Source organism: Neomonachus schauinslandi, chromosome 4 (genome assembly GCF_002201575.2).
Source record: "Neomonachus schauinslandi chromosome 4, ASM220157v2, whole genome shotgun sequence".
NCBI classification, from domain to species: Eukaryota; Metazoa; Chordata; class Mammalia; order Carnivora; family Phocidae; genus Neomonachus; species Neomonachus schauinslandi.
The window spans coordinates 19,802,182-19,872,823 of NC_058406.1; the positions used below are offsets into that span (position 1 = coordinate 19,802,182).

General features: G+C 52.4%; 1 protein-coding gene across 1 annotated transcript; it reads right to left on the bottom strand.

Moving 5' to 3' along the window:
* Positions 1-4,813: 4,813 nt before the first annotated feature.
* Positions 4,814-53,802, bottom strand: SLC9A1 (solute carrier family 9 member A1). Its single transcript, XM_021684146.1, has 12 exons — positions 52,634-53,802; positions 17,546-18,006; positions 14,043-14,293; positions 12,886-13,103; positions 11,685-11,887; positions 10,079-10,168; positions 9,535-9,605; positions 9,245-9,418; positions 8,927-9,041; positions 8,659-8,760; positions 7,302-7,374; positions 4,814-6,657 (listed from the first exon to the last, which is right to left on the bottom strand). Exons 1-12 carry the CDS (start codon positions 52,986-52,988, stop codon positions 6,320-6,322), a joined length of 2,451 nt encoding a protein of 816 aa, XP_021539821.1. The 5' UTR covers positions 52,989-53,802; the 3' UTR covers positions 4,814-6,319.
* Between the last annotated feature and the right edge of the window lie 16,840 nt (positions 53,803-70,642).

Below are 70,642 nucleotides of genomic sequence, written 5' to 3' on the forward strand. Positions count from 1 at the left end.
TGTAGACAAGCTCCAACAGGAAAGTTGCAGGACAGTTACAGACCCTTAGGGTTTTAGGTTAATTCATACTCTCTTCTGCCAATAACTATTCTCTATTTAAAAACAGCTCCTGGGGGCACCTGGGTGGCTCAGTCGTTAAGCGGCTGCCTTGGGCTCAGGTCATGATCCCAGGGTCCTGGGATCGAGCCCCCCATCGGGCTCCCTGCTCAGAGGGAAGCCTGCTTCTCCCTCTCCCACGCCCACTCCCCCTGCTTGTGTTCCCTCTCTCACTGTGTCTCTCTCTGTCAAATAAATAAAATCTTTAAAAAAAAAAATAAATAAAAACAGCTCCTGGCTCACAACTGGACATGGTGGAGACTGGAGGCCTGACTGTGGACACCAAGTGACCCATGCCACCAGAACTGGATATTATCTGATCCCGCTAATCATAAAATTGGACATGCATGGTAGCATTCTATCGTTAAATGGCATATATGAAATCAGGTCTGAGCAAGTCCAGAAGGCACAGGGAAATTGCATGAGCAGGTGGTTCAAATTCCCATGGTACCTCCTCTTATTGCTTCACTGCTTCTCCCTCAAGTTGGGGGAGAAAACACAGACACGATTTCCAAGTGAGTCTGCGTGGTATGTAAGCACCAGCCACAAGTGGACAGCTGCTGCATTAAAGCCACACTCAGGGTGTCTCTACGAGACATCGATGAAGGGATAAAGCTCTTAGAGCATCAGGGTAGAACTTCGAGTTATATCGGCTGTCCATTCTGCGTGGAAGGAGGGATGGCGATCAGTGGCGAACAAGTTTGCTGGCTGGTCAGAAACCCGAAAATGACAAGACTGGGAGATTGGCGGTGAGGTCTAAGGGAGAAATATATGGATGGACTTCTTGAAATGGGCACAGGTGGTGAAGCTATTTCTGACCCACACAAATGCCCTGCGAGAGCATCCATTATGAAGAAGGCTGTCAATAATCAGGCGGACGAGACCCATTCTGTAGATGTCAACTTCTTTTCCCAGCTACCTTGGTTCTTGCTCAATAGGCCCACATAGAGTGGCCATGGTGGCAGGGATGGGGGCTATTCATAGTAAGGTAGGCAGAATAATGACATCCCAAAGATGTTCTAATTCTTGGAATCTGTGAATGCATTTTATATGGCAAAGGTGAATTAAGGTAGCAGATAGAATTAAGGTTGCTGAACAGCTGATTGTAAAACTAGGGAGAGTATCCTGCATTATCTGGATGGGCCCAATGTAATCACAAGGGTCTTTAAATGTGGAAGGAGGAGGTAGTCTGTGTCAGGGTGGTATAATGTGGAAAAGGATCGGCCATGACCAATTTTGAAGATGGAAGGAGGGCACCTGCTAAGGAATGCAGGTAGCCTCTAGAAGCAAGAAAAATAGATTCTCCTCTAGAGACATCAGAAAGGAATGCAGCTTTGCTGACACCTTGGTTTCAGCCCAGTAAGGCTAATGTCAAGCTTCTGACTTCCAGAACTGTAAGATAATAAATTTGTGTTGTTTGAAGTTATTAAATGTGTGGTAATTTATTACAGCAGCTATAGAAAACTAATGCACATAGGCTCAACATATTTCCCTCAACTAATCTGATGGGCAATTGGCACTGCTGAGCACCCTGGCTGCCCACAGCAAAGACCAAGCTGAGTTTTCCCTGGGTCAATGGTTCTCAAAGTGTAAACTAGGAACCCCTGGGGGTTCCCCAATAGTCTTTTAGGAGTTCTGTGAGGTCAAATCTACCTTCACATTACTACTAAGGCATTCTTTGTCTATTTCATTGTCATTCTTTCATGAGTGTATATAGGAATTTTCCAGAGGGCTGACATACATACAACAGACTAAATGCTGAAGCAGATTTGAGAATCTAGCTGTCTTGCATTAAGCCAAATATCTTTCGAGATTGGCAAAAATGTTGAGTAAGGCTGCTCTCTTCAGTTGTTTTGAAAGTTATTTTTCATTCAAAACTTTACATTTGTATTAACATGTAATAGATGTATTCATTTTAAATGACTATTTTAAAGCTTAATTTCTCGGGGACACCTGGGTGGCTCAGTCAGTTAAGCATCTGCCTTCGGCTCAGGTCACGATTCCAGGGTCCTGGGACCGAATCCTGCATTGGGCTCCTTGCTCAGCGGGGAGCCTGCTTCTCTCTCTGCCTGCCACTCCCCTTGCTTACACGCTCTCTCTCTGACAAATAAATTTAAAAAAATCTTTAAAGCTTAATTTCTCATCCAGCAAAATAAATATAACCACCACAAAGGCCCTTTATAATTTTTAAGAGTATAATTTTTCAATAATTTTTAAGAATGTGAAGGATTTCTGAGACCAAAACCTTGAGAACCACTGTTCTAGGGGGACCATCTACCTACCCATTGGCGGGTCGATTACACTAACCCCTTCTTTTATGAAGGGAAAAGTTACTTACTAACTCATGGTAATAAACATGTATTTCTGATACGCACTTCCCTTCCCTGCCTGCAAGGCTTCAGCCAGCACCATCGTCTCTGGACTTTCCAGAATGCCTTATTCATCACTATGCTATCCCACACATTGCCTAATTTCATTCTATGGTGAGGGGCATACAGCAATGATCTTAATGCATTGGACTTACGATGTGCCCTGTCGCTCAGAAGCAGTTGAACGGATAGAATAGTGTTACAGCACCAGCTGGGAGATACTACTGTGCAATGTGAGGTGGATGGGCAGGATGCAGTCCATGCTTTTAATCAGTGGTCAATAACTGGTTCCACCTCTCATAGCCAGAACACAGAGGCCCAGGGACCAAGTGGTAGGGATGGGAGTGGCTCCGCTCAATATTATTCCAAATAACTTCCTGGGGGAATTTTTGCTTTCCATCCTCTCAACTTTGTGTTCAGTGGGCCTGGAGGAATACTTCCTCCAGGGAACACATATGTGCTTCCTTTAAATTGGAAGTAGAGTCTTCCCTTGGGTCATTTTGAGCTCTGTATGTTACTTAACCTAAAGTCAGAGAGGGGGTCAACTGTACCAGATAGTGTGATTAATCTAGATTACTAGAAGGAAAATGGGGGATGGGCAGGAAGGCAACATCTGGAATCCAGAAGATTTACTGGGTGCCTCTTGGATCCCCCATGTCCAATAATGACCATCAACGGGAAACTTGGCAACCCAACGAACCTAAGACCAAGAAGAAAACCTGAATTGCACAGGAATAAAGGCTTAGGACAACCCACCAGGTAAAGAGCCCAACCAGCCAGAGAGCTGGCAGCTGGTAAGAGGGGCATAGAAGGGGGTGGAAGGAGGATGCCATCGAGTGCTGAACTAAGCATTGTCACCAGCCGCAGAAGGGGTTCCTTGGTGGGTTTCTGTTGTTTTCTGCACCCCACCCCTCATCTTACTGAAAGAGCCTGGTGATGACATTTTAAGTTAAAGGGTATGACTGAAGCACGACAAGAATATGGTGTCTGACAAGGAGGTGGTGGCTGATGAGACTGGTTTTCCTGTTGGGGATGAGCTTTCCTTCCATTTTTAAAAAAATTGAGCTGAAAGGCACATAACCTAAAATGAGCCATGTTGAAGTGAACCATCCAGAGCACTTCGTACCTTCACAATGTTGTGCACCCATCACCACAAACTATTTTCAAAACTCTTCATCACCCCAAGCAGAAATTCTGGAATCATTAAGCAATAGGGACATGAGTTTTTCATCTGAAGGATGGGTGGGTGGTGTAGGGGCAAAAGGAACAGCCCTGCTCAGATATCCTGTCCCCTAAATCCACTCGCCCCTTGCTCCATTTACTGCAAGGCTGACCTCTGTGGGCCAAACTCAGTGAAGTCATTCGGAGGCCTTCCTTTCTGGCTTTCAGATGGGTTTGGCCAAGGGGAGGCACCAGTAGGGCAGCTCCCTTCCTCTTGCTCTTCAGGTGGAGGGGTTATAACAGCTTCACTGTGGTGTGAGCCCCCTGGGCCCCATGCCTGCTAGGTTCCCTTCACCCTGCCCACACCTCTGTAAAGAATCCTTTAGTTGAAGGCTCTTCCATATTGCTTTGAATGTACCATCTTTTCTTGTTGGGGCACTGGCTGATACAGGAATGGATGCTATGGTCCTTCCTGACAGGCCTTTTGGCACTGACCACTCCAGACTCCCAGTCTGAGCAAAAGAGACGCTTTCCCCGGGCAGCCCAGGTTCCAGGGGTGGCCGGGGTGTGTGCCAAGGCCCCACTGCCCTCTGGTGGTCAGCTTCTGGAAATGCACCTCAGGGATCCAACCTCCACTTAACTGAGCCCACTGGACCCGGCACTGTGCTGACCCTTACACACCTGAGCACTTTCATCCACGCTTTACAGGTGACAGAACCTTCCCGTTGCCCTTCCTATAAACCAAAATCTAACCGAGGACCGCTAGGTCCTATCTTTGCCTCCCTTCCTGTCACCCTCTGACCCAGCCAAACGGGCCTTTTCTCAGATCCTAGGGTCTTTGCCAGGGCAGCTCCTGATTAGAACATTCAGGAACTCCCTGACACTTTCTTCACCTGGTAACCTCAGCTCATTCTCTAGTTCTTTCCTAAGATGACTCAGGACAGTCCTCCTTGTCCCCCCCCCTCCCCCCCCCCATCGCCAGGCTGCCTCCCTGAGAGGCTGAAGGCACCCGAGGGCAGGGAGCGCCCTGCGCTGCTCACTGCTCTATCTGGTGCCTGGCACACAGTAAGGACCACGCCCGCAGCTGACGGGGATTCGGTGTTTCTTGTGCCAGCCACTGAGCTAAGTACCCCCAGGCCACCCTCCTTCCCGAAGTCCTGGTCCCTAGGAAGCAGCCCTCAACTCTATAAAAACTCACACTGATTTATTAGAATATGAAAAAGATCCGGTTTCTTCCGTACGGGCGGCAGAACCACAGCAGCTGTGGCGGCTTTGAACCTGGTTGTCCACGTCACCCTTGCGTGGTGAACTCCTGCCCAAAACAGCACTTGCATGGAGAGGAGAGGGACAGAGGGGCACCCACTGCCCAGTCGGCTGGGAAGAGGGACACTCTGGACTATTGCACAATCCTGGGGAAGGACAGACACCAACGGGCCTGGGCCTGGCCATGGTGGCAGTGGGGGCAGGAGTGTGTGCCTGGGAGCAAAGGCCTCTGGGGGCCCAGGACTCTGCCCACCCACCAGTCCTGGTGGGGTGGGAGATGCTCGGAGAGGCCTTCTCCCCTAAGGACTGGGCTCCACAGCAAGCTGGGTGCGGTGCACGTGAGAGGTCCAGGGACCAAGGGGGTGGAGAGGGATGAGAGAAAGAACAGGCCAGCAGGAACTGGAGGTCAGGCCCAAGAGCATAGAGGTGCTGGGGAGCCCAGCATCAGCGAGTTAGAGAATCATGAATTGGAGTGGAAGAGGTCACTTCTAAAATCATAGCCTTGGGGCCACAGTTAAGAGCCCAGAGGACCAACCTGGGGGAGTGTTGGGCAGACAGGCACAGACGAGGAGGGGTAATTCTCTGGAGTAGGAGGGCTAGAGCTCTGGTAAGCCAGGGGTTTTCAAAATGTTTTAAAAACAGGAATGCCCTCTGTGCAAATTGAATGGAGTGTGAGCAAACAAAACAGATAAAAAGGCAGCACTTTCTGGAGCCCCTGACAGTCCCACCCCTGACAGTCGCCCTGGAGGGTCCAGTGGTCCCCACTGGAGCAGTCTGGAAAGCAAAGTCACATCACTGTCCAAAGCGCCCCAGCTCCAGTCGGAGAAGCTCAGAGACACCCTCAGCCTGCAGCTCTGAGTAACACAGGTCAGGGGGGCTGGCCAGGGTGACAGAGTTGGCAGGAAGAGGGTGGGCCTGCCGGGTGTCACTGATCCCTACCCCAGTCAGATACCTGGTCCCCCAGTCTTTCCACTGTTAATGTAGGGCCCGGCCTAGGCCAAGAAAGGTCTTGGCTCCTTCCCTTTCCAGGTGGGACCAAGGCTGAGCCAGAGGCTTTTTGGTTAGGAACTAAGATTGGTTTGAATGAGGTTGATGGAGTAGGGACCAGGCCTCTGAGGGCTGGGAATCTCGAGGCCCTTGGCCGGGTTTGGGAGAGAGCCTGAATTGGGAAGGGGCAGGATCTGCCTCACAGCCCAACAGTTCTGCCAAATGGATTGGGAAGGCAGTTCTGCTGGGAGGGAGGGTGCTTCCCAGGAGGCAGGGGGAAGCCGTGCTGCGGTGGGGGCTGTGGGCCCAGCTGCCATGCGGTCGGGGGAGGGGCAGGGCCAATCCAGGTCAGGGAGGACAAAGGGAGCCCCCAGCTCCCCCAGCAGCCTCTGCTCTGGTGGGAGAGTCTGTGGTGGGACAGGCACTGCCCACTGACCCCAGCGCTACGGCCCCTTGGGGATGAAAGGCTCTCCCTCCCCAGGCTCGGGGTGGGGACCTGGGTCACTGAGGCAGCGCTGTATCCTCTGGGAGCTGGGGCTGTCACTGGGCACAGGGGTGAAGACATCATCCGTTCCTGGGGAAGAGAGCTCCTTGGTCCGCATCACAATGCCCCCATCGTCATCCTCGTCCTCCTCCGCCACCCTGGCTGGGTCCCGGTTCAGCCCCAAGACCTTGCCCTTCAGCTCCTCATTCACCAGGTCCACAGACTCGGGCGACTGCGGGGAGGCTGGGTCGATGGTGATAACCGGCAAGTCGGCCTTCGGCTCATAGGCCAGCGGGTCTGGGGACCAAGAGCAAAGGCACAAGCTGGCTTCTGCCCCCGAGCCCTGCCCGGCGTGTGCCAGCAACTCCCAGAGAGCCTTCCTGTGAGCGTGGTAGTGCTGCCATGTTTCAGGATTACTCCACGTGGGCTGGATGAGCCCTCATCAGCAGTTTCTCTTCCCCTCACACTGCAGTCCCAAAGGTAGGACTGCATTCCTCTCCTCGGACCAAGGGCTCCCACAGGTGACCTTCCCCAGACCAAGAATTAGAGCCCCCTCCTGAGTCACCATCTGCCCCCAGGGCCCAGGCCTGGGAGAAGGCCTGCTACTGTCTCCCCCACATGCTGGATATCCCAATGGTGCAGACCCTTCTTGCCTCCCCGCCAGGCACCAAAGCCCTTCACAGGCCTCCCCGTAAGCCCCACATGGAGCACCTCTGTCCCTGGGGAGGACAGCAGGGCCATGCTTCTGCCCCCTTGGGGAAGCCCCAACTCCACCTGACGTAGAAGGAGCTCATGGCTTGGGAGGAGGTCAGAGGGAGAAGCCTGTCCTCCCCAGTGGCTCCCTGAGGCCCCTTCCTGTTGGGAGTCTCATCCTCAGGAGACAGTGGTACTGAGTGTTCAGCCTCCAGGCCCCTCTCCGGGCACCCTGTGCCCCGCCTTACCTGAGCCAATGCGGGCCCTCGACATGGTAGGTGAGTCCAGCTTGTGGGCCGGCACCGTCAGGTAGTTGTTGATCTGACAAAGACAGGACAGATGGGGGTGAGCACGGGCAGCCCCTCGGGATGGCGCCCAAGGCTGGTGGCCACCCCCTCCTTCGGCGTGTTCGGGACCGCGCCCCTCTGGCGGTTCCTCATTAGGCTCGTCGTCTGCCTCTGTCAGTGCCAGCACTGAGGCCCCAGCTCAGGAGTTCCTGAAGGCTCAGCCCAGCCTCCGTCAAGCTCCAGACCCATAAAGTCAGCTCAGGAGTAGACACCTGGACCCCAAATGGCCCCCAGGTATCTCGATGCAATAGGCTGAAACTGAACCCAGATTCTTATCTTCCCTCAAGACCTTGTTCCATCCTTGGCATCCCCTACTGAACCACCACTCCCAATAGCCCAGAGCAGAAGGCTAGAGAATGACCTCTTTCCTCTTCCCGCAGCCCCACCTCAAATAGGTGACCAAGTCTTGCTAGTCCCACTTCCTAAATGTCCCTCGAATGTACCCACTCCTTTCCACCCCCACTCTCCGCCACCACACTAATCCAGGCCACCCCCCACCCCCCCTTTCCCATGTCAGCCCCTTTCTCAGACTGCTTCGTGGTTCTCCATGCCCTTAGAATAAAGCCCAAAGCCTGACACCATTAACAAGCTTTCTGGAAAGCTGAGCCCTCTCAGTTTCTACCGAGGGCCGTGTTCTGTGACTGGGAACATAGCCTGGGCCTTCCTCTGCCCACACTCCCTTCATCCTGGCCCTGTTCCTAAGCTTACCCTGACTGCCCCCCCCCCCCCCCCCCCCCCCCCCCCCCCCGTCCCAATTCAGAGTGCTCTGGGCCCCTTGCACTTCCTGTGCTGCCTGGGCCACTGCATGAGCAGCTCTGCAAGGGAGGGACTGGGCCGACTCACTGCTGGATCCACAGAGGCTACTCTGCTGCGCAGCAGTTAGAAACCGCTCACAAAAATGTTCCCGAGCAAACGATCGCATGCACACATGCCTTGCTTTGTGATGTGTGGCAGGTGCCTTTCCCCTGGGCTTTAGTTTTTTCGCTGGGAGACGAGGGGGTTAGAGCACATAGATAGACTCAGATGCCTGAGGATGTGGTGAGCAGGCACTGGCCTCTTTGTTGCCCTGAGCGGGGAGGAGGCGGAGGAGGACGCAGCTTTCTGGAACCTGCCCTGGGGCTCAGTCTTGCAAACAAGCGGAGGCCAAAACAGCCACAGTGGCTCTCTCGCCAAAGGGGCCTGGTGGCGGGGGCACGGGGGGCAGGGAGAACCCAGACTCCCTGGGAAGGGCAGGAGCCGGCTCCAGTCCCAGACCCACCTTCTGCTCCAGTTGCCGGGCCTTCTGTCTGCGGAGCAGCATCTGGTTCCAGGCCTCCTCATAGGGGTCTGCCACCAGCGTGTGCCTGTTGTAGGACCGCAGCTGTCGGGGGAACAGCTGTCAGGCCCCGGAAGCTGGGCCGGGGGCCCACTGGGGTGCCTGGGGCGGGGCAGGGTGGCTCTGCGCACGGGTGGGGCAAGGGTGAGCCAGGGCTGGAGCAGGGGGCCTCCTCTGCTGTAGGGGCACTGGGCACGGAGCAGCCCCTCACCCGCTGCCTGGTCTTTTGCAAGTTGTTCCTCAGGATTTTGCGGATCTCCTCCTCCTTGTCCTTGGACAGTGCTGGCAGAATGCGCTCGGCAGGCAGGGACTTGGGGTGGATGTTCCTGGACAACAGGGCACAGGTTAGGTCCCCAACAAAACTGTGACCCTGGAAAGTGACCCCAGGGATGGCCTGGGGGGGGCAGTCCTCTGTGGCCCTGCAGCTCTCTCACCCACCCTGCTCAGACAACAGATGGGCCTGCCCCCACCCCCTCCCCCTTGGTGCCGATGGCCTGCCAGGCTGGTGGGAGGGGTCGGAAGCACTCACTGCATGGAGACAGTGGAGACAGCAGAAGGGATCTTGCCCATGCCACCGCTCTCCACCAGCTCAATTGCCTGCTTCATCTCCATCTTGTGGTAGAAGGCGATGAGCTGAGGCTCCTTGGAGCGCTCCCCCGCTATCAGACATTTCTTCACGTATTTCTTGTTAAACCGGTTGAGCCTGGCGGGAGGAGGGAGAAGATGCATGGAACCAGCTCCTCAGGGTGGGGAGATGCCCAGGCCCAGGGAGACCCTCACCTCCCCCCCCCCCACCTGCCCACCAGGCCTGCCACCTACTTGTCCTTCCAGTGGTGGTGGCCGTAATGGCCACAGATGTCCTCGATGCCTGTCAGAAGGTGGTCCAGGAACTGAAATGGGCCCAGGGCCAGGTCAAGCCTCACTGCTGGGCGCCTTCCCTACCGAGACTTCTGAATGGGCCCCCCCGCCTTCCCCCCTAGTGCAGCTCTGCTCAGCCCAGACTTGCAGTTCCAGGAGCAGCCAGGAGGTGGCACCAACATCTCACTCATCCTGAACCCGTGGCACCTCAAACCCCCTGCCACGGCCGGGCTGAGCCCCCTTCCCTGAATCCACCTGTGCCCAATGCCTGGGATTGGTTCCTACTAGAGGTAGAGATGGCATGACACCCCCTCCTAGGGCTCCTGGTTGCCCACACCACACCTGCCTACGAGCACCATCTGGTGACCTCAAGGGGCTGAAGGCCCACCCGGCACTGGGATAAGGGAGGAGGGGGCCGAGTGAAGGAACGGATGTGAGGCCTAGCTGCTCCCCAGCTCCCTGAGCCTTCTCCTGCAACCAAGGGCCAAGGCCCAGTTTCCAGTACCTGTGTGTGGATCTCCTCGTTGATAGAGCGCTTGGTTTCTTGCTTTTTCTTCACAGCCAACAGGTCTACCAGGGGCCGAATGGTCATGCCCTGGGGGGCAGGTGGGCATCAGGCACTCTAGGTCTGCTACCCTGGCAGGGAGGCCATGGAGCCTCCCCCCTCCCCCGCACCCCTCAGAGCCCCTGAAGCTGGGATGCCCTCTCCTCTGAGGTCCCCACTCTCCCAACCTCCATGTCAGCCCTTGTACAAAGGCAGGTCCTTAAGGCCTTCTTCTTCCTAAAGATACAGCCCCTCCAGCTGAATGACACACACCAGTCACCTAGCCTGGGCGAGGGGTCAGAGGGCCTGGGTTCTAATGTGGGCTTCACCATAAATGTGCTTTGCAACCCCAGAGAAGTCAGGCCTGGCTGATAGGGAAAACCACTTCACAGGACTGCAACCGCCCAGCCTAGTAACAGCAGTAACAGCTAGTTTCATTGCATGCATGCCCTGTGCCAGAGCCAGGGGTGATGTACTAGGTATTAGCTCTTGAATGCCCACACTGACCCTGAGAGGTAGGTTCTTCCACTGTCTCCATCTCACAGATGAGAGATTAAGTAACTTTCTAAGGTCTTACAGAAGTAGTAGTAAAGCTGGATTCAAACCCAGGCAAGGAGGCCCCTCCCTCAATGCTGACTTCACTGAAAATGGGCTTGGTAAGCCATTCGTGTATACTACTGCCAAGTCAAGGTGATAAAATATTTTTGACGATGGGAACAGGGCAAAAGGGCAAAAGAGGCAGCCCCCCATCCTTAGAAGGGACAGAAGGTCAGTCTGGCCCCAGGAGGATGCCTCCACATGTTTTTCTCCTGAGAAGGCAATGCTGTTTCCCATCTAAAGCTTTGCCAAGATTTGCGCCTAGGAGAGACAGAAGGAATAGAGAAATGGAGGCCTGGACAGATTGTTTCTCACTTGCCCAAAGTCACAGGTCAGGTAAGGTGGAGCACTGACACCATCCAGGCTGGGTTTCCCTGGGGATTCTGAGGGGTGTGGGGGACTCTCTGCTAAGCCAGGGTCATTTAAATGCACAGAGATCACTGACCAGCAGCTGGAAGGACTCCGGGATCATCTAGGCCGGTGCCCTCACTTCGCAGATGGGGAACAGAGACCCAGAAACGGGAGGAGGGTCTTTCCCAAGGTCACACAAGAGCAGCAGAGTGTGGGCTGACTCTAGACCTCCTACTGCCCAGTTCAGCAACCTTTCCAGCTTCCCCCTCCTTTTGTGCTATTATTCCCATTTCACAGGCACAGAAACTGAGATCCTAAGACATTAAAACATTTCCCTGAAGCCCGGTACTTAGCACCACGGGCCTGCTGACTGCGCCCACTTCTCTCAACGCTGTCTGGATTTCTAAGTTAGGCAGCGTTCTGACTGGTCGCTCATTATCACAACTTCCCTTTCACAATTAAGGAAACTGAGGACCAGAAAGGGGGAGAGGCTTGCCCAAGACTGCATAGCCAGTTATCGCTGGACTAGAACCCATGGCCCCCTCGCGGGTTGTGCGCTTCCTCTTTCCATTGGCAGAGTCAGGGTCCCCAGGCAGGGCTACTCTGCCCTGTCCAGCACCTGCACAAAGACAGTGAAGAAGATGACCGTGATGATGGCAGTGAGGAACAGGTCACACATGGGGAAGTGCTTCTTGTCCAGGAGGTAGCCCAGGGAGAAGGCGATGGCCCCTCGCAGGCCCCCATAAGCGATGATGAACTGGTCCTTGGGGGTCAGCTTCACGATTCGGAACTTGTTGATGAACCAGGTCAGGCCCAGCACCCCTGCCAGGAAGGGCAAGAAGAGCATCAAGCTGTCCCCAGCCCCTTCTGGCTTCTGCACCCACAACCGCTCTGCCTGGAGGCAGCCCCGCTACTGCGCCTGCCCAGCGAACTCATTTCCTGGGTCCCTCAGCCAAGAGCTGGGGGGATCCTTCAGGGGCTCTCCCAACCTGAATGTGCTCTAGAGACATCACAGAGGCCTCCAGTGGCTGGAAGTCAGAAGAGGGCTGGGAGAAGTGCTGAAACAAGACTGGCCACAAGTGGATATCCATCCATTATGATGGGTCCATGGGATCTACTTTTCCGCATGCTTCAAATTTTCCATAATAAAAAGGTTTTTTTTAAAGGCAGAGACCGGGATTCAACCTCAACCCACAGAACCAGAATCTCTGGAGGATGAGGCTCAGGACTAAAGGGATTTTCAAACACTGTACCAAGTAGAGGTGATAGCCAGCCAGGCTCAGGGACCACAGACTCACTCCCGGAGAGGAGGAGAGTGAGATCCAGAGGGGTAAGTGACACAGTCGCTGAGGTGAGGTATGTCTGGAAAGCATAAGCAGAACCCAAGGACCCGAGGCCTGGTCCCTGTGTGTGGCCCGGGGCCAGCAGCATAGACGGGTCTGCAAGTGCTCAAGTCATCTGCGCCAGAGACAACGCAGAGAACATTCACAGACCCGGGCTCTGTGGCCCAGGGTCCCTGAGGCCCCCGGTTCTCACACACCATGACTGTCTTTCCAGGGATCGCAGACTCCCTGTGAGCCGTCACAAGACCCATCACAGCCTCAGCACTGCAGAGAGGGGCAGGGAAGCTGCTGCCTGCCGCTGAGCTGGGAGCGGCCAGCAGCCCACCCGGCGGGGCCCCTTCACACGAGGCGCCCGCCCCCTCCCCCCCCAGCCCGGTTCCTGCCTCCACATCACACACACACAAGCACGGGCGCGCGCACGCACACCGACGCGCGCGCACACACACACCTCTACCCGGCTCCAGCCCGGGACCTCACCCAGCACTCGGGCGATGAGGCAGAAGAGCAGGGTGCTGATGACAAAGGTCCAGTTCCAGTGGTGGGAGCCGGCCACGGTGGAGACGCCAAGGAAGATGAAAATGAGGGTCTCACTGACGCTGCTCCACATCTTCAGGAAATACTTGATGGTCGTGTGGGACTTGTGGGAGATGTTGGCCTCCACGTAGGGGCGCATCACCACTCCCGAGGCGATGAGTCTGGGGTCATGAGAGAGCAGAGGTCGGGGTTCAGGGGAGCTGCACCTTCCCAGAGCCCCTCCACTGCCATGGAGGCAGACAGGGGCCCATGTCCTGAGCTCCCTGACAGGTCAGAACCCGTTGCAGGACACAACTCGTCCAGCTCTGTTCTCTCACTCAACCCTCCAGGCGTGGGCACGTTTTTGCATTTTTCAGATGAGGAATCTGGGAGGTAGAGAGACAGATGCCTGTCCACTGTCACCCTGCCAGTGAGCGGCAGAGCTAAGATGCAAACTAAGGTCTGCCCGACTCTAAAGCCCATGCCTCCCCCCACGGCCATGTTGCCTCTCCGTCTAACAGGAGTCAGTCACACACGTCCATGGCCTTGGTTTATTCCCCTGGGGCATGGTGTCTCTAACACATGGAGGTCCCCATAGGGAGCTCTCTTCCAAGCAGCTGCCCCAGCCCTCCCTGCCTGGCGTCCATACCTGGGCTCTGCTCCTGCTGGCCCGGCATCCTCAAGGTTACCCCGAATCCCCCAATCTGGCCTGGCCTCTGCACTTCCAATATCTTCCCCTACTGGGCAAAACTTTGCACCTCACTGCCTCTCCACATTCCCTGGATTTCAAGACCCAGCTGAGGCCTCAGGACCTTCAGGACTCCTCATGGCAATGGAGGCCCCAGGCCTTCTTCCTGGGGCTGTGGAAGGGCACAGTGAATGCGAAAGCCTGTGGCCAGCTACAGCCAAGGAACTCCCTTTGAGGCAAAGGGAAGAAGTAGCAGGGCTGAGGCTTTCTAGGACTTTAAACTCAGTGCTTCCAGGGGCAGTCCCAGGAACTGGAGCCTGGTGCAGGAGTCTTATCCCAGGGCTGGAGGCTGGGCCCTGGGGAACCCCCTCGTGACCCCGCAAGCACAGGGAATCCAGGTTGGTGGCCTACCCCATGCTGCACCCAGACTCACGCCATGATGCCCGACAGGTGGAAGAGCTCAGCCGACAGGTAGGCCATGTAGCTGTAGAGGAAGACGAACAGCGGCTCGATGACGCGGATGTGGGCCGTGAATCGGGAGGTGAAGGCTGCAATGACCCCGTAGACCACACCTACAAACACCCCGCCCAGGGACACCACGAAGAAGCTCAGGAAGCCGAGGACGATGTCCACAATGCCCACTCGGTCATAGTTGGCAAACTCCTCAAAGAGGTGATACAGGACCTGGGAGGGGGAGGGTGTAGGCTGGTTGGGAGGAGGGCAGAGCCCTGGACCACCCCCCCCGCCGTCTAGCTCCCTGGGGTCCACCTAGAGTGATCGCATGCCCTCCATTGAGGCCACATGGCCACAAGAGGAGGCCACCTGATAGCAGAAAAACCCTAGTGCCAAGCAGGTGGTCAAACCCACTGGCCCAGGGGCCGGAGGGCCTTGCTTCAGGCCTGCAGCGTGCTGTGCTGATTAAGAGCGCATACTCCGAAGCCAAACCAGCTGGGCTGGAACTGTGACTCTGCTGTTCCCCAGCTGTACACTCGGGGCAAATTACTCCAGCTCCCTGTGCTTCACTTTCCCTCACCCTAAAGTGGGATAACAGTACCAACCATATAGGGCTACTGTGAGAATTAAAACTAGTTCATAAAGGCAAAGTGCCCAGAACCATGCTCATCACAGTGCCAGCTACCACTCGCGCCAGTAAGTGGCCTCTCTCACGGTTCGGCCTTGGGCAGACTGTGTCCCTGTCTGGATCTCAGTCTCTCCTTCAGCGCGAAGCAGAGAAAGTTCAGACAACGAACTAGAACAGGACTTCTTAGCCTCTGGAAATTTCTGAAAATATACACAGCCAGGCCATACCCTGCTTGGATTCTCAGGGGGTGCGGCCCAGAGATCTCTGTTCAACAAGCTCTCCAGGTGGTTACCGTGAACAGCCAAGTTCAGATGCTACGGAACGAGGGGCTTTCTAAGGCTCCCCTGCTGCCCCCCGACTGGGAAATACAGTGTCCCTATAGTGCTAGCAACAGACGTTGAAGTGGCACATCACATACCATAAAGCCCTTGGACAGTGGCCATCCTGCTCTACACACAACAGCCTCATGGGGTCGGCGAGCCAAGGATGCCCGTTCCTCCCCTAAACTGAAGCTCAGAGTGGGGGAGCGACTTGACAAAGGGCCCCCGGCCCCCAGCAACAACCAGGCCCAGAACTTGTTCCCTACAGCAGGGGGCAGGCCCTCCTGGACGGGGGCAGCTTTGAGGTTCTGCCTGCACTTAGGTGCCGGCTCCCTGGCTACTCGGCCTACTCCTAGGCAGCTTGCCAGGAAACCGGCTGGGGACTTCCCAGGCCTGGGGTGCTGAGAGAGAGGGAAGAGGACCTGAGAACTGCTGAGAAGGAACTCTCCAAAGCCCCCAGGACCTAAAGGCAAGGAGGCGTGGGTAGGAGAAGTGACCTGAGACCATGCAGCTCAGGGGCTGCCTTCAGCTTTAATGTCAGGAAACAGGGCACTCACCCTCATGCCCAGAGCTCTAGAAAGGGCCTGACGTGGGCCAAGCAAGAAGGGGAGAGACCAAGCACTGGCCCGTTCCCAGTGTTGCCTGGGCCATCGCCGTCTGAGAGAAGGGGCAGGGATCCAGCAGTGGACAACAGGTGCGTTCTCAGCCCTAGGCTACGTACACTCACTCCTGGCCTGAGGAGATTCATGGGTCCCCAGGGTCTACCCCCTGGACCAATGGGGCAGGTAGAGAGGGCAAGGTCGTCCTTTCCCACCTCGTTGTACTGTCAATGGGAGTAGAGAGGCAGCGCGGCATAGTGGTAAGTGTGGGGGCTCTGGACTCCCACCGTGTAGGTGTGAAGCCCAGCTACATCACTTACCATCACTTACCAGCTAAAATGACCCTGGACCAGTTCCCTAACCTGTATCAGTAGCTCAGTTTCCTCACTTGGAAAAACGGGATAATTACAGTGCCAACCTCATGGAGTTTCTGTGCGCATTAGATAAGGCAATAGTCAGACTGGAAGTGCTCAGACAGGAAGTGAGCACGGGCAATTCCTATTGGCACTGCCACCACCTGGGGAGACTTGGCCATAGGCCCAAGTTGGCCAGACTGAGGTACCACTTGACATAACCACAGCCCCACTGCTCCCCAGGAGTGCCAACCTAAACCCCAAGACCCAGATCCAACTGGGGAGGGCTTCGTCTGTGGTACCCACTGGTGTGACCCCTGTAAGAACCCTGGGAGGATGACGGGCCGGGTACCACAATCCTTGTTACAGATGGAGAAACTGAGGCAAGAGCTGGTGCTAGAAGGCCCAGCACCAAGGCCTGCTTGCTTAGATCAGGCTGCTGCTCTCCCAGCCCCACAAGGACCCAACGAAGGCAGCAGGGGAGGAAGAGGAAGAGGAGAGGAAGCTGAGGCTGCCTGCGGCAAGCCGACCACCACTACTTTGTCTCTTTGAAGTGCGGCTTCCGGAGGGACTGGGGGTGGGTGAAGAGGGGGTGCGTGTGTGAGCGTGCACATGTGCCCTTGTGTTTTCCTACTCTCCGAGGGGTCCAACGAGGAGGAGAATGGGGGTGTTTTCACAACACGACTGAGTGTGCACATACACGTACCTGTTTCCTGAGGAAACTGGCTGGGGGGGAGGGCATGTGTCAGCACAGGCAGTGTGGCCGTGTGCGGACTGCGCTGGGGGCGTCTGTCCTTACTGGCCCCTGGGAGGACAGCACCACCCACTCGGCCACTTTGCCGCTATCAAAGCGGAGGCCCAGAGAGGTACAGTCACTTGCCTAAGATCACATAATAAGCGAGTGGCCAACCTCAGGCCAATCCATTTTATCACTTTCTAGAGGGATTTTTTTTGTTTTTTTTATAGTAAATTTTATTTTTTATTTTTTTAAAAGTAGGCTCCATGCCCAACGTGGGGCTGGAACCCGTGACCCTGAGATCGAGAGTCGCATGCTCTACTGAGCCAGCCAGGCGCCCTTCCTGGAGGTTTTGAGGGCAGGGTCCCTTTCCACCACGGCTGCCTCTGAACTCTGCACAAACCGAACTGTAACTTAGGGTGCAGCCAACAGGACAGCTGCACTGGTCCTCCCAGGCTCAACAGCCTATAAAGGGTAAAATGAAGTCTAAAGATGATATATAATTTAACCAAGTTCATCTCACAGTCCAAGTCAGGGACAGAGAGGTATGGCCTGGAAAGGCCAGGAGCTCAGGCCCTGACGTCTGACAGATCTGGCTTCTAACCTTGGTCCTATCACATGTTAGCAAGTCGTCTGACTTTGGTGGGCCTGCTGCCTCCTCGGTAAAGGAGAATAAAAAGCACTTCCTAAGGGCATCACAAGGATTACATGAGATAATGCACGTCGAGTGCTCAGCACGACGCCTGGCACACAGCCAGCAGGAAGGGACATCTGCTGTTTTGCTACTGTGATTAGCGGGTGGAGGTGGGATTCACTCTGGACCTGGATTCGGGTCTGGGCCCCTCACCACAGTGACGGCGTCATTGAGCAGAGACTCCCCGAAGACAAGGATATGCAGCAGCTCGTTGATGTGGATCTCCTCGAAGACGGCCAGCACGGCCACGGGGTCCACGGCGGAGATGATGCTGCCGAAGAGCAGGTTGTCCAGGAGGCCTATGTTGTTGATCTGCTCGCCGCCCACCAGGCACACGGCGTACATGAGGCCGCCCAGGAAGAAGGCATTCCACAGTGTGCCCACCACGGCAAAGATCAGAATGGTGCCCAGGTTCTCCGTGAACTGCCGCAGCGGCAGGAAGTAGCCCGCGTCCAGGATGATGGGCGGCAGCAGGAAGAGGAAGAAGACGTCTGACTGCAGGAAGGGGGGCTTCTCGCCCACGCCCTTGATCAGGCCCCCCACCAGCAACCCCACCACAATCAGCAGGCAGCTCTCTGGGACGATGCTCGAGATAGTGGGGATCACATGGAAACCTGCGGAGGGTGAGAGAACAGGAGGCCATGGGCTTGCGGCGAGCCGGGACGCGAGGCTGGGGACGGGGCTGGAGATAAGACAGCTGGTGACAGGGTTCGGCCTCAAAGGGCCGCTCTGGTAACTCTCTGAGCCTTGACTTCCTTGCCCGGGACATGGAAGTGGTAATACCAGCTTCCCACGGTCTGCTGTATACAGTAAGCGACAATGTTTTTGAAGTGTTTTTCTCAAAGGATATACAGATGTTATCCCTGTCTCTGTCAGAGTGGTAGAAAGAAGCAGCTCTGTATGCCTCCAGAAGGCAGAAATGATCCACTAATTACCGAGGCTTCAGGTATCCAAGGGCATTACCTACACCTCCATTCCTAGACTCGGGCACTTTCCTGCCGAGCCCACAGAGCTGCTCAAGAAGCCAAACAGCGATTAATGAAATTTGCAGGTGAGACAAAACCTATCTGCCATCTGTTTCTAGCCTAATCTCCTCCACTTTAGAGATGGAGCAACCGAGGCTCAGAAAGGGGAAAGGACTTGCCCAAGGGCACACAGCAAATTAGCAGCAGAACCAGGACAGAACCCAGGTCTGAACCCCCAGCTCCCATCAAACGCCTAAGTTCTGTAAGTCGACCCCTGCTCTCCGTCCTCATCAAGGCACAAACATGCCCCTCTGCCTGAGACCTGCCAACCCTCTCCCTGAGCCAGCAGCACTGGCCCACCCTAGGGCCCCAAACCCAGAGCTAGGAAGTAGCAAAAAGTCCCTTCTGAGAGGTACTCTCTCAGTGCCAGGTTTGGCCCCAAGCTCCCTAAGGGGTTCTGGTTTGTTTTGGGGTGGGGAGGTAGGTAGACAAGACCCCAGCACCTATCTGCATGCTGGGTACCAAAAACCCCAGGGTCAGCTTGGTTAAGAAAGTATGATACTTTGTTCAAGGTGAAAGCTCTTGCTTTCCTCCTCCCCTCCCTAGCCTACATGCTCTGTGCAGGCAGATTCCCTGTTTATAATCAGATGCCCAGGGCTAGGGACATAGTAGGTATGCAGTAAGTATCTACTGATTTGAAAATGCACAGGGCTAGGCCATTACTCACATAATTCCTGATAACCCACCTGGCCAGGCTTTGGCTCTTATTACCCCTGAGATCCTTGGGAAGGAGAAGAAACATCATTCCCCATGCCCGAAGCCCCTCCCCCTCTCGAGCACTAATCTAGGTAGTGCCAGCAGAACTATAAGTCAAGACTCACACTCGAAACACTAGCTAGGCCCAGAACACTGGCACCAAGCTCCCAGGAGACACTCAAAACATGCTGGAAAAAAACACGTCTCCATCCTAGGCCAGGAGAGAACCCCAGAGCTGCTACGTGCATTCTCCTGGCTTCAAAACAGACCTGACCAAACTCACCTCTTGCTGAAAAATTCCCCAGTTTTGTAGTGTCTACCAGTAAGTCCCAGTGTTCGGTTGGCTGGTGCACTGGAAGGGACATCTCCCCCTAAAGGAGCCACATCCTCTTTTGCCTGCAGGTCTTTGCCTGGTCTAGTCTGTCTCTCCAGAACACTATTCCTGTACCTCTATCCCTACTGTGTGTGGCTGACACCACAGGCTTCTACCTGCTTCCTGCCCCAGGAAGCATTCCCGGACCACCCGTCTGCTCATGGTAGGGCAGGAGGCCTTCTCTGGTGCCTCTCCTTCTCGAACCTTCAATCCACAGTCGCTGCCCCAATTCCTCTCTCTCCCTGGCACCCAGCGAGGTCAGACAACCCAGGCAGGAGCAGCGAAGACAGGACAATAGTACCACACCCAGAGATGTGCACTGCCCTGGAGGGGAGATAGGATGGCGAGGGGGTCGAGGGGAGCAGAACCCTGGCAGCCACCAGGAAGCCGCTTCTCAAGGCCAGGAGTCCAGCTGACCTCCACACCCTAGCCTGGAATTGAGCACCTGCGCTGGAAGTGAGCACCAAGAGAAAAAGGCACAGTCTGAAGAGACAGCCCAGGGCAAGTAGCGGACGGCCTCTGCCTCCGCCTAGCACATTACACTTTAAAAATGCCTCCCCATCCCTCTCTGCCATCAAAGCTTGCCTGGCCCCCGAAAGTGCCCCACTGTGCACTGCAGACCCAGAGATGAGGACCACACGGAGGGATGGGGAAAGGGGACAAGTGAAACAAGCCAAGAGTGGGAACATGAAGAACACTCATTATTCCTGAAGGTGCACCGCGAGCCAGGCACTGTGCTGGGAACCTAGCACAGAGCATCTCTTTAGTCCTCGAATCGCCCTGTGGGGTTCACATTGTCCCCACTTGGCAGAAGAGAAAGCTGGGGCTTGGCAAGACTCAGTGGCTTCCCCAGAGTCTAAGGGAGAAGTTCTACTCTAGCTTAGAATATCTGTAGTAGAGAGAGCTACTCAATCTTTTACTCAAACATGGGTATTTTCTCTGAGCCGGGCTGGTGTTGTGCACTGGGGACACGAAGGGGACTCAGAGTCAGAACCTCCATGACAAACTCATGGGAACAGCTTTTCCCAGTCTCAGGACCTTCGGGCCACCAGGCCTCCCTCACTAGGTTAAGAGACGGCTGGCATTCCTGTTTGACAGAGGTAAAACCTGGAGCTCAGAGGAGGCACGACAGGCCCAGGCCACCAAGGACTGCTAGGTCCTGGGCCTCCTGACCTGGGTGCAGTGCACTTTCGTCCACAGAAGCTGGCTCCCACAGTACCTGGGGCTGGAGCCATGTTCCCAGAGCCAGTCCCTCCGGGTCTTCCTGTGTCGGCCCTGCCTCTTGGCGAGCAGGCCCTGACGGGCAAGGGCAGGGGAGGGAGGGGCCCGGGCTTAAGAGGAAGGTCTGGGATCCACTCTTGGCTCCTTACCTCGGGTAGGCAGCACATTACTGAAAAGCAAGCTTCCAGCGGGTGGGGAAGGGCACAGCGGTGTAGGCAGGCGGGGGCTGCGGGCCTGTTCTGGCTTGTCCCCCTTCCAAGGCCCTGACTCCACCAGCTGTTCCCACCCTGCAGCCCTGAAGAGTCTCCTTAAAATGCAGGAAGTTTGCTGACACCAGGTGTGGTGAAAGGGGCACGGTTGGGGCCCCCAGTCCCCCGACAAAAGCCCACCATTAAGGTGAGATCCCAAGATGCCAAGAAATAAGGCAAAACTCCCAAGGCCCAAACTGTGGCACCGTGATGTCACCAGGATGGCATCTGGGGTGGGGCAGAGGCAGTTAGAGTCAAATCCAGAGCCAGGAGAGCTGGGACAGACTCTGGAGATCATCCAAACCCTCTGCTCCTCGGTCAGGGAAACTGAGACTCACAGACAACCAGTGACCTGCCAATGTCACATGACCATTCCACCGTGAGAATGCAGGAAGCTCCAGGTGCGGGGAGCTCTCAAACCACACGGCCTCCTGGGGGGCATCCAGTCCTCCCAGGGCAGGGACGCGAGAAGGTGTGGAGTTCCTCGTGTCCGAGCCGCCGGGCGAACCTGCCCACACAGTCCCCGCCAAGGGAGGGCAGAGGTGGCTCTGTGTCCAGTGCTGGCAACTGCAGGGGACGGAGGGACACACACACTCACCCACTCTCACGCCCTCTTACACGCTCACCAGCTCCCTCGTACACACTCACCCCCACACATTCTCTCTCACACACTCCCCACTCTCAACGTGTGCTCTCGCACTCTTACACACTCCCTTGTACACATACTCAGCCTCACTCTAGCTCGTATACACATTCCTCACACTCACCCACTCTTACACACACTCCCTCGCTCTATACTCACCCACTCCCTTACACGCTCACTCCCTCTTACACTCATCCACACTCTAGCTCTTATAACACACTCTTACACTCATTCGCACCCTTTCTCACACACGCTCACACTCTCTCTCTCACACACACACACACACACACACGGAGGCACACTGAACAGACACTTGAGCCAACCTCAAACTGGCGAGGGGCTCCCGGCGCCTCTGCAGCTTCGCTGCGCTCCACCATGAGAAAGCTTATTTCCACCCCCTGGGACGGTCCCCATCTGCTGAGACTGGGGCAATGGAGCAAGCAGCAGGCAAAGCTGTTCCACGTCACCCTCGGTTGCCAGGGTGACCGGACACCCCAGATCCCACTTCCTGTGTCTCTCCCCGGGGCGGGGCAGTCAGAGGGGAGTGCCGGGGCAGGGGCCTCCTTGGCGCACCCGTGCTGGTCACCAGAAACCCCGGGGTGTGCGAGGAGGGGCTCTGCCGCCCTAGTTCCAGGCCTGAGGACTGCTCTGGGGCTGCAACTCGGCCAGGTCCCAAGGGATTCCTGGTTGCACACGATTCCATTTATCTAACTCCCTCTTCAACTGCCCCAGCAACCAGTCTCAACTAGTCCTGAAAGGTAATACCTCCCAACGAAAACCTGGCACTCCACAGTTTAGAGCGGGGCGCTCGGATACTTTTTATCTCATTCGCACCTCATCACAGTTCTGGGGTCACGATGACCATCCCCTCGTTTCATAGATGAGGAAACTGAGGGACAGAAAGGTTAAGCAACCTGCTCAAAGTCAAGTAGCTGATCACGGACTCAAACCCAGGCAGTCTGGCTCCAGAGTTTGTGTTCTTAGCCACTCATCACATCATCTCTGCTTTTATCCTTATTTTGTTTCTAAGGGGAGTGTCAGTGCCCAGGCCCAAAGAGGCTCTGAGAGGGCCAGAGATGGTATTCTTTCCATGAGCGCTCCTCCAGGGAAGTCTCACCACTGCTCCCCTTCCACTCCACTGGCTAGTAAGAACCTTGGGAAATCCCTCCTATCTTTTAGGTCTGCCACCTCCAGAAAGCCCTCCCAAGTTAACTCAGCCAGAAGTGCTCAGTCTTACTGGCTAAATTTCTAAGGCAGGAGGTGGGAATGATCAGAATGCTCAGCCCCTGTCTGCCTGATCTGTATACAGCTCCGGTCTCCGCTGGGGCTGGAGGCTCCTTTGGGGTAGGAGGAGCTCCAATTCTTTCCACCATCAACGTCAGCTATGAGGACCAAGGAAAAAGGACACACTCAGAACACACTCAGCCAGTGTCCCAGCAGGTTGATAAACAGACCAGCAGAGGGACAAAGACATGCGAGCCAGGCCTCCCTGGGTTCTAATCAGGGTTCATAGCTGGGCAGCCTTGGGCATTTCTGTTTTATCTTCTACTCTCAGTTTCCCCATCTGTGTAAAAGCCTATTCCAGATGGTGTCTGGAGTACAAGAGGAAGTAATCGGGGCAAAGCATGCCAAACATCGCTGGTGCTCAATGTTAGCAAAAAGTGGTGACTGCTATTATTAGTATAATTTTCTTCAAAACCAAAGTATAACATGAATCACTCTACATTACCAAGACCTGTTGGGGTAAACTTGTCCATCACTGGGCGTTAAGCTCCCTACGGGTGGAATAGAGTCATCTGGGTCTCCAGCTTCCAGCATAATAGTAGGCATTAACCATTTGTGAACTGAGATAAAGCTGCCCTTTAGATGACAAGTGTAGGAAAGAGGAAGGAGGTGGGGATGGCTAAATTTCAAGAGTAGGTGATGTTCCCAGGGCAGGGACCATTTGGACTGGGCTTTGAGGGATCAAGAGAAGTTTGCCAGAGAGCGAGCGAGAGAAAGAGAGAGAAGCAGGAGAGTCATTCTAGGGTCTCTATCCTCTAAACAGCCCAGGACAAGTATCCTGCACATAGCGAATAGATGTTAAGGGTAATGAATAAATAAAAAACAAGGAAAAAAGGAAAGAGAAATAAGAAGGCAGGCTGTCTTCACCAAGCCTTTGCCAATATCCAAATATGAATGCTATTGTGTAGAGCAAGGGAGATGCCACATGATACATGTTGCATGTGTCTTTGAATCTTGGTCCTTCCTCTGTAACTGGGGTGATGCCGCCACCCCCAGGGGAGCTGTGTAAGTGTCACGGAAGAGCTCCTGGCCTCCGGGAGCCACCCGATGAATGACAATTTTTAAACATGTAAACTGATAGTGCCCACTCAGTGATATTGTATTTGATCACGACTCACTTGAAGATACAGTCTCCAGCACAGAGAAGAAAAGCACTTACTAGACACTCCCGAGTGTCTGATACAAGGTCCTGCACTGGGAGTTCTATGGAGCTCCTCTCGTTTCCTCTCTTGTACCCAGACCCTCATTTGAAAGATGAAGAGACTGAGGAGCAGAGAGGTGAAGTGACTTGCCCAAGGCTGCCTAGCTGGCAAGTGGCAGAGGCAAAATTAGAACCCAGGTCTCCAGATTGCCAGCTTTTTGTGCCATGCTGCGTCGATGGAAACAAAGCCTGTCGGGATCAAGGAGAAGAGCATTCCAGTTTGCAATATGCCTCCGTTGTGGATGCAGCCATAAATAAGTCTGTTCCAAGTACCTGGGCAGGACTCGTCCCCCAGGCCGGGGGAGTCGGGCTCTCCGTGCCTCCCCCTCTCGTCTTCCGCATGGCACCTCTATTTCTTGCTTGTTTCGCTCCAGGGAGACAGGGTTCCACCTCCCCAGAACATCGAGTGTGGGTAGGAAATGAGCTAAAAAAGCTCTCTGAGAACACAAACGGCATGTATTAGGCTGCCTGAGGTGTGGAGAAAAGAAGACTGGACCAGGAGGCCGACACCTGGATTCGAGGCCTAGCTCGGTCCTCTAGTAACCACGATGCTCTGGGCATATCATCGCCCCACAGACCGGCCTCAGTTTCCTCGTGTGTAGACAAGTGAGAATCAAGGGGTTGGACACAGAAGCAACACGTACTTTGCGAAGCAGCAGACTGACATGAGAGATGACTGATGAAGAAGAGGGAAGGACAGAAATGCCACCTAGGCTGGGGGGGACCTGGTGGCCGAGGAGACTTGAAAGCAATAGGCAGAGTGACACAGCGACAGCCGGGCCCTCGCAGAGACCTCGCAGGAGAGGTGTTCCAGAGCAGGTGCTATGATCAGGTTTCCAGGGTCAGGGAGCTGGCCGAGCTCAGGGTTAACCCTCAGCACTTAACCTACCATCCCCAATCCCTGAACTCCACTTGCCAGAAGTCCTCAAACCCCAACCCTAATTCTGTGCACACAGAGGGAAACTATTTTTCACCTTGAACTTCCACCCACCTTTCAAAACCTAATTTCCCTAACGGTGGCGGTGTCACCTCCTCTGAGAAGCCTTTCCCGAACTCCCGAAGCTGAGTCAGGTGCTCCTCCTAACCGTGCAGCCAGGAGCTCTGTAGCTAGGTGTTCTAGTCTGCTTGGCATCCCAGCACACGGCCCTGGGGCCCACAGGGCGATGCTCAGGAAAACCAGGTTCAGGGAATGGTGGAAGCTTCCTAAAGGACGTGGGGTTGAAGCTGGGCCTCGTGGGCAGGAGACCAGAGGGGGAAGAGTGTGAACAAATGAGCAGAGAGTGGATCTCAGTAGTCCTCTGAGGACCCTGAAACCTCCAGCCAGCATGGGAATGAGACTGTCCAGGGAGGGAGACATTGGCTCACAGATGGAGCAGGCAGGCCATGCAAGGAACTGAGTCAGGGGATCCAGCTGGCGCCGCAGGCCTCGGAGGGTCCCCTGACGTGCAGGTCTGGCCCCCAATGCCCCTGACCCGGCCTTGAGCCAGGCTCTACTCCTACCCTGCCTTTCGCTCCCACTGGCCTTTCCCCTGGGTCTCAAGGACGCACTTCAGCAGCCCCGACCCCAATTCACCCCACTGGGGCGGCACTTCTTGGTACCCAGCCCAGCCTCCCAATCACCTAAGCGCCCCACAAACATTTTTGGATGAACTTCACTCCAGCAGATTCTCCCCACCCCCCACAGGAAAGGCATGGGATTGAGAGTCCCTGTGTCTCGAGGTGGAGGATGAGTCACAAGAGAAGGGGGGTGGAGGGACAGGGACCAGGGACTTGCAGTAAACAGTCCATGTGTGTTGACTAGATACAGAGCTCCAGGAGGCAACAATAGGGCCTGGCAAGCCAGAGGTTTCCAGGCAGCCAGTGAGGATGGCAGCTCAGGGGGGTGGGGTAGGACCTCAGGCTCCAAAGACTTGTGGCTGGTTTGGGTCCCTGGCAGGTACATGCTATACATACTGGTTTCTTTTGATTTTTTTTTCCAAAATGGAAATACAGTACTTTGATGACTGTAAACAGAACGCATGGTCATTTAAAACTTTTTCCCAACAGGATCTAAGTACATAAGGAGGAGGAGGATCTCCCAGTGATTCTCCTCCTTTCCCTTCACCTGCTATACAAGACACCCTCCCACCCTCAAATCCACACCATGAACAGGTCGGTATACAAAATTCCCAAACACTTTACTGAAGCATCTCATTTAATTTTCTCAACAACCCTAATGCAGGAGGTATTATTATTATCCCCCATTTTAAGATAAGTAAAGAGAACATCAGACAGATGACCGCTTATGTGCCCCAAGGTCCCAGAGCAGTGGTTCAGACCCAAGATTACCTCTTCTCCCACTGCCTCCCCAGCCCCTTTGGAGTGATCTCACCCTACCCATGGCCTTGCCCATGCCATAGGATACTGAACAGTCCCTCCATGACAGCATCAGGATGAAGGCTGGTTTCTCATACTGAGATCCTCCACGAAGAGCCCCAGGCAGGCCCTGCCCTTGTGGCTGGCAGTGAAACCGAGGGCCTCTGCTTCCACTTCTTCTGTTCCTTCACCTGACCCCGTAGGGCCATCGGCATCAGAGAAACCTAAATCACACCCCTTGCAAAGGAGGCCCTTCTCGGCTCCCCGAATTTCAACCATGCAGCGTGGAGAAGTGAAAGCATGGAACGCTTGAGCTGGAATAAAACCTGGACTTAAGCCACCCCCCTCTTCCTCTCCAGGTGCCCAGTGGGTGGCTCCCCAGATGTGAGGCTTCCTCTCCCCCGCCCATCCCCATCCCCGGCCCTCCTCCTTCCAAGACTGTTCTCAGGACCTGCAGGAGCCCCTCGCACACCTGCCCACAGGGGAAGAAACAAGATGCTCTGTAAGAGAGGTTCCATTTCCAGAAACTTTAGACCTTGGGAAAGCTGGATTTCTCTTTTCTTTTCCTTTAGTGGGGGTGGGGTAGCGTTTGCAAAAATGCAAATTTAGGAGAAAACTGAAATTGAGTATACCAAATACCTGTTGTCCTTCGTGTCCTTTCCAGGTGAATGTCACTCAGCTTAGAAGCTTAACAATGAATTAGATCCATTATATATAACTTGAACTTGCTCACAAAATCATCAAAGCAACACAAAGAGAAATTCTACCATTTCCAGGACAACAGCCCTGTAGAAAGCAAGGCCCAGCATCCCATTTTCAGCTGCTCCAGGGGAGGGGCGGGAGGGGATGCTCTGAAGGGAAAACAAGACAAGACTTCAGAGGCGCTGGCTGGGTGGGAGAGAGAGGACAGTACCCAGGGAAGCATGGGGGGGTGCCTTCCGCCCCTCCCAGCTCAGTCAGTGCTTCACAGGATCTGTGGGCAGCGATAAAGAAGAGTTGTCAGCTCCCCCTCAACTTGGGCTTTTCGGTGACCTCTCAGAAGGGCCAGAAAGACATTGACGAGAGAACATGACTCTCAGGGGACTGAGCTTGGCGTAGGGCCTGAGAGATGAGGAGGCTGCCCGGAGGGGTGGGCACGGGTGACCCACAGGCCGGTGTGTCTGGGTGCGCATGGGGTGGACTCGCAGTGGCAAGGGTACAGGAGCTGAACTCTCATTTCCCTACCACCAGACATGATCCTCCTATAGTGGTCCCTGTTGCCCCCGTATCATTCAGTTGCTCACATCCCAAACCCTGGAATCATCGTGACTCCTTTCTCTTATACCCCACCTCCAACCCAGTGGCAAACCCCTCTCTGGCTCTACAGCCTCCTTGCTTTTCCTTGAACAGAACAATTCCACCTCAGGGCCTTTGCATTTACTCTTCCTTCTGCCTGAAACACTCTGCACCACATAGTTGAACAACAGATTCCCTCCGTCTTTCAGGTCCCTGCTCAAATGCCTCCTCCTCAGGGAGGTCTTCCCCAGGCCCCCTCTATCCACTCACCCTGGTTTATCTTTCTCTACAGCACTCCCCACTACCTGAAGTCTGTGCATGCTGGGTCCCCTGTCCTCCTCCATGAGGGCAGACTGTCACGACTGCTGTTGTACCCCTAGCACCTAGAGTTGTGCCCATCACACAGTAGGCTTACTATCAGAATTTGCTCATCTGATCATCTTCTGCCTTGATGACCTAGCAAGGTTGTTGTGAGGACCATGTAGGACCACAGATAGGAGAGCACCGAGCAAACCAGAGGCTTTGTTTGGTGGGTTACTGGAGAGGCACTCCAGTTCCTCCAGCAGCTTTCCCTAAATGGCCCCCGGGGCAGAAACTCGTCACCCTTGAGTCTGGAATCCTGCAGCCCTCCATTAAGAGACCGCTCACACTGTGTGGTTGGCGGGTTGTCTCCCCCTCCAGACGGCTCTCAAGGGCAGGGACCCTGTCCTAGTCCTCTCTGACGCTCCAGCACTTAGCACAGAGCCTGGCATGTGGCAAAGACTAAGACTTCTTTGTTGAGCCCGCATGACTCTGCAAGGGCAGAATTCCAGGCTGATTTAACCTCGTCTCCAGCGTGTGGCAGTAGGGCTCGTGTGCACTCAATGCTAGCTGAGCTGGCCTGAGCCTGAAGGCGGAGCTGGGGTTAGAAGTGCCCTGGGAGGGCCTTCTGGGCAAAGCAGCAGCATGTGGAAAGGTAGGCGGTGTGGGGAATAAGCATGGTGTAGGTAGCGGGTTTCTACTGAGCACAGGTGACAGTGAAGGCTGGAAAGGAAGTGATGACCTTTCCACTGAGGAAGAGCCTCAGTGACATAGCTGGGAAAGGTGGGCACAAAGCAGCCATTTCTCTGGGCAGCAGACAACAAATGAAGAGACAGAAGTTCAGAGAGGTCCAGACACTCTCCCAAGATCACATGGGTAGCAGCAGAGCCAGGTCACAAACCTGGGACTGTGGACTCCCAATCCAGTGCTCAGGCAGAGTCACTGAAAGGCTCTGGTCTGGGACGATGTGAAAGTCCTGTCTGCAAGCGCCTCGGGAAAGAAATAATGGGAGATGGTGCTGGCCACCCCGGCCTAGCACCCTGGAGTGGGGAGAGCGGTCCAGCCGCAGAGTTATTAAGTCTAGGCTCCGGGGGCAGCTTGCACTGCCTCCTGCAGATTCCGGCAGGATGGGCGAGCCCACCCCCGGTCCACCTCCACATGCCTCAGGAGACCAGAAAGCTACATTTGGGGAGAAGAAGAGCCCGAGCCAAGCCCAGGCTGGGGATTCGGAGACCTGGGTTCCAATCTAGACCCTGCTACCAACTTACTAGGTGCTTTGAACGAGCCCATGCCTTTCTCTGGCCTTCCCCATCCTCAGAGGCATGTTGAGAGCCTTTCTAGCTCTGACATCTGACCGATGAGCTCTGCTACTGGACAAAGCACTTCACACTCACCATCTCTGTCCACGCCAACAAGCGCAGTATCTGGGCCCAGGACAGTCTTCATGAGGAGTAGGATAGCCAGAAGCACGGGCTGGTGTAAAGAGCCCTGGTCTACCAACACAGGAGCTGGCTTCTGTCCCAGCTCTAAACCTGAACTTCTCTGTGATCTCTGGCAAATCACAGTACTGTCCTGAGCCTCTCACCTCCTTCCCCTCCAGCATGGCGATAAGCAAGGTTCATGGCGCTAGGTGGCCGTGACAAAGAGAAAGACAGGTCTTGGACGGAGGGGTGGGATGCAAGGGGCCTCCCTGTTCCCAGAAAGCAGAGCATGTCTGGTCTCCAGGGCTCGGCCTCCTCTGCGGCCCAGCGTGGCTGCCGCCTGACTTGGGTTCCACAAGAGCACAAGAGAAATATCATGCCACCAGAGGGGCTGGGCCCTCCACTGGAGCCAGGTTCTAGTGAGAGGAGGACCCAGCAGTCAAGTGACAGCTAGAGCTCTGGAGGACTGAGGCAGAGCAACTGGACCTGGGCCAGGGGAGGCAGTCCCACGTGCAGGCGGGAAGATCGTCAGTGACATAGCTGGGAAAGGTGACATCTGGAAAAACAAGCAGAGGTACAGTTGCCTCAGGGATCTGTCCAAGGTTTCAACCCAAACTCAGCCAGCAGGGAGCCCCGTGGTTAAGAGAAAGCATGATCCTGAGAACCAGCGGCCTGGTCTCCCGGCTCTGCCACCTACAAGCCGAGTCTCTCCTTGGCAGGTGCTCAGAGTCTCAGGTGAATCTCAGTTTCTTCATCTGAAAAGCAGGCTCATAATCATTTCTACCACAAGGGCTGTTCTGAGGATCCAATGAGATTATGTATCTGGAGCAAAGAACTGCCAAAGAACACTCTCAGCAAAGGGCAACGGTCTCATCTCTGTTCCCCGGGTCCCCAGGCCCACAGACCTGCTTGCACCAGGGCGCAGCCAGTCGGGAGATGGGGCCACCCTCTGAGGCAGCCCCTCCGAAACAGGGCTTGCTACCCTGTGCCTGTCATCATTGGTTCCAGGCTGAGCCTGGCTGGCAGAAGCCTACAGAGGTGCTGAAGGAGGCTGAGGGGAAGGGTCGAGGAGGCAGAAGGGAGGCAGGAGGGGAGGCAGAGGGGGAGGTCGGGGTGAGGCTGAGCAGAGGCTGGGGGGAGGTTGGGTCGAGGCAGAGGGGAGACAGCGAGGTCGGGGGGGAGGCTGAGGAGAGGCAGAGGCAGGCTGAGAGGAGGCAAAAGCCCTCTGGATCCCCACTGAACCTGTTTCTTGTCCCCTTTAAAATCTGTAAAACTGCCTTCCAGGCTACCTGAGTACAGGTTACAGGAGCTGTGGATGTAGCTGGGCTGTGCAGATTCAGGTTCCCCGAAACCTCAGCGGCGGGTCCCAGAGGCAGGCTGGCAGGGTGGGAGGCCAGAGCTTCCCCTAAGCAGGTGCCCAAGGCATCCATCTCCTGGGGATGCCCCGAAAGGCTCCCACACACTTTGAAAACAGCCCAGCTGGCTGAGCATCATGAGGAGGGAAACACAAGAGGGCACACTTGGAGGGCCTCTCCCTGTCTCCTCTCCCTGCCCACTGGGAGAGTTTGTCACCTCCGGCCTCTAAGAGCCAGGAGATGTACTGAGTGGATGGGAGAGCTGAGCATGCTCAGAGGCTGCCCTTTAGAGGACACTGCAGAGAAAGGATGAGGACACGGCTGGCTGCAGGCCTTGGTCCTGGTGCCAGGAGGGCCCAGGGTGACAGGAACAGCAAAGGGAGGTCAGGCCTCTCCTGGGGTTCAACAAGAACCTCAGTAAGAAGCCATAGGAGGTCTGAGGAGACAGGGCCTTCCGAGACCATTCCAGTCCAACCCCTCCATTCCACAGATGCAAAGAATAAAGCTCAGAGAGGGCAGGACCTCAGCCAAGGTCACATAGCAAGGTGTTGGCAGAGTCGGGATGCACACCGAGGCCTCATACTCCAAAGCCAGTCCTCATGTAGAACACAGTGCACCCCTCATTACTCCCACTTTTTTTTTTTTTTACAACTACCTTTTACTGAGTTCTTCGCTGTGATGTGCTGTACACCTCACTGCATGAGTCCCCTAAAGGTTCTCTGACCTCGGTACCATTCTGTAGCTGAGGAAACCGAGGCAGGGAGTGGTGAAGAGACTGAACCAAGGCCCTACAGTTGGGGCTTTCCGACTCCAGAGCCACAGCCCAGCATGCTTCCTCCAGCTCTGAGCCCTGGCTTTCTAGCCTGCTGGGCTAGGAACAGGAAACCAGGTTCACTTCAGGCTGTCACTTGCTTGCCATGTGACCTTGGGAGCGAGACACCCACCCTCTCTAAACTCCTGGGTCCCTCTGAGATCCCCAGCAGGACCAATATGCCCTGGCTCTGTGTGTGATCTGCCAGGGGAGACCAGGAGCTGGCTGGTGCCCCAGGGAAGAGTAACAGAGCTCCCCTGGAGGCACCTCCCAGGTCTGGGTGAGGCCCGCGAGGCCCCTGCGTAACACCTGCATGCACTGCCGTGGGGGACGCAGTGTGGCCACGAGCTGAGTGCCAGCATGAGAAGGGAGAACTGTCACCAAGCCCTGTGTTTACTCATTTGGCCTCAGCAATGCCGTAAGGTAGGCACTATTTCCATTTTCCAGAGGAGAAACTGAGGCTTGGAGTTTAAAGAACTTGCCCCCGTGGCACCCAGCCAGGAAGCAACACAGCTGATACTTGATTCCAGGACGGCCTGACCCCAAAGGCTGAGGGCTGCTCTCACGCCAGGCTGCTCAATGGGAAATGACCTGTCAGACTGCTTCCTGCTGCCGCTCTCATCCGTAGGGCAGAGGTTCTGGAGTCTAGCCCACATGGGGCCATGCAGGGAGGGCCTGGCTGGAGGCCGGGAGCCCATCGGTCACGAGCCGAGCACACAGGGGCGAGGTCCCAGGCAGGCGGAGAGGCTGCCGGCCTGCCTACCTGCCGGCCACCGGTGTGCCCCACAGAAGTCACTGTCCCGTGCCCAGGAAGAAGCGAAGCAAGTCTTCCACCTGAGCAGGGCCCACTGTATGACCGTGTACACGGCATGGGGCGGGGCGGGGGGGGAGGGGGGATGCTTGTGGCAGCAGGAACCAGGAAGCAGCACTGCACAGCGGGACAGGAAGGGCCCGGAACTCAGGCTGGAGCCCTGTTTCTGAGCAGCTCAGTCATGAGATGAGCGCAGCATCTTCCTGAGATGGGGATGTGGATGATCATGGCACTCACTGAGGGCTCCTTCACCTTCAAACCGTCCGGTGAGGGAGGCACTATCACACATCACCGAGAGGAACCTGCAGCTCAGAGGGGCTAGGCCACCTGCCCAAGGCTACCTTGCTGGTAGGCGGCAGGGTGAAGAGGGATTCAGGCCCAGGAAGGGACTCCAGAGCTGCCGGAGGCTTGTCCTCGGGGCATTTCTCAACCACGTTCCTCATCTGAGCCACAGGAAAAATAAGCTGGATGACTATTTTCTCAGCTCTCCAAAGGATGGCCCTAACTAGACTGTCTCAGAACATTCAAAGGAGCAGACTGGGGGCCCCACTATGGTACTAACTATGGTTATTATCCATGGAATGGAAAGAATACTGGCCCTGGGTGCCAATCCCCATGTGCCTGCACTCTCGGCCTGGGTTTGCTCAGCCATTCGGTGACAGGGCCAGATAACCTCACATGGCTCTTTCACTCTGGTTTCCTAGGATTCAAGGTTGCTCGGTTCCAGCACTTTCTTGCCCGACCTCGGGTTCCTCATTTATAAAATGAGCGGAGGACACCTCGACTCGCCTCACAGGATCAGGTGAGGTCCACCCAAGATGCTGAAGGCAGAGAGCCCAAAACAGGGCCACACAAGGTGAGAGCTCCAGCATGAGGGGGCGGTGCCTCCTGGTCTTTGCTCGGGAGTTCTGTGATGTTACCATTCACTGCCACTAGAACACGTGTCACTCCACAGCTTCGCCCTGAAAGGGGATCCGAGGGCTCCCACCCCACCCCGGACCAACAGGGCACTCCCAGTGGCCCTGCCCAGCAACCTGATATCACCCTCACGGTGCTTTTATAATGAACTGTGGCTCCAAAAGAGGCGGGAGCCAGAGCCCAAGGAGCCACTTCTGCCTCGGTGCGCCTGGTACTGAGCGCGCTGGCCAAATATAGGGGGGAGGGGAGCCCACCTGGGCCGGTTCCGTGCAAATCACATCGTGCCAATTCTTCCTGGGGAGGAGCAGGGTGAATGAGGCACAGACACCAGCCCAGACTGGTCAGGGTTTTGCTTCCGGATTCCAGACCTCAGTCTAGGCCATCAGCTCACAGGCCTGGGGGAACTCTCTCTATCCTCTTATAAAAGCTGGGGGGGCTGGGCGTGAAGGCTCAGGAGATCCGAACACTGAGCTAGAAGGAGCCTCAGAGACTACACAACTCCAGGCTGTTATCTGCAGGAGGGGGCAGGGAGCAGGGGTGCTGGTTTGGCTCCTTAGGGGAGGAAGTGAGCTCTGTGGGGCCAGGGAATGGACAGAGGTCCGAGTTTGGGGGCACAGTTAGGATGGAGAAGGTGCTGTAGCCTAGACTGGGGCAGCATCTCCTTCCCCACCCAAGTGCCCGCGCCTCTGCCCCACCTTCCTGCTTCCCCACCCTCCTGGACCAGAGGATGGCGGGCACCCCCTCTGCTGGGAAGAGGGGGGAGCTCAGAAGCTGCAGGGCCGATGTCCCCCTTGGCTTGGTTCTGGCTCCATCACTCACTGGCTCTGCAGCCTTCCCTGGACCATGGTTTCCTCCCAGGTAAGACGGCAGGCTGGGCTCACTTCTCAGAGGCCTCTAGCTCTGACAGCCCGTGATTTTACATACTAAGCAGCACACATGCGTCACTTTCCACCTTGCACTTTCCACTTTGTACTCTGCTATGTGTTATCTCCTACCCAAACATTAATCTTTCCTATATGTTATCGCATTTAGATTTAGACTTCATGGCATCCGTACGAGGCAGGTGTGGGTTCTCCTGCATTAAAGACAAGAAAACCAAAGCTCAGGGCACAGAAGCCCAAGAACACACCCAAACAGGGCACAAGAGAGCCAGGACTTGCACCCAGGGTTCCAGAAGCCAAACCCTGGGTTCCACACGGAGGAAAGCCTGAAAGCGGCCCTGCCAGGCCAGAGTGGAAGGCCCTGACAGACTGGTTCGGGAGCTCATCCCAGTCCGTCCCTCTTGAAGCTGCTCCTTCAATGCAGATAAGGGGACTCTTAAAAAGTCAGACTTAATAAAAATAAAGTTGTAAAAGAATAAGAACAGCATAATTACTACTATGAAACTATTTTTATTAAAAAGAACTTCAGGGGCACCTGGGTGGTACAGTCAGTTAAGCGTCTGACTCTTGGTTTCAGCTCAGGTCATGATCTCAGGTGGTAAGATCGAGCCCCACATCGGGTTCTGCACTCAGCACGGAGTCTGCTTAAGTTTCTCTCTCCCTCTGCACCCCGCCCCCCACCACGCACACTTTTTCTCTCCCTCTCTATCTCTAAAAATAAATGAATAGGGCGCCTGGGTGGCTCAGTTGGTTAAGCGACTGCCTTCGGCTCAGGTCATGATCCTGGAGTCCCTGGATCGAGTCCCGCATCGGGCTCCCTGCTCGGCAGGGAGTCTGCTTCTCCCTCTGACCCTCCCCCCTCTCATGTGCTTGCTCTCTCTCATTCTCTCTCTCTCAAATAAATAAATAAAATCTTTAAAAAATAATAAAAAAATTAAAAAAATAAAAATAAATGAATAAATTAAAAAAAAAAAAAGAGAGAACTTCACACACCAGCAAAGTCCAGGCAAACACACTGAACTGTGAAGTGATCAGCTCTAAGGAGCAGGTGAGTGAAAGGGACAGGACTGGCATTTTTTCTTTACACACTTAGGTAGTGTTTGAATTTTTGTTTTCTTTTTATGAACAACAACAACAAAAATCCGGGAGAAAAGTTTTTTGAGCACGTGCTCTAAGTCTAAACGCAGTATTAAACACTTTACCGTAATAGATTATTTAATTTAATTTTCACAAAACCCTATGGAGTATAAAGAATGTTCAGAGCAGCTTTTTTCATTAACTGTCAAAAATGCGAGCCAACCCGGATGCCCAGGAGCAGGCGAGTGAGCCGCTTTGGCTTCTTCAAACCAGGCAGTTTTGCACAGAGACAGAAGGGACAAGCTCTCATGCATGTGACAACAAAGAGCAACCTCCTGGATAGGCAGAGCGAAAGACACCAGACCCAAGAGAGTACCTGTTGTCTGACTCCAGTTGCATCAAGGTCAAGAACAGGTAAAACCAACTGATGCTGACAGGATTCAGAATAGTGGTTACCTCAGAGGAATGTGGGGGTACAGACCGGGAAGGACAGGAGGGGACTTTGGGGGGGGTGGGTACATAGATATCCTCTATCTTGACTGGCTTGTTAACATGGTCGCAAACATTTGTAAATAGCCACTGAGCCGATTACTTTAAGATGAGTGCACTCTTCTGTATGTATTTATGCACGTTATCCCTCAATTAAATAGAGGGGGGGAAAGGTTTAAAAAAACATGCAAGGGAGAGTTACGTACAGACGAATGATGTTCACAGGTCAGGTACTCAGCCTAAGGTCAGAGAGCTGGCAGGTGGTGCAGCTGGGGTTCAAAGCCAGGTCGGCTGGACTCTGACGACCTTAAGCCACCAGGCTCTGCTGACCCTGTACCGACTGTACCAAAGGGGCCTCCAGGGGCCTCGGTGCTCTCCCCTCCGGGCGCTGCACTGGCAGCCCTGCCCCCGCTTGCTCCTCACTGCTAGTCACGGCACCTGCTCTTGTGGACACGAGCCTTGCTCCCTGGAAGCCTCAGCACACCAGCAAGGCCCACGGGGAGCAGAGACCCGGCCCACCACTAAAGCTTCGGGCCTGCTGGGAGCCAGGACAGGGTACCCGGGACACGCCCACTTGCCCTCACCGGCCCGGCCCACAGTGACGGAATTTCGGATGTGGAAGGACGGCTGAGCAGCAGAGCTGGGCCTGGCCTTGGCTCTGACACCTGGCCCGGTGCTGAGGCTGCTGGGCCACACAGCCTCACACTGACTCAGGAAAGCTGACCCTGCCAGTCAATCTCATCCCCTTCCTCACCAGGGGAGCAGAGGAACTTTGAGGAACTTGGCTCCTCTGGAGCCGCCCACTCTGCTCTCAATTCCTAGCCTGCCCAGGCTCCCTCCCTCCTCCTTCCAAGGGAGCCACCTCCTGCTGCTAGGCATGATCCCCCCTCCTGCTACATCCTTTTCATTCCCCACCCCCCAACTCCTACACAATCCTTGTCCCAAACCATTTCCTGCAGTTTCCCATCTCATCAGTTTCTTAGGAAGGATAATTATCTATGGAGGGAGGAGGCGGAGAATTCCCAGAGCCAAGAACACTGCGAGAAACTTCTAGTCCTTTCTCCACCCACTAGGAGAACCTTCATCCTCAACACAGGCCAGCTGTGATCATGCCTCACCACAAAACCTCTCCAGTTCCCGTCACTACAAGAAAGATCCACACTCCCCTACGTTGAGTCAGAGGTCTTCCTGATCTTTCCCAACTTAGGTTCAGGCCTTGTCACCACTACATTTTAAGTGGCAGGGCCACAACCAAGACCCGTCTGCCACCAGGGCCCATGCCGCACTGTGCCACCTCCCCGTGTCACTTCAGCCTGGACCATGGCTGTTCACACGTCTATCTCCCGCACACACCTGTCAGCACCACTGGGGGCGGGGGGAGCTCCTGCCTGCACAGCTGTGCTGACACACAGTAGGTGCTCAGAGGTCAGAGGCCAGCTGAAGAGAAGCTGGGGTGCCCACAGGCAGCCGCCTCACCTGCAGAGGGAACAGGGGGCTGGTCCCGAGGGAATGGTGGGGGAAAGAAGACCCACTGACACCATTACAGGCCTCTGGACTAGGGGCTTGGGAGACCTGAACTAACCCCAGCTCTGTTGCCTCCTGGCCTGTGGGCAAGTCATTTCCTCTCTAGCCTTCTGCTTCCTCCTCTGTGGGATGAGGGGGTTGGGCCAGGCTCTGTCACTGCTCACCGAGCATGCACCGGCCTTCCTGCCAGGTGTTCTCCACGGCACTGTCAAGGACCGTCCCCAGGTCTGCAAGCCAGGCCCCCCACTGCTGTAAGAGCCAGCAAGTCTAAGCCTCTTGATCCCCAATCCCCTTATCTTTCTCCATCTTACCACCTGGATCCCTCACTGGGTCCCCAGCATCCTTCCTAATAATAAAGTCTGATTCTCTGATTCGAGGCCTGGTCTTTCCGGGCCTGGCGGCCCTCCAGGTCACATGGGACCCTAGGATTCAGCAGGGAACAGGCATGTCGGAGCCCTGGCACTTGGCTGCACCAAGGCGTGCACAGGACAGGTCCGGTGACCACCTGCCTGCGGGCACTGGGGTGGCGCAGGGGAGGAAGAGGCAGGAGTCCAGCGGAGCCTGGCATCCGCTCAGCCCCTCCACTTCTCATGTGCCCTCATCCCCTCCTGCTCTGCTCCCGCTCCCTGGTCACCCCTCCCTGGGAACAGCTCTCCCAGGCTGGAGCTTCCATCCCACTGCTGGCCTGGCCACAGGTGTCTGCTTGGAAGCTTTGCACCTGTTGCTCTCACAGACCTGGGCCAAGTGACTGTGGGCCAGGGACCTGCTTTGCTCAGCTCACTGAGGCCAGTGCCAAGCCAGAGCCAACTCTCCAACTCTGGCTCCCAGACTGCGCATCCCTCCCCAGGTCAGACCACATCACCCTGATCAAAAGCCTTCAATGGCACCACACAGCATCTAGAATCCAACCCAAAGGCCAACCCGACCCAACCTGACCCCTGTCCTCCCTTCCATTCTCACACCACACCTCCTTCCTTCCCCCTCCCTCTCTCTTCCCTCCAGGTTCCTCAAACATGCCCTCCCCAGGGCCCCTGGTCTTTGAAAGGCAAGCTCCTTCTTGTCATTTGCTCAGCTCAAAAGCCACCCCCTTAAAGAGGCCTTCGCTGACCATCCAAAGGAGCACATCTCTCTCCTATTTATTTTCTTCAGGATACTTACCACTGCCTGACACTGTTGTGTCCACTGCCCAACACCCCACACTGGCATGCGAGCTCCCTGACTCCAGGAGCCTCCTTGTCTTGCTCCGGCCTGTGTCCTCAGCCCCCAGAATAGTGTCTGATGTGGGAGGAGAGGGGTGCTGCACATCAGACTCGGTGGCCAGGGAGGCTTCTCTGAAGAGATGACCTCCGATCCAAGGCCTGGACAGGGGGCCGGCCTGCGGCAGTCTTCCAGGCGGGGGAGAGCAAGCGCAGGGGCCCTGTGGGGGCACAGGGCTAGCAAGCCGCGGGCACCTGAGAAACCCAGGCTGCTGGTGTAAGCGAAGTAGGGGAGGGACGGCGGGCAGTGAAGTAGAGAGAGAGGTGTAGCCACACTTCTCCTGGATTTTATTTCATGCCAGGTTCGTCAGGAAGCACTTGAAAGGTCTGAGGCAGGGGAATGCTGAGTTCTGGTTTACATTTCCGCACAGTCCCTCTGGCTGCTCTGTGGAGAGCTGATTACAGGCAGAGGGGAGTGCAGCCAGGAGCCCGCTCAGGGGGCCACTGCAGTCACCGGGTTAGAGACCTCGCGGCTCGGACAGGGAGAGCAGAAGCGGAACCGGAGTGAAGGGCAAGCCTCGGATCTGTGTGGCCACTTTCCAGCAGCCTGACGAGCCCTCTGGCTGGAGTTCTCCATGTCTGGGAATCCAGACTAGCCCACCTACCCAATCTTATTTCTCACTGACCCCCAGCTCAGACTCCCCCCCGCCCTAACCCTGGTTGGCTAGGCCTCTTCTCCCCGACCTCCAGCTGGTGGCCCACTCACACCCGCTGCTCAGAGCCTCGGCTGGTGCTGCGACCCTCGCCTGATCCACCCCCCCACCCCCCCAAGGTCTTGTGAAGGCACCTGCGCAAAGGCCTCTGCTCCGTCTTCGTGCCAGCCACATCTCCCCTCTCCCTGAAGTCCTTCTAGGCTTTGAGGCGGTGGCACAGCAATGTTTGGGCACTCTTGCTCCCCGAGGCAGCTGTAAAGCCGGTGAAGGCAAACGCCAGGCTTCGTACCCTCAGGGCGGCCGTGACACTGGGACAACAATGTACCACGCAGAGCCCGCCGCACAAGGCCAGGCCCTCAGGAGGCCCCAGACGACAGGAGCCCCCTCCTTGCCGCCACGTCCAGAGATGCCCAGCACTGGTGCTCACAGCCCCGCAGGGAGCCTCGGCTTCTCTGCGCAGCCAGGCAGGAGGGTGAATGTGTGTGGGGCTGAGGTTCAGGGGGGGATGCCCTGATGGGTTTCACAAGCAAAGGTCAACAGCTCTGCATTATCTATGGTTCTGCATTATTCCCGTCTCGGTGCCTTTCTGCAGCTCCACCCTCCCCGTGAGCAAACCCCTGCTTAACCTTCACGGCTCACCTCAAAGCGCTGGGAAGCCTTCTCTGAACCACCCCCCACCCATCTCCTCCTGTGCACCCACAGCCCCGCGGGGCCCTGGGGTGACATTTCACAGCACAGCTCAAGAGCCTGTGTATGTGTCAGTCCCTCCTGGGAGGCTGGGATTATATTTATTCATCTTTCCATCTCCAGCACAGCATTTATGAGGCACAGATCGCCGTTTGTCGAATGTATGTCTCCCCCTCTCAGCTGAGACCACACTCAGACACTTCAGCTCATGGCCTCATCTGCCCGCCCACACCAGTCCTGGTGACAGTCACCAATGCCCTCTGGCTCTCATGCCCAAAATCATCTTCCAATCATTCGCATTTCCTCTTCCATTTCTGAGTGCTTATGATGGGCCTGGAGCTTTACACACGTTCCCCATTTCACTGGAGAAACTGAAGCTCAGCCACGGTGGTGGTGTTACAAAGCGGCAGAAACTTCTGTCCTTCATACTGGCACAGTTCACCTGGCACCTCATCATAGCGGGGCCTATTTTAAAAACCATCATCTGTTCTGCAAAATTCAGTGCTTTTATAGCTACACGTCAAGTTGTCATACAAGATCGTGCTTTGCTCATTAAATGTTTCAAGTGATAAGTCTTGCTACTACAGCTAGATCGTGAAATGACTGTCATGTAGGAGAAACAGCACAGGACTTCGAATGAAGGCCACAGTCAGGCTTTATGCTCCTAGGCAAGTCACCTAACCTCTTGGGACCTTGGTTTCCGCACTCGTAAAAAGGAGCACAGCATCTCCCCAGAAGGTTTCCTGATGCATGCTGGAAAGTGCTCTAGCCACCTTAGGAGCATACCCATTAAAAGGATAAATACGATTTATCCGTAGCCACCTCACCCCTGCGCTTAGCACAGCACTGGACACACAGCAGGGTGTAAGTCTTGCTGAGCGATTATTCAGTTGCTGGGAGATTCAGGAGTCAGAGAAAACAAGCCAGTATTTCTCTTCCTCCTGATCCCAGAGGGATTCCTGAGTGCCACCATTTATCATGTGTCTGGAATGTGCCAAACTCTGTGACAACCATCTTACAAGGGTACTCTCCCCAAATCCTTCCAACATTGCTGCCGGGTGTTACACCATGTGATCAAATTGAGACTCAAAGAGGGGAAGTGACTTGCCCAAAGTCACGGTGCCACAAAGTGGTAGAGCTGAGATTTGAACCCAAGTCTGTGGCGTGGCAAAGCCCATGTTCCTAACCACCATGTTTCCAAAGGAAGCTGCTCTGGGACACTCCTCTGTAATTCAAAGGTCCTGCCCCAAGTAGAAGCTTCTGGCTGTGCCCAGTGAGACCTGTTTCACTCAAGCATTATCTAAATCCTACTTATTCTTCAAGGGTTAGTTCAACTGTCACTTCCACAAAACCCCCTACCCCCATCCTCCCAGGTGGTAAGGTCTTTTTTGCCTCTTCTAAGCCTTCATAGAATCCCATCTGCACCTCAAATCACTCCCACTTTCCACTGCCTAACTGTGCTGCATCTATATGGCATTTCTCAGACTGGTCCCTGAGCTCCTCAAAAGAAGTGGTTCTCATGAATCTTTGCTTGGTCCACCAGCCAGCCTGGCCAGGGGAGGGTGGGGTGGACTGCCTGCTCCCCTCCTCCACTGAGCTGTAGCAGGAGTCTTGGGCTGTGCTCAGTGAGGTGAGCTGGCTCCGCCTCAAGCAGGCATCCTGCCTACCTGGTCCAGCATCCAGATTCCTGCAGGCCCTGGCCCAGGACTCAAAAGGTAAGATCTCGATGCCTTGCCTGCTTTGATGGCAAAGATGCTATAAAAAGCACAGCACCCAGGCTCAACACTGGCTTGTGACGGAGTCCAAAGCCTTGCAGTTGGTTCTCCTGCAAGGGGCTGTGGGGCCAAGGTCAAATGGCTTCCCTGCCAGGAACAGCTCTCAGACAGATACTCCAGCAGGAAGCTGCCCTTCTTAGGCCCATCAGAGTTACCAAGGCTTAGAAACCAACATCCAGGCCAAAGACCACAGCCCCTCCTATTGGTCCAGCTCTTACTGCCCAGAGACCCCTGGGTTATTAGTTAAGAGAGCAGGGAAAGCCCTCCCTCTGCCATTAAACTCCTGTGTGGCTCTGGGCACATCCTCTCTGGGCCTCAAGTGGAAAATGAGAGGATGAGATCAAAACATCTCCATCTCCCCTCTGGGCCCCAGGGCCCCAGGTTACCATAAGATTCTTTCTACCTCTAGTATTCTGCAGGTAGAAAAATATTCTCTACTTTCACTCCCAGAAACAGGGTGAGAGCAAGAGATAAAGCGTCCTCAGTCCAGGAAACAACAGAGGCCAACCAGGGCTGCCCAGCACTGTGCCCTCAAAGCCTGTCCCCTTCAGAGGCAATCCCTTGTTTCTGCTGCCTCAAAGGTAGCTGCTTCCCCTAACAGACTCAGAGGTGTGTTTGGGCCCTAGCCACTTTAGGAAAAAGGGGGAGAGGCCTGAATTACCTTCTGGGGTGTGAACTGGACTCACCACGGAAACCTAGCAGACCCTGGGGGCAGAAGGAGCCCAGCACCTTCCCTGCTTGGACAGGAAGGCAGGGCAGGAGGAGTCTGCTGCATCTGCTTTGATCCCCAATCCAGAAAAGCTTTTCTCTACTTTACAGGGTCAATTTCCTTTTTCTTTTTCCAGGACACAGCTTGCTCATTCTGACTGGGTTTATTCCCCTTGCCTAGAATGAGTTCTGCAGTCCCCTAGGCAAATCCCACTCACCCCAGGGTTCAGTATTATACTTTGCCCAACCAAAGTCCTTTACCTTTCTTCAAATTTTCACAGCACAAAGTGCCAAAGCTCTTCAACTTTGTGGAGCCACAGATCCCTCGGAAAATCTGTGGCTAATACTACTCTCTCTGATAAAAACATATACTACGTCTACAGACTATTTTGGGGGGGTCCACAAGTCCCCTGACCTCCATCATGGACTTGAAAGACTCTTAGGGGCACCTAGCTGGCTCAATTGGTGGAGCATGCGACTCTTATTATGAGTTCGAGCCCCACACCTGGTGTAGAGCTCACTTAAAAATAAATAAATAAAAAATAAAAAAGTATCTTAGAAACCTAGATCCTAGAAGAAAAGCAGGTCATCCAGTCCCTTCTCCCACCTAAGCCAGATTCCCTTCCAAAAGCAAGCCTTACTGGGATGCCTGGGTGGCTCAGTCAGTTAAGCATCTGCCTTTTGCTCAGGTCATGATCCCAGGGTCCTGCGATCGAGTCCCGCATCAGAATCCTTGCTCAGCAAGGAGCCTGCTTCTCCCTCTGCCTGCCATTCCCCCTGCTTGTGCTCTCCCTCTCTCTCTCTCTGACAAATAAATAAATAAAATCTTAAAACAAACAACAAAAACAAGCAAGACTTACCGAACAATGTTCCTCTTCTCCACCTGGCCCCTCCCCTCAAGACTACTCCTTCAGGAAACCTTCCCTCATCTCTCCTGCTCCAATCCAATGCCCCCATCATCCCAGCCTGAGCCACACACTTTCCTACCTGTGCTTCCTCTCTCGTGTGTTGTCTTACTTCCCCAGCAACAGAGCCGGCTCTCTGCGAACCCGTTCATTTAATCCCATAACCCTGAGCTCGAGTTGGAGAGGACCATGATCCAGTACTTGAGAATTCTATATTCTGGAGGCAGGGCTAATGACAGCAGTGGGCCATCTCCCAAAGGGCCTCAGTCTGCCCTGGGCCTCACCAGAGCAGGGGCTCCTCTGGGATGACTGCCTTTCCTGCTGGAAAGTCCCGGAGAGGCCTTTCAACAACTGAAATCGACAGATAGGAAAATTAAGGCCCAGGGAGGCAAAATTACTTACCATAGGTCAATATGCAAGAAAGAGGCAGAGCTAGGATCCAGGTCCCAGCCTAGAATTCTTTTCCTTTACACGAATGGTTTTATGAAAACTAAATCTATCCTCATACTCCCACACTCATAGATGCAGAGAGAATTTATGAAAAGTAGCACAAGAAAGTTAACTCCCGGGAGTATGGCAGTTGGGTTATCAGAGAAGTAAGGAGGGGAACTTTTGCTTTTTACCTTAATACCCTGTATCTGTACTGTGAGTTTTATTTCTGTTTGTTTTGTTTTGACCACAAACATGTTTTATTTATTCATATTTTAAAAATAAATCTGCCACAGAAAGGAGATTCTGGCCCCAGCCCACTCCCAACACACATAAAAACAAAGAGAAGCCATAAGTCAACCTGTGTAGGCACAACCATAAATTAGTGAGATTGCCTTCTTGCATGGTTTATGGCCACTGGTCTCATTCATTCACAGTCACGGTGCAGTTGATGGCTTGAAGAATCTTCCTGGGAAAAGTTTAATTCAATTAGGGCTCTTGGCAGCTCCCTGAGGAAGCTCCGGTATCTTGCTTTTACTTACAAAAATCGAGGGCAGACCAAATAGACCCAGACTTTCCCAGGGAGACCCCACCCAGCCCAGAGAGGATGCCCTCAGAGATCATCCATTAGAGCCAAGCCCAGGGAGGTGGCCAGGGAGGGAAGTGGCCTAGACAGACCGCTCACACACGGGCTGACGGAGGGAGCTCAGTTAAACTCCCGGCCCGGCATTCGGTCTGGGGACTAGCCTCTCCAACCCTTGCTCTCCTTCCTCTCTGAGCCATCAAACTGGTTTCCTGTCTGCCCCATGCTTCACATGGACCCCATCTCTACATGGAAGTCAGTCCTGCACTCCTTCAACCCCCAGATACACAGGAGCCCTTACTAATCTGCACCAGGCAGAGAAGAAAGCAAACAAAGGCCCTGTCCTCGAGGGGCTTACATGCTTGTGGGGATTGTGTGCTAATAACTCTCTCGGTCCTGCATGTTAATCTCATTCCTCTCTATCCTTCAAGACTGGCTCAAATTCCACTTCCCCTGAGAAGCCTCCCCTTCTCACCGCTGCCCTAGGGGACTGATGTTCCGGGAGTCTGCCCATCCCCTCAACACAAACAGACCATTTTCTCCTAAGCACACTGGAAGCTCCTAAAGAGCAGCGCCCGGGGTTTCACTCTTCTTGGTTCCCTGATGGGCCACAAGCTAGACGCCTGGTGGCTGATTTCGGCTGACCTGCCTCTTGGATCCCAGCTTAAGGAGACTAATTAATTAGCTGCTCTCAGTCCTGGCTGACCAGTACAAAGACACAGCCTTTGTAAGCTTTGCCTGGCACACGCCAAGTGCTATGTTAAGTGTTAGCTATTTATTATTTTGGTGAGCTTGTGGGCTCTGCCTGACACACAGCTGTGATGTCACCCCTCCGCCTTCAGTGGCCTGGTCTCCAGCAGGCTGAATACTGTGGAAGAGCCAGACTGGGCTTAGGGGTAAGTGTCCCCCTCTCCCCGCCAAGGGACTGGAGAGGGGGCCCGGGGAGGAACAGGACTTCTCGTCCTGAACCTCGCTCCGAGCTGCTTAAAGACATATCATTCCAGAAAAGAACTTGCTGGGAGTGATTTTGGGAACTCCAAATTTTCAGCAAGTCAGTATTAGAAGTCAGGAGTCAGGTCTGGCCTAATAGACCCCAAAACTGGCCCCGCATGCTAGATGAGCTTTAGGGGGAAGAAAATGAAGTCAGCATGATCCCAAGGAAGGGGGAGAGCCCACTGATCCAGGCCCAACTCAAAACTTAGTTCAGTTAAAATTAGATTAGCCCATAAGAGTAAAAATACCCACATATAATCACAGGCTGCCTAAAAGTATCAGTTGATGTTTATCGGCATCTAAAGAGATGGTTTGGCCCAGGGCGGCGTGTGCAGACAACCTTGGGGAGACATGTCTGACTCAGACGTTTGCAGGGGGTGTGAGTGCTGCAAAATGAGGCCCACACAGGCGATGGATGACTCAGGAATAACCCAGGTCCTGGGTTTGCTGAGTGAGCCTTCTCTCCCCACCGAGGAAAGAAAGGGGGCAGGTGAGGAGATGACAGGAGGAGGCAGGCCAGCCAGCTCAGTCCAGGCTTGCATTCGCAAAGGGAGCCTGGGGCCCCTCCACTCCAGTTCCCTGCCTCTCCTGTGTTTCTGAATGCCAACACCTCAGAGAAGGGCTATTTAATTCATAGTGGGACTTGGAGTGGGGGGGGGGGGTCACAGTTTTTTCCCTAAACCCAAGAAATGATCCACAGAGAGCAGTCAAGACTTGAAATACTAAAACCGTAAAACTCTTCCTTGTTCAAAATGATTATGGGAAAAATAAAACTTCTGAACTGAAAGGGAGTTGGGGCATAATGAAGAACATGGACACTGGGGTCAGAAAGATCTGAGCTTAAACCCCAATATTTTCAAGCTGTGCAAGTACCTCACATAGCTTCTAAAATAGGAGCTTAATAAGTAGCAGCTAAGACGAACCATGAGAGACGATGGACTCTGAAAAACAAACTGAGGGTTCTAGAGGGGAGGGGGGTGGGAGAATGGGTTAGCCTGGTGGTGGGTATTGAGGAGGGCCCATTCTGCATGGAGCACTGGGTGTTATGCACAAACAATGAATCATGGAACACTACATCTAAAACTAATGATGTAATGTATGGGGATTAACATAAGAATTTAAAAAAATTTTTTAAAAATAAGTAGCAGCTAAGGTAATTAACAAATATTGGACAAAACTAGTACAAATATTTCCTAACAGGAGCTCAGAGAGGTTGTGCCTTGCCTAAGGTCACACAGCTCAACCAAGAACTAAGACCAGATCTCAGGTTTCTTGACTTCCTCATTCCTGCCCAATCAGCATGTTTTTGGTTGTAATTCACTTCTCTGCCTCTCCTTTCTCTTCTGGGAGGGCCTACAACACTTTAAGGAAAAGGAAAAGCCCTCTATTTCAAAGGTTTGCTGTTCCATTGACCAGGGCTCTGAGAATGACAGGCCCCAAGGCTGAGTTCAGCCCTCATGTTCTTTGTAAGAACTAGGAGCTGATCTGGCCTGGGCTCCAGACCACCCCAGACTGCCCTGCTCCTTCAGCTCTCCCCTCCTACTGGGGGAACTGGTGTCCCTTCTGACGACGACTCGAGTTACCAATGTGGATGTGCCTAGTCACTTACTCTCATCAAAGCCCCTTTGGATCTCTGGGCTCCCTTGATCTTTATAAGGACCCAGCATGTCAGCCAGGCAGGAAAGAGGATGGGGTCTTGGGTTAGAAGTCCACAGATGTGTCCTTTGCCATTTAACTTGCTAAGTGACCTCAGGTTCCTTAGATGTACAAGGGGCACATCAAGACCACCTGCTAACCCACCAAGACGATCAGAATTAAATAGTACATATGCAAATGCTTTGGAAACAGGTTACAGTAGTAATGATAATTACTCCTAGATTCTGCCTGCCTTCTAGGGCTAAAGAAATTTATACCACCTGCTCCCAACACAGAGGCTGCCTCTCAGGGCATCCTGCTGGGCCCTGAGGATAACCAAAAGCAGCCCCACACCCTCCCTGCCCAGAGGCAGAAGACCACAATCAAAAGGTAGCCACCCCCGACTGGCTAGCTCCCCTTTCACTGGCACTCCCCTGCCCAAGCAGGGAAGAAGTAAGCTCTAGTCAGACCCCAGAGAGGGCACCTCCAAAGACAGGACAGGCAGGGTCACTACCAGAGGACCAGCGACAGGCCCAGCCTCACTGCAGGATTCAGTTCTGTCTGTGCAACTCACAGGGACAGGGGATAGGCCCAAAGCCAGGCACAGAACCCCAACAGCTTCCTCGGGACAGAGAGAGGGCTCCCACCACTGACATGTGTCCAAGTGCGGCAGGCTGGGCACCGACTCCGCAGAAGGCCGTGTGTGCATCCGCCCATGGGACTGTGAGGGGCAGGAGAGACAGGTGCACTCCCCTAGGAGGCTATGCCAAGACGCAAACAGAAAAGAAACAGCAATTCAACATCACACAAGATAACCTCTATGAGCTGTTTCCTCATCTGTAAAACAGAGATAGCCTTTCTTTCATATGATTTTAGAATTAAATGAGATCACTTTTTTTTTTAAGATTTTATTTATTTATTTGTCAAAGAGAGAGAGAGAGAGAACACAAGCAGGGGGAGAAGCAGGCTCCCCGCTGAGCAGGGAGCCCGATGCGGGGCTCGATCCCAGGACCCTGGGACCTGACCTGAACTGTAGGAGGACGCTTAACCAACTGAGCCACCCAGGCGCCCCTAAATGAGATCACTTTCATAAAGTGCCTGACACTACTCTGTAGATACTCAATAAATGCTAATTCTGATTAAAACACAAACACACCCAACAGAAGGGATGTCACAGGGCAGGCTAGGCCTCCTGCCAAAGTTGTGGATAAACAATAAGGGAAACGGGTTCAGGGGGAGAAGCCAGAGCCACGCTGTGGGCTGAGTGGGCTGGGAAAGCTGCCCAGAGGGGTGGAGTCTGAACAGGCCCTAGAAGCTGCCTCAGCAGCTGGCCGGGGCAGAGTGCTGGGCATTCCCAAGTGTGTCCCCTACACCCATCTGAAAAGGTAGAGACAGCGTCATCACCTTACCAATGAGGCAAGTCCGGTCCAGAGAGACGAGGCAGCTGGCCATGGTCACCGGTACCATGGGGCAGGGCAGGAGCCCAGGCTTTCTGACCATGTCTTTGCTTTCCCAGAGCTGGAGGAGCGGGGTGGGAAGGAGAGGAAAGGCATGCCTTGTGGGAGCTCAGCTGAATGAAGTCCAGCAACGTGACCAATCAGAAGCCCTCCGAGTGCCCTGATGCTTCTGGAGACAGGTGTCCTACCTGAAGGCCTCCTCCCAGCCCCCAGGTGACCCTCCCCTCCCCCTGTCCCGCAGTCAGTCAGCTATCTTCCCCAAGAAGAAAAGGTCACCCCTTTCTTTTTAGGGAGTGCCGTCTGGGCTTCTTGAGACAATTTCAACATGACCTTTAAAGTTGGTCGTCTCTCCTGAGAAGTGGGAGAGGTGAGTTCTCGTCTTATTTTTACAGGAAACCAGTTGCTGGGGCTGATAGATCCATGCATGTGAAGTGGGCAATAGTGACCCCCACCCCCCCCACCTCCCCTACTCACAGACTTGTTTGGAAATGGCGGGATCCGCCTTGCAAAGACCAAAACAAAAACAAAAACAAAACTATAAGATGTGAAGAGACAAAGGAAAGCTTTTTTGCCTCTTGAATGAATACCTGCTTTATGGGCTCTCGGGCCCTGCCAGGAGTTCCAGGTCAGGGATATAGGCAAACAGTCGCGGGGGGTGCAAGCGGCGAGCCGGATTACAGTTGGGCTCTCCTTTGGAACAAGCACTAGACTGGGAGTCGGGTGAACTGGGGACAAAGTGGAATTCACGCAGGGCCCAGATCACAAGGTGGGGCGGGGGGGGCGGGGCCCGGGGGAAGCAGACCTAACCTAAGGCTTGGGGTCACACTCACAGGTCTCCCAATAGTCTAAACCCCCCTCCCACCACCAGCCCCTCCACATCAAGGAAAAGGCAAGAATCCGTCAGGGAGAGCAAAAAGGCGCAGAGAAGGGCCTCCGGTCACCCACAGAGCCAGTCAGAAGAGAACCCAGAAGCATTACTCTAGAACTTCAGCTCTAACCAACCCCACCCTCCCACAACCATCTCCGACGGGTCAACCTGAGCCTCTGCTCACTGATTAGGACAGGAAGGCGAACTGCACACAGCACTTTCTATTCGTAAAGGAGGGGTACCTTGCAAGGGAAGCAGCTGCCAGACGTGACAGAACGAGGGCTCCAACTCGGCTCCTACCCACACTGAGGTGCTGAGAGGGTAGGCAAGACCCCGAAATGAACTCCGAGGTTCCTGGGTATCTGAGAGTGCAAAGGGAGCATGGCCTCAGCCCCCACCCGCCCCCTAAGTCAGTTGGTGCTGTCTCCCCTCCCTGCCCCCACCAGCCCTGGAGGCAGCTAAAGTGAAAGGAAGAACAAAATCGGTAGGACACATCCAACACCCTGGAAACCTTAAGGAAGGACGCCCTGTGGCAGCCTAGGGTTGAGAGATTTGTAATCTTCCAGCTTCAGAGGAAGACGGGAGGCTGAGGTAGGGATGCATTTGCCTTTGGTGGATCAAATCCCAAGACGGGTGGACGCCTGGGTGGCTCAGTCATTAAGCGTCTGCCTTCAGCTCAGGTCATGGTCCCAGGGTCCTGGGATCAAGACCCACATCAGGCTCCCTGCTCGGCAGGAAGCCTCTCCCATTCCCCCTGCTTGTGTTCCCTCTCTTGCTGTGTCTCTCTGTCATATAAATAAATAAAATCTAAAAAAAAATCCAAGAAAGAGGGGCACCTGGGTGGCTCAGTCAGTTAAGCGTCTGCCTTTTGCTCAGGTCATGATCCCAGGGTTCTGGGATCGAGCCCCGCATCGGGCTCCCTGCTCAGTGGGAAGCCTGCTTCTCCCTCTGCCCCACCCCCACTCGTGCACTCTTTCTCTCTCTCTCTCTCTCTCTCTCTCTCTCTCTCTAATAAATAAAATAAGTCCCAACGGGGGCAACTGTCACTCACTGAGTGCTTCCTGTAGGTACAAAGGCAGCTTCGTATGCATTAACTTGGGTCACTGTCAATCAGCAGCACTACAGGTTACTATTATTTCCCCCTTTTACATCTGAGGAAGTGGAGGCTCAGAAAGGCTCAGTGGCAGAGTGGAGGCGTCTTTATCTAACCTCAGTTCTACATACACTGCAAAGAGAAAGGAAAAAATGGGCGTTCACTTTTGCCACCTGAACAGGGACCCTTGAGATCTTTTGGTCATAATTCTCTTCTCCAGAAGAGCCAGATGCTAGGGCTCCTCTGTTTTCCGAATGCCCTTGCAAGCCAGAGACACAGACTTTTGGAACTGCAAACGTCCTCAGACATCATATCCAGCCTCCTCATTTTACAATGGGAAAACTGAGGCCCGAGGCTGAGTGATTTGCCAGGGTTACCCGAGTCTGTGGAACGGCAGAAATGTCAGACCTGGAAGGGGCCAAAGATCAGCTGACAGGAGGGGAGGCGTGACTGGCCCAAGGTCACAGAGGGAGGTGGGATAAGAAGCCAAGTTTCCTAACTTCTAGACTGATGCCCTTTGCCATGGGATCATCTCTGTTCTCCAGCTGCTCAGGGTCCCCGCACAGGTTCTGGTGGGGACAAAGCAGGCCAAGCCTGACCCCATTAGAAACAGATATCAGGCCCTCAGGGACAAACTCCTTAGTGCCCAGAGTAGGATCTGTGTGGTCATGCTCCCATCCCAATAGAAGGCACTGAGACTTGTAGTGTGTGTACCGGCCTCAGTGCCCTAACACGATGCCACTTGTCGTTGGAAGGTGAGGGAGTTGTAGAGAGAAGGGCAATTTCGAGACAGTGATTGTGAGGTCTCTTCCTGGTCTCATACAGGCAGATGACAAATCACAGTCACTAGATTCTTACAAAAAATTAAGATACGGTTTTCATGACTCAATTGATATGGTCAAATTTAGAGATTCTTGCCAGTTTCACAGCTGGGCAAGACCTGCAGAAAAAGGCCCCAGCTGGTTCAAGGTCATGTTGGCAGAATCAGTACACATAGCTCCCCTTGCCCGGTCCTTGATTTTTACCAGGACACCGGCTGCCATCGGGGTGTAGGTCCCTGGAGCTGCTTCTGTCACAGCACCAAAGCTCCACACCAGCAACCGGATCTGTCCTGCTGCAGCATGTCCCAGAGCCCGCCTCACGCCAGCCTGGCATCACCACTCAGCTCCTACGTGTCCTTGGAAAAGCTGCAAGGCTTCCTACCAAGAGTCACAAACTCCCCAGACCCAAACCAGCCGAATCCCAGGCCCTCATGCCTTCACAGATAGCTGGGGCTAACAAAGCAAAGGCAAGAAGCAAAGGCTTTCAAAGCCCCCCTGGACACACTTTCCAGGGACTCCTGGGCTATGCAGGCTCCGGTGAACTCCATCCAGCAGAATGGAGTGTTCAGACCTAGCAGGGAGGGAGACCAGGGAGGGGAGGGAACAACTTTTCTGGTTTCTTTTCCCCAAAAGAACATTTCCAAGTCTCTTCAGACCAGAATATCCTGAGCCCATCCACCTGTCCCTCTCCCACTTGGTTGAGCGGCCAGCCAACGTGACTGGCCAGCCCCATGCAGCACCCTGAGACACAGCCACCGGGTGCCAACGTGGAGGTGAGTGGGGGGCCAGACCAAGCTTCAACCTCGTCCACTCCCCCTCCACCTCCAAAACAGACTTCAGAAATTTCCAGGGCTCCAGTACCATAAACTGTATAAAGGATGGCACTCCTGGGCCGGAAATTGACTCAGGGGCTCCTGGCCAGCCTGGGCAGGCAAAGCTGACAGATAACATTCTGGGAATAAAGGAAGGTGATACTATGGGGATCCCTCATGTTCCAGCACACAGGCCCCCTGCTATACTTAAACTCCTCAGACAGGCCAAGTCGATATACACTCCATTCTGGAACGCCCTCCCATGAAGCATGTAATTGCCCTGCTGTTGACAGAGCCAACTGTGCCACTTGCTGGAACACACTCTTCTGTCTCGTACACAGCTGGGTGCCTGGCTCCCCTCGGGGTCTGGCCCAGCCAGAGGAGACCTGCAGGCCTGGAACCCTCGCTGAACGTACTTAGTATAAGAAGCATCCCATGCTCTACTCCTGCTTTTTCCCTTTGCATAAAGCTGACTCCAATCTTGGGAGCACTCAGACCACAGAGCCCAAGTTTGAGAAAGACCAAGATGGCAGGATGGAGGCTGCCTACCTTACTGGAGTGGTCCGGACCTTTATTCCTGGGCAGTCTCGAGTGCCAAGGATGGGGCAAGAAGCTTGCTAGTCTGGGCAGCAGAAGTGTAGGAGCAAACTGGACTTACCTATCTTCATGAGGCAGGCCAGCAGGATCCACAGCGAGATTTCAAAGGGTGTGCGCACATGTGTGTAATCGATGCCCAGGACTGGAAAGGCCTTTCGAGTCTTCATGCTGTGTTCAGTGACGGAATGGTTAACAGGGCGGCTCTCGGGGGCGAGCTCCGGTGGGGCGGTGGTGACATCCCCAATGGAGCGTTCCCGAGGTGGCTCTGAGCCTCGGATGGTGCTGGCCGTAGGGCTGGGCTGGAGGCCATGGCTCCTGAGAACAGGTAGCAGCCCCACCAAGGCTACCACCACCAGCAACGAAGGGCAAATTCGCGGGGGAGCGCGGCCACAGACGCCAGACCACAGAAGCATCATGCTGAGCCCTTGGTTCAGCAGGCCTTGACCGTCAGCAAAGTGAGAGTAAGACCTGGGACATAGGTAGCAAGGGGTCAGCAGGTGGAAGACAGACTGGGGCAGTTCCTAGGGAAAGTTCATGTTTTAGAGAAGTATTTGTGTGGAAGCAGATCTCTGGGGGTGGAGGGAGGCTGGGTTTGCAGTGGAGAACTCCAAACTGGGGTAAGGGGACAAGGACCAAGGAAGGACCACAGGAGACCAAAAGGTCTGGAACTCAGGCCCGGGAAAGGGGGTGGGAGAAAGAGATTGCACCCTAGGGACAGAGGAAGAGACAGGACAGGTTGGACCCCAGACAAGGAAAAGGAAGAGGAAAGGCTGGGACCCTGGGCTGAGGAAAGTGACCGAGGAGCTGGGACTCAGCTAAGGGAAGGGGCAGGGAGCCTAAGCTAAAGAAAGGGGGACCAAAGGAGGGGTGGGGGGGTGGGAGCCAGTCCAAGAAAAGAAGAGAGGGGGCTGGGAGCCCAGCCTGCGAGGAAGGAGTGAAGCCGGAAAGCGTCCGGGAGCTTCCCCACCCAGAGCAGGGCCGGGGTGCAGGCGCGCCGGGCTGAAATTCCGGGGAAATGGAGAGAGGCGGAAGGCGGAGGCAGGCGGCCTGGCGGGAGGGCGCCTCGGCGCGGGCTGGGGACGGCTCGCGGTGGGCCGGCAGCAACACACCACTCCTTGCGGCCCTGGCGCGGCGCTGCGCTCCGCCCTGGCCCAGCTTCAGCTCCGCCGCGTCCAGCTCCAGTGACAGTTCCAGCCGCAGTGACAGCTATAGCCACAGCCCCAGGCCCGGCGGCGGCGGACTGATGCCTTGCTGAGCCCGGCGCTGGTATTTATAGACACCAGCGAGCAGCCAGCGCGGCGGGCTAGAGGGACCCGTCAGCGCCCGCGCACCGCAGCGACCACTGTCGCCAAGGGAAGGAAGTACGGGTAGGAAGAGGAAGAGTCAGAAATGACCAAAAAAAAAAAAAAAAACAACAGGGCGCCTGGGTGGCTCAGTTGGTTGGGCGACTGCCTTCGGCTCAGGTCATGATCCTGGAGTCCCAGGATCGAGTCCCAGGATCGAGTCCCACATCGGGCTCCCTGCTCGGCGAGGAGGCTGCTTCTCCCTCTGACCCTCCCCCCTCTTATGTGCTCTCTGTCTCTCTCATTCTCTCTGTCTCAGATAAATAAATAAAATCTTTAAAAAAACAACAACAACAACAAGGAGGCGGGGGGATTGAAGCCCCAGAGATTGTTACTAACCCGGGGGAAATGCTTTACTAGTTACAAAGCGCTTTCACTAGACACCAGCAGTTCTCAACAGTCTTGTGAAGGATATATTTTATTTTATGTATTTAGTTACTATATGACCTTGAGCAAATTACTTAACTTCTCTGTTCCCTATCTTTCTTATCTGTCAAGGGGTTATAGCAGCAATACCTATTTCGGAGCTATGATGGCCAGATGAGAGTCTACACAAAGTGTTTAGAATAGAGCCTGGCCCGGTGCCTGGGTGGCTCGCTTAAGCGACTGCCTTCGGCTCAGGTCATGATCCCAGGGTCCTGGGATCAAGTCCCACATCGGGCTCCCTGCTCTGCGGGGAGCCTGCTTCTCCTTCTCCCCCTCCTCCTGCTGGTGTTCCCTCTCTCGCTGTGTCTCTCTCTGTCAAATAAATAAATAAAATCTTTAAAAAAAAAAAAAAGAATAGAGCCTGGCCTATAGAACCATTATTATGGTTCCGGTGTTGCAGATAAGAAAACAGAAGAGAATTCCTTAGCTAGTGTATAAATAGTTATATGAGTTTGCTAGAGCTGCTGTAACAAAGTACTACAAACTGGGTGGTTTAAAGAACAGACATTTTGGTCTCATACTCTGGAGGCTAGACGTCTAAAATCAAGGAGTCAGCAGAGTTGGGTCCTTCTGAGGGCTGTGAGGGAGAATCCGTTCCTTGCTTCTCTCCTAGCTTCTGGTGGTTTGCTGACAATCTTTGGTGTTGATTGATTGTGGCAACATGACCAGTCTTCACGTGGTGATCTCCCTGGGTCTCTGTGTCTGGGTCCAAATTTCCCCTTTTTACAAGATCACCAGTCAGATGGATAGGGGCCCACCTCAATGACCGTATCCTAACTTGATCATCTTCAATAACCCTATTTCCAGATAAGGCCACATTCACAGGTCCTGGGAGTTAGGACTTCAACATCTTTTGGGAGGGTACAACTCAACCCACAGCAGTGGTAGAACTGGGATTTGAACGTATCATGTTCGTTGGAATTGGTAAGATTCAAGAGGTCATGGCTGTACACAGGAATCACTGGAAAGCTTAAGAGTAGCACCCAGCAAGCACCACATATATATGTCATTATCTTTATTTACATGTACTGAGGGCCTCAAACATAGACTTTTAGTGTTAGGACTACATGAAGTTACACAGTCACAGGGACACATTGACAGACTAGAAGGAAGGTCCTCACATCTGTGAAATTGGTTCCATCGTGAGACCACACCACCTAGAGTGTGCTATGAATTTAATAATTTCATATAAACTATATCACTGTGTATTGTTCATGTTAAAAGTATGATCTTATTAAAAGGAATCAGTTAAAATGTACTGTAATATTCGTAAACCTGTTTTAGCAAGTCCTCATTTTTTAACCATTCCAGGCCCATACTTCTTGACTCAGAGAAGCCATGTTTGTGCAGACCCTTTTGCAGATCTCGGGCAGTCTCAGGATGCTTGGATCCTGGGTGGCATCTGCCCCTGCCTAGGCCATGTCTTCTCCCCTGTCCCCTCATTGAATCTTTTCACTAAAAGTAATGGGAATTTTCTGGAATTGCTGTAGCTATGACATCAATAGATATGTGGCAAATAATGTGTGGTACTAGGAAAGACTATGCTGGCCACTTACTAGTTGTACATCATGACCAAGTCACATTTTGTTATCATCACTCAGTATGTTCATGAGTTCAAGCCCCACATTGGGTATAGAGCTCACATTAAAGAAGCAAAAACAAAAAAAGAGGTGGGTAGGGTCATAATACAGACATACCTCAGAGATATTGCGGGTTCAGTTCCAGACCACTGAAATAAAGTGAGTATCACAATAAAGCAAGTCAGATCAAATTTTTTATCTCCCAGTGCATATAAAAGTTATGTTTGTATTAGAGTGTAGTCTGTTAAGTGTGCAATAGCATGATGTCTAAAAAAACATTGTTCAAACAAAACAAAACATTGTTCACACCCTTTTTTTTTTTAAGTAAGCTCTGTGCCCAATGTGGGGCTTGAACTCACAACCCTGAGATCAAGAGTCACATGCTCTACTGACTGAGCCAGCCAGGCACCCCTGTGCATACCTTTATTAAAAAATACTTTATGGGGGGTGCCTGGGTGGTTCAGTTGGTTAAGCGTCTGACTCTTGATTTCACTCAGGTCATGATCTCAGGGTTGTGAGATTGAGCCCCGTGTTGGGCTCCACGCTCAGCAGGGAGTCTGATTCTCTCCCTCTCCCTTCCCTTCTCCCTCTTCCTCTACCCTTCCCCCTGCTCGTGCACATGCTGTCTCTCTCTCTCTCAAATAAATAAATCTTAATTTAAAAAAAAATAGTTTATGGCTTTTTTTGGCTTTCAGCTCAGAGGAGGTGAAGGTGCAACTGTCTTCGATGGTCCCGAATCCAGGTTCATCCGACACCAGCTACCTCCACCATGCCACCCAAGTTCAAACCCAATGGGATCAAAGCTGTATACCTGAGGTAAGCCGTTGGGGAAATCAATGCCACATCTGCCCTGGCCCCGAGCCATCTCCCCAGGGTCTATCTCCAGAAAATGTTGGTGATGACATCACCAGGGCAACCAGTGATTGGAAGGGTCTGAGGATTACAGGGAAACTGACCATTCAGAACAGACAGGCCCAGATTGAAGAGATACCTTCAGCCTTGGCCCTAATTATCAAAGCCCTCAAGGAACTGTCAAGGGACAGAAAGAAGAAAAACATTAAGCACAGCGGAAATATCACTTTTGATGAGATTGTCAACATCGCTCAACAGATGCCCATGGATCTTTAGCCAGAGAGCTCTCTGGAACCATTAAAGAGATCCTGGGACTGTCCAATCTGTGGGTTGCAATGTTGATGGCCACCACCCTCATGACATCATAGATGACATCAATAGTGGTACAGTGGAATGCCCAGCTAGTTAAGAACTACAAAGGAAAATATTTTATTTTTTATTTTTTTTAAAGATTTTATTTATTTGTTTATCAGAGAGAGAGAGAGCACAAGCAGGGGGAGCATCAGGCAGAGGGAGAAGCAGGCTCCCCGCAGAGCAAGGAGCCCGATGCGGGACTCGACCCCAGGACCCTGGGATCATGACCTGAGCCTAAGGCAGACGCTTAACGACTGAGCCACCCAGGCACCCCAATCATGAATGTTCTTTTTTTTTTTTTTTTTATTAAGATTTTATTTATTTATTTGAGAGACAGAATGAGAGAGAGAGCACATGAGAGGGGGGAGGGTCAGAGGGAGAAGCAGACTCCCTGCTGAGCAGGGAGCCCGATGTGGGACTCGATCCTGGGACTCCAGGATCATGACCTGAGCCGAAGGCAGTCGCTCAACCAACTGAGCCACCCAGGCGCCCCCAATCATGAATGTTCTTAATGGCATTTAGAATGATGAATCCTTTCCAGAAGGTTTTCAATTTACTTTGCCTAGTCCATCAGAGGAATTGCTATCTAAAGCTATAGCCATATGAGATATAATTTTTAAAATGTATTTCTTAAATAATAAGACTTGAAAGTCAAAATGCCTCCCAGATTCATGAGCTGTAGAATGGACATTGTATTAGCAGGCATGAAAACAACATTAATCTTGATGTACATCTCCATCAGAGCTCATGGATGACCGGGTGCATTGTCAGTGAGCAGCAATATTTTGAAACACATCTTTTTTTCTGAGCAGTAGGTCTCAATAGTGGGCTTAAAATATTCAGTAAACCAGGTTGTAAGCAGATGTGCTGACATCCAGGCTTTGTTGTCCCATTGATAGACCACAGGCAGAGTAGATTTAGTATAATTCTTAAGGACCCTAGGATCTTCAGAATAGTAAATGAGCATTGGCTTCAACCTAAAGTCACCAGCTGCATTAGCCCCTAACAAGAGAGTCAGCCTGTCCTCTGAATCTTTGAAGCTAGGCATTGACTTCTCCTCTCCAGCTACGGAAGTCCTGGATGGCATCTTCTTCCAATCGAAGGCTGCTTCATCTACATTGAAAATCTGTTGCTTAGTGTAGCCACCTTCATCACTGATCTGAGCCAGATCTTCTGGAGAACTTGCTGCAGCTTCTACATCACCATATGCTGCTTCAGCTTCACCTTGCACTTGTGTTTTATGGAGATGGCTTCTTTCCTTAAACCTCATGAACCAACCTCTGCTAGCTTCAGACTTCTTCTGCAGCTTCCTCCCTTCTTTCAGACTTCATAGTAATGAAGAGAGTTAGGGCCTTGCTCTGGATTAGGTTTCGGCTTCACCAGGAGTAGATTTACAGCTGGTTTGATCTCCTATCCAGACCACTCAAACTTTCTCTATGTCAGCAATAAGGCTGTTTCACTTTCTTATCATTTGTGTGTTCACTGGAACGCACTTTTAATTTCCATCAAGAACTTTGCCTTTGCATTCACAACCTGGCTAACTGGCACAAGAGACCTAGCTCATGGCCTATCTTGGCTTTCGATGTGCCTTCTTCACTAAGCTTAAACATTTCTAGCTTTTTATTAAAGTGAAAGACGTGCGACTCCCTTTCATTTTAACACTTAGAGGTCATTGTAGAGTTATTAATTGGCCTGATTTCAATATTGTTGTATCTCAGGGACTAGGGGGCCTGAGGAGAGGGGGAGAGATGGGAGAACAACTGGTCGGTGGACCAGTCGGAACACACATATATAAGTCTCTTGTCCTATATGGGTGCGGTTCATGTCACCCCAAAACAGTCACACTAGTAACATCAAAGATCACTGATCACAGACCACTGTAACAAATACAATAATAATGAAGAAGTTTGAAATATTATAAGAATTACCAAAATGTGGCACAGAGGGGTGCTTGGGTGGCTCAGTCTTTTAAGCATCTGCCTTTGGCTCAGGTCGTGATCCTGGGATCCTGGGGTCCTGGGATCGAGCCCCGCATCAGGCTCTCTGCTCAGCAGGAAGTCTGCTTCTCCCTCTCCCTCTGCCCCTCACCCCCACTCATGCTCTCTCTCTCTCTCAAATAAATAAATAAAATCTTTTTAAAAACGCGGCACAGAGACATGAAGTGAGCAAATGCTGTTGGAAAAATGGCGCCAATAAACTTGCTCAATGCCGGACTGCCACAAACCTTCAATTTGTAAAAAAAAATGCAGCATCTATAAAGCACAACAAAATGAGGCCGGCCTGCACCTGCCTGGTAAGTTATTTGAAGGATTAAATGGCTGGCGTATGTCAATCTAGGTTCCTGGCAATAGTTAATGCTCAGTAACTGTTCATTTCTTTCTTTCCTTTATTATGTAATATCACTGCCCGGCAAGTCCCTTTTTTCCAATCTCCCCTTCACTCGCTCCTTTCCAACCATACTTAGCCTCTTTGGTATTTCTCAGACTGTCTGCCTCAGGGCCTTAAGCATTTGCTGTTCCTTCTGCCTGGAACACTCCTCCCCAGATATCCACTCAGCTCCCTCCCTCACATCCCTCAAGCCTGCCCACAAGCTCCCTTCTGCACGTGGCCTACTGCCTGATAACCCTATTTAGTAGTGATGTTTCCCCTGTCCAACCACCACCACCACCACCCAGTCCCAGCCCTTTCTCAGCTCCTTTTTTTTCCCCCATAGCACTTTTCTCCTTCTCACATAGGGTAAAATTTACCTATCTACTACATTTATTGTTTACAGCCATTTCCTGCATAGGATGTCAGTAAGATCCAGGAGGGCAGAAGAACCCTCATGAGTGAATGAATGAATGAATGAATGACCGGATATATTATTTGTATGTGAGAAAATCAAGGCTCCAAGAGGAGAGCTGCTTGTGTCCACCAAACTAGGGAGAAGAGCGGTTAGATGTGGATCCAAGTCTGTCTGACTCTGAAGCCTAAGTTTTTCCCCATTTCTAGGTTGATAGAATTAAAATAAAAAAAAAAAATTTTTTTTTTTTTTTAGTTGCCCACACCCTGGGTAACTAGAAGAGAGTTAGGAGGATGGTCAGGAGTTAGAATTTGGGATTCAGCAAGGGGACTTTTAAGCTAAGATCATAATTCCCTTAATAAACATTTAGTCCCTACCATGTGCAAGTCCCTGTGCTTCCTGCAATGGGAGCTCGATGATGAACCTGATAAACACCCATCAGTGTACTTGATACTCACATCCACTCACTGCCTGGACGTCCCATGGGCACTTCCATCTCCAGGTACAAAACGCAGCCCCCCATCTTTCCCCCAAACTTGCTGCCACTCCATATGTTCCACATCCAGATGGCTTGGCCCTGCTGGAGAGGTTAAAATTTAGCAGGCTGGAGGGGAAGGGCTCAGGGTTGGAATTTTTATTAAGTGCCTTTGGGAGGTTTTGAAGCAGATGGTTCTGGGTCCTCACTTTGGAAAACTCTGGTCTGATCTATTAAAGTAAACTTTGGGGGTGACTGGGTGGCTCAGTCGGTTAAGTGTCTGGCTCTTAATTTTGGCTCAGGTCATGATCTCAGGGGTTGTGAGATTAAGCCCTGAGTAGTGCTCTGCCTCTCTCCCTCTCTCTCTGTCCCTCCCCCCACACTTTCTCTCCCTCCCCCACCCCCAAAATGTAAACTTTGTATCACTCCCACCTCCAGCTGGCTATATACAAGTGGGACACACACAGCTTTCAGGGAGAACTTTCTGAGCCATGATCATCCTCTGTTTAGACAGCTGCATACCCCATTCTCCGCAGAGCACACAAGGTACTTCATACATTCAGGCCCACAACTGATTTATATCCCCCCAATTATTTATAAGACAATTTGAAAGTATAAAGATAACATAACAGGGCGCCTGGGTGGCTCAGTTGGTTAAGCAGCTGCCTTCGGCTCAGGTCATGATCCTGGGGTCCTGGGATCGAGCCCCACGTCCGGCTCCCTACTCGGCGGAGAGCCTGCTTCTCCCTCTCCCTCTGCCTACTTGTGCTCTCTCTGTCAAATAAATAAATAAAATCTTAAAAAAAAAAAAAAGATAACAAACACCAAAGTTTTCCCTTCTGAATTATCAGCTGTTACAGTTTCTTGTATTTGCTTTCAACATATAATTATTTGTTGGTGATGGGTTTTTTTACAGATATATGTACTGTTTTATCAAATCTTAAAAAGTCTCTTTGAGGGACACCTGGGTGGCTCAGTTGGTTAAGCGGCTGCCTTCGGCCCAGGTCATGATCCCAGGGTCCTGGGATCGAGTCCCACAACGGGCTCCTTGCTCAGCAGGGAGCCTGCTTCTCCCTCTCTCTCCCTCTGCTTGTGCTCTCTCTGTCAAATATATAAAATCTTTAAAAAAAAAAAAAAAAGTCTCTTTGACCCTGCATTGGCATCAACCTCTATCATGGATGTAATGTATGTCAACTTCTATCAATGACAGGCAACTTCTATCATAAGCGTAATGTATTATTTTGACACTTTAACAAACATCTCCTCACTGTGCACACCCTCCAGCTACTGCCAAAACCTGGGAGAACCGTCTGGACTGCCCACACCACCTCTCTTCCCCTTCTCCGAAATCTGGTCCAGTTAGGTTTTCACCCCCATATGCTGTACCTAAACCTTCTTTTTTTTTTTTAAAGATTTTATTTATTTATTTGACAAGAGAGAGACACAGCGAGAGAGGGAACACAAGCAGGGGGAGTGGGAGAGGGAGAAGCAGGCTTCCTGCTGAGCAGGGAGCCCGATGCGGGGCTTGATCCCAGGACCCTGAGATCATGACCTGAGCCAAAGGCAGATGGAACGACTGAGCCACCCAGGCGCCCCTGTACCTAAACCTTCTTGTCAATGTCACTAATGGCCTCTGTTGGAGAGGAAAAGTCTCTTCCTCTACCCATCGTAGAGTCCCCAGCTGGGGCCCCATAAAGGAGACTGGCCAAAGACGATTAACAAGGGAAAAGCAAACAGAAGTTCGTGAACACGTGTATCGTGTACCCACAGATGAGGGACTCACAGGTTTAGTTAGAACTTGGGCTTTTATATCATCTTAGCAAAGGAACAATACATTTTTAGGGAAGTGACAAGACAAAGGAAAAGAACCTGTCTCCAGGGGCAGCGAACTGTGGGAAGGCAAGCCCGCAGCAAGCTCCCTGCGCAATGGGGAGCCTGCTTCTCCTTCTCCCTCTGCTCCTGCTCTCTCTCAAATAAATAAATAAAATATTAAAAAAAAAGAAAAGAAAAGAAAAAAAGAAACTCTGCTCTCTCCCGGTTTTTCCCCTGGTCTTCCTCCACTCGCTGGCTGTTCCTTCTCAGCCTCCTGTCGCCGAATCCTCCCCTTCTTGGCTGCCTTCTCCTCAGCTTCTTGCACAGTCTCTGCATATTGAGGACCCAGGGTTTGGTTCTCACCTTTGCACTGCTCTGTATCTATACTCACTTCTCTGGTGATGTCACCCTTTCTTGTGCTTCAAGTAACATCTATTTGCAGACCATACACAGATTTTTTATCTCCTCTCCTCTGTACTCCAGACTACTGTGTCCAGATGAACACTGTGCACGACTCCCTGCTTGTCCAACAGAAAACTCAAACTCAGCACGTCCAAAAGGGAGCTCCGGGCCTCCCCACCCCCGCCCTGCCCCATCCCCAAACCCGATTTTGCACTGTCTTCCCCATCCAGGAAACAGTCACTCCATCTTCCCACTTACTCAGGCCAAAAACCTGAGTCACCCTAGACTCCTTTCTTTCTTTCATGTCCATCCTCAACAAATACTGCCAATTGGATCTGCAAAATACGTCCAGGACCCAACCACTTCGCACCTCCACCGTGACCACTCTGGTCCAAGCCACCGCCATTTCTTGTCCAGGTTATTACAAAAGCCTCTGAGCAGTCTCATCTGAACAAAGCAGCCAGAGGGAGCCCTCTAAAGCCTAAGTCAGATGCTGATACCCCCTGCTCAGACCCCTCCAAGGTCCTCCTTATAACTTCTAAGCCCCCCCCCCAATGTAGCCCCCACATCTCTCTGGCCTCACCTCTGACCTTTTCCCCTTCTTCCCTCTGCTTTAGCCACCCTGGCTTCCTTGCTATTTATTTTTCAAATACTCCAGGTTTACTGCTTCCTCAGAGCCTTTGACTTTGCTGTTCCCTCTGCCAGAAATGCAGTCACCCTCAGATAGCTGCATGGTTTTCTCCTTCCTTGGGAATTTTTGCTCAGATGTTATCTCTCAGTGAGGCCTTTCCTGAATGCTGCATCCTCTCCTTAAAATGTAATACCCCCACCCCCTTCTTCCTCTTTCCTCCTCTTTATTATTTTTCTCCACAGCTCTTTCACTGGCTACACACCGCATACACTACACATTTGTATGGCCTGTCTTGCCGTCGCTAGAATGTAAGCTCCGTGACAGCACAGATTCAAGGCAGAGAGCGTACAAGTTAGTAGGACAGACTTGGAGCCAGGCCTCCTGGATGTGAATGACCTCACTACCATGGTCTAGTCATGTGACCCTAGGCAAGTTCACTTCACTGCGCTGCACTGTAAGATGTGAGTAAGAGGGCGCCTGGGTGGCTCAGTTGGTTAAGCGACTGCCTTCAGCTCAGGTCGTGATCCTGGAGTCCCGGGATCGAGTCCCGCATCGGGCTCCCTGCTCGGCAGGGAGTATGCTTCTCACTCTGACCCTCCTCCCTCTCATGCTCTCTGTCTCTCATTCTCTCTCTCTCTCTCAAATAAATAAATAAATAAATAAATCTTAAAAAAAAAAGATGTGAGTAATAATAGAACCTATGTCATAAGGTTACTATGAGGATTCAATGAGCTAATGCATGTAAAGTACTTAGAATTATACCTGCTCTGTAGTAAATGCTACATAAGTGTTTGCTATGATTCTTATTATTAATTATTATTATTACAGAGTGCTTGGCTCAGAGCAAGTCCTATATAATTGTCAGCTATTATTGTTCACTGCTGTATCCTCAGAACTGAAAATTGCACTTGGCACGTAATAAGGCACTCATGAAAGTTCTATTAGATGAATGAATTAGGATACATATAAACATAAACAATATATGGTGGGGCGCCTGGGTGGCTTAGTTGGTTAAAGCCTCTGCCTTTGGCTTGGGTCATGATCCTGGAGTCCCAGGATTGAGCCCCCCCCCACCTCCCCACTCCCCCCGACCCCCGAATCAGACTCCCTGCTCAGCGGGGAGTCTGCTCCTCCCTCTGCCCCTCCCCGCTGCTCATGAGTTTTCTCTCTCTCTCCCTCACAAATAAATAAATAAATAAAATCTTTTTAAAAAAACAATATATGGTGGGGCGCCTGGGTGGCTCAGTTGTTAAGTGTCTGCCTTTGGCTCAGGTCATGATCCCAGGGTCCTGGGATCGAGCCCCGCATCGGGCTCCCTGCTCAGCTGGAAGCCTGCTTCTCCCTCTCCCACTCCCCCTGCTTGTGTTCCCTCTCTCTCTGTCTCTATGTCAAATAAATAAATAAAATCTTTAAAAAAAAACACAATATATGGTATTTTTGTGTGTCTTTTAAATTTATATCAATGACATCATATCATATTTGTCCGTCTTCCTCTTTACCTTTTCACTCAATATTGTATTTTTAACATCTAGCCATGTTGATATATGTAGATCTTGTTCTTTGCTTTGAACTGCTCTATAGTAAATATTTCATCATATTAATATATCTCAATTTTTAAATAAAGATTTATTTATTTATTTTAGAGAAAGAGAGTGAGCATGAGTGGGAGGGGCAGAGGAAGAGGGAGAGAGAATCTCAAGCAGACTCCATGCTGAGCGTGTGTGAAGCCCATTGTGGGGCTCGATCTCATGACCCTGAGATCACAACCTGAGCAGAAACCAAGAGTCAGACACTTAACCAACTGCACCACCCAGGCACCCCAACATATCTTAATTTTTTTTTTTAAGATTTTATTTACTTACTTGACAGAGAGAGACACAGCGAGAGAGGGAACACAAGTAGGGGGAGTGGGAGAGGGAGAAGCAGGCTTCCTGCTGAGCAGAGAGCCCGCCCAATGCGGGACTCGATTCCAGGACCCTGGGATCACGACCTGAGCCGAAGACAGACACTTAACGACTGAGCCACCCAGGCGCCCCGTCATATCTCAATTTTTAAATGTGTTTCCCTATTGATGGACATTCAAGTTGCTCTAATTTTGTTATTGTGAACAATGTCATATCAACTGCCCTTATACATACCTCTTGATGTACATGCTTAAGAATTCTTCTCCCTATATACTTGAAAATGATTTCCAGATTGTAAGGTTTGTACATTCTCTGCTTTCCTAGACTAAAGACTCATTTTTTTAAGTCTCTACACCCTACATGGGGCTCAAACTCACAACCCCGAGATCAAGAGTCACATGCTCTACTGACTGAGCCAGCCAGGTGCCCCTTCCTAAGGTATCTTTTGCCCTCTCACCTGTAAGTATGAGAGAGCTACTTTTCCCATATCTTCTCAATAGTTTGAGTCAGACTTTTTATTCTTTGTTAATTTGATGAGTAGAAAATAATGTCTCAGCATTTTTTTTAAAAGATTTATTTATTTATTTGAGAAAGAAAGAGAGAGAGCATGAGCGGGAGGGACAGAGGGTAAGAGAGAGAGAACCTCAAGCAGACTGCACCGAGCGCAGAGCCCGACGCAGGGCTCCATCTCACAACCCTGAGATCAGGACCTGAGTCAAAACCAAGAGTTGGAGGCCTAATCAACCGCACCACACAGGCGCCCCTCAGCATTTTTTAAAATAAACTTTTTATTTGGAGTATTTATTATTGGAGTATCTTTAAATCAACAGAAAAGTTGCAAACATAGTCAAGAGAGTTCCCATTTACTCCTCACTCAATTTCCCTTAATGTTAACATTTTACATTACCATGACAGATTTGTCAAAACTAAGAAGCCGGGCGCTTGGGTGGCTCAGTTGGTTAAGCGACTGCCTTCGGCTCGAGTCATGATCCTGGAGTCCCAGGATCAGGTCCCGCATCGGGCTCCCTGCTCGGCGGGGAGTCTGCTTCTCCCTCTCCCACTCCCCATTTGTGTTCCCTCTCTCGCTGTGTCTTTCTCTGTCAAATAAATAAATAAAATCTTTAAAAAAAACAAAAACTAAGAAGCCAACATTGGCTTATTACTATTTTTATTTATTTTTTATTTTTTTAAAGCAATCTTTATACCCATTGTGGGGCTCAAACTCACAACCCTGAGATCAAGAGTCGCATGCTCTATCGACAGAGCTTGCCAGGTGCCCCAGATTATTACTATTAATTAAACTCTAGATTAATTCAGATTTCACTAATGTCCTTTTTCTGGTCCAAGCTCCCATGTAGGACACTACATTGCATTTAGTCCTCATGTCTCCTTAGTCTCCTCAGGTCTGGGACAGTTTCTTAGTCTTTCCTGTCCCTATGACCTGCATAGTCTTCAGGAGCACTGATCAGATCTTTGGCAGAATGTCCTTAATATGGGTTTATCTGATGTTTTCCTCATGACTAAATGGGGTTACGGGTTTACGAGAAGAATAGCACGGAAGTGAAGTGCTCTTCTCCGCACATCCAATCGGGGGCACGTGCTACCCACGTGACTTGTTGCTGGTGACATTATTACCCTTAAGCACCTGATTAATGTGGTGTTTCCAGGTTTCTCCACTGTGAAGTTACTATTTTTCCCCTTGCTACACTCTGTTCTTCGGAAGCGTACCTAATTGTGTGATTCTGCATTTCTCTGCCTTAGGGACTTCCTCTTACAGGATTGCCTGTTCCTGTGTTTTGCCTATGTTTCAACTTCCTTGCTTATCTTTAGTTCTTACTGATTTCTAGGTGTTCTTTATATATGAATTGCAATTATCTTCTTTCAGGGAGCCATTTAGTATTTTAACTCTGTTGACAATGCCTTTGGCCACATATAAGTTCTTTATTTTAACCTAATCATATTTACAAATTATTTCCTTTATTCTTTGTGCTTTTTGAACCACCTTTGGAAACCCAGCTGTGACTCAGCAATCCTCTGATAACCATTGGTTCTCTATTCACGTTGCCCCTTTGCCTTGAATGCCCTTTCTCCCTTTTACTCTCAGGCAAACTACTTATCTTTGCTGCCATAAAACAAATGAAACCTCCTCTGTGGTTATCCCCAATTCTCCCAAGTAAAATTAGTTGGTTGCTCTCTCCACAGTTCTCCCACAACTTATTGCCCATATCTTTATTAAAGCACATATCACACTCCATTCTGTTGCCCTTTGCTCATTTGTGTATCTTCTGTTCCACTCGATTATTGCTCGAGAGGGACCCCATGCAATTCACCTCTGTCGTGCAACCCTAGGCATGATGCAGTCAACGTTTATTGAAGGAATGGATGAGGCTATAGTCTGGATCAGTGATCTTCAGACTTTTCTTTTGTGGCCCCTTAAGAGATTTTTAAAAACTCTGCATCCCTTCTGTATTTGTGAGGATTTCAACAGGAAACAAGTGGCACACTCAAATTAAGACAATTCAAGATGGTTATACTATATACAAAGGGGTAATTTAGAAACTGTGGTCAAGGTAGAGAAAATCACAAGGGATGATGCAGGAAGCTGGGATGGGCAGCAGTGCCACCTGAGACCTAGAGGGGCAGTTCCTCTGCTTGAGAGGAGCACTAACTTTCTGTCCAGGGACAGGGTCAGACTCACTAGACCTGCAGAGGTAGGAACCAAGGCAATAGAGACCCTGACCTCACTTTCTTTCTTCCCCCTCTGTCTCCTGCTAAGACTCCCCATTGGCCAAACCCAAGCCAAGGTCAGAAGTCACAGAGCCGGGCAACCCTCTCGGGTCCCCTCCCTCTTTGGGAGCTTTGTACTATCACTTTGCTATCGCTCAATAAACCTTGCTTTGCTGCCCACCAAAAAAAAAAAAAAAAAGTCACAGAGCTGTTGATGTCCTCCATCCAAGTGTTACAGGATTTCTTCTCCTTTAGTACCCTTGGGTCTTGGTCCCACTGCTTTGAAGAATGAAGCGGTAGACGAAAGAGTGGTCTATAGCAAAGTGGGCAGTGGGCAGGAAAGCAAAGTTTATTGAGCGATAAAGTTTACTGAATGATAGAGTACATAGCTCCCAAAGAGGGTTGCCACCGGAATTTTTTGTTTTAAGATTTTTTTTTTTTGAGAGAGAGAGCATGAGAGGGGGAAGGGTCAGAGGGAGAAACAGACTCCCTGCTAAACAGGGAGCCCAATGCGGGACTTGATCCTGGAACTCCAGGATCTGACCTGAGCCAAAGGCAGTCGCTTAACCAACTGAGCCACCCAGGCACCCACCACCTGAGCTTTTAAGTCTAGGGGGTTTTGTGGGCTTGTTGCTAGGCTGTTTTGATCTGATTAACCCTTCTTGCACCTGTCATCCAATCAGGTTTTTGTCATCTATCTATCACGTGGGAAAAGGTGGAGGGCTCCCTGCAGGGTGGTGTAAAATCCTTTTAAGGGTGGTTTCTGCTTAGGGCAGGAGGGGTGGGGAGGGGGGAACCTTGTCCCTGCCTGCCTTTCTTCCAACTATCCTTTATCACAAGTGAGCCAACTAGGGGAGAAGAAGAGGGGGAGGAGGGGGAGGAATGGATCTGCGGGTCCACAGGCGGGATATCTGGCATTTTTTTTTTTAAGATTTTATTTATTTGACAGAGAGAGACACAGTGAGAGAGGGAACACAAGCAGGGGGAGTGGGAGAGGGAGAAGCAGGCCTCCCGTGGAGCAGGGAGCCCGATGCGGGGCTCGATCCCAGGACCCTGGCATCATGACCTGAGCTGAAGGCAGACGCTTAACGGCTGAGCCACCCAGGCGCCCCTGGCAGATTTTTTGATTGACAACTAAAATGTTCATCATGAATGTAAATTGTTGCAAAGGATATACTTCCTAGCATATTGTAAATATCAATATTTTAAATAAAATTGTTCCATCATCCACATACTCACTATCATTCATTCCAAGAAAATACCGGAACAAGCTCTACTTTAACAGACAGAAATGCTATATCATTATTTTTTTCTTCTTGAATGTGTAGTTATTTACATTTTGCTTCCTTTCACACAGTGTTATCCTAGGGTGATGTATTTTATGCTTGTAAGTCTGTTATTGATTACCTAATTCATACTTAAACAGAAATTTATACATAAAATTACAATTTAAAAATTTTTGAAATTTGGGACACCTGGGTGGCTCAGTTGGTTAAATGTCTACCTTTGGCTCGGGTCATGATCTCAGGATCCTGGGATGGAGTTTCGCATCGGGTTCCTTGCTCAGTGGGGAGCCTGCTTCTCCCTCTCCCTCTCCCTCTGTGCTTTCCCTCTGTCTCTCTCTCAAAAAAATTAAAGAAAAATTTTTTTGAAATTTAAATATCACCAGTATTTTTATATGTATTAGTACACAATTGATCAAAGCAAGATAACATGTTTTTTTAAGATTTTATTTTATTTTTGTAAATATTTTTATTTATTTATTTGAGGGAGAGAGAGAGAGAGATAGCGAGAGACAGCACAAGAGGGAAGGAGAGGGAGAAGCAGGCTCCCCGAAAGCAGGGAGCCCAACGCAGGTCTTGATCCCCGTGATGAAGGGTAATTGGAAGGCAGGCAGGCAGGGATAAGTTCACACACACACACACCCTTAAGAGGAAACAACCCTTAAAAGGATTTTACACCACCCTGGAAGGAGCCGTCCACCCTTTCCCATATGATAGGTAACAAAAATCTGATTGGATGACAGGCACAGGGAGGGTTAATCAGATCAAAACAGCCTGGCAACAAGCCCATAAAAACCCCTAGACGTAGAAACTCCGGTGGCAACCCTCTTGGGTCCCCTCCCTCCTTGGGAGCTTTCTACTATCAGTTCGTTATTGCTTAATAAATCTTGCTTTGCTGCCCACCACTCTTCACCTGGTCTACCTCTTCATTCTTCAGAGTGGCATGACCAAGAACCGTGGGCACCGACAGGGAAAAAATCCTGCAACGCCAGGACCCCGGCATCATGACCTGAGCCAAAAGCAGATGCTTAACCGACTGAGCCACCGAGGTGCCCCAAGATTTTGTTTAAGTAATCTCTACACCCAACATGGGGCTTGAACTCATGACCCCAAGATCAAGAGTCTCACGCTGGGTCAATCGGTTAAACGTCTGCCTTCGGCTCAGGTCATGATCCCAGGGTCCTCGGATAGAGTCCCGCATCGGGCTCCTTGCTCAGCGGGGAGCCTGCATCTCCCCCTGCCTGCCATTCTCCTTGCTTGTTCTCTCTCTGAGACAAATAAAATCTTTAAAAAAAAAAAAGAAAAAAAACCCCACAGGCCCCCAAATGGCATTACTTGGGCCAGGCCAAGTCACCAAACCAGGGTTATCCGATTGCTCTTCAACCTCCCTGAGAAACATAAATCCTAATCAGTCCGTCAGGAATTTTCTGATAAGCACCAATGAGGTAATCCATGCAGAGGTCTTCTCGGTCTCCCAAAGGAGGCTGAGGTAGTCGGCC

What these genes read in the sequence shown, in the direction of transcription:
- SLC9A1 (XM_021684146.1), bottom strand. Translation starts at nt 52,988, where the DNA reads ATGATGCTTCTGTGGTCTGGCGTCTGTGGCCGCGCTCCCCCGCGAATT. An exon ending in GGCCTGCCTCATGAAGATAG is followed by an intron (nt 18,007 to 52,633) that starts GTAAGTCCAGTT and finishes CACCCTCCGCAG; the next exon opens with GTTTCCATGTGATCCCCACT. An exon ending in TCTTCACTGTCTTTGTGCAG is followed by an intron (nt 10,169 to 11,684) that starts GTGCTGGACAGG and finishes CCTGCCCCCCAG; the next exon opens with GGCATGACCATTCGGCCCCT.